At 36.5% G+C, this 64,385-nt stretch overlaps 5 protein-coding genes and 1 long non-coding RNA gene across 7 annotated transcripts; 5 read left to right on the top strand and 1 right to left on the bottom strand.

Annotated features, from left to right (window-relative positions):
* The first annotated feature begins 5,129 nt into the window (after positions 1-5,129).
* LOC111890094 (G-type lectin S-receptor-like serine/threonine-protein kinase At2g19130) lies at positions 5,130-7,680 on the top strand. 2 transcript variants are annotated; one of them, XM_023886248.3, is made up of 2 exons: positions 5,130-5,311; positions 5,957-7,680. In XM_023886248.3, the coding sequence occupies exons 1-2, from the start codon at positions 5,149-5,151 to the stop codon at positions 7,480-7,482; spliced, it is 1,689 nt and encodes a 562-aa protein (XP_023742016.1). In that variant the 5' UTR covers positions 5,130-5,148; the 3' UTR covers positions 7,483-7,680. The 2 variants fall into 2 exon arrangements, with proteins under 2 accessions (XP_023742016.1, XP_023742015.1); XM_023886247.3 differs by having other exon boundaries at positions 5,130-7,680.
* Positions 7,681-11,676: 3,996 nt separating this feature from the next.
* On the top strand, positions 11,677-14,811 carry LOC128132760 (G-type lectin S-receptor-like serine/threonine-protein kinase At1g11300). The gene is made up of 4 exons (XM_052769700.1): positions 11,677-11,936; positions 13,924-13,967; positions 14,044-14,139; positions 14,378-14,811. Exons 1-4 carry the CDS (start codon positions 11,677-11,679, stop codon positions 14,809-14,811), a joined length of 834 nt encoding a protein of 277 aa, XP_052625660.1.
* A 5,230-nt stretch (positions 14,812-20,041) lies between these two features.
* LOC111890106 (uncharacterized) lies at positions 20,042-22,270 on the bottom strand. Its single transcript, XR_002849737.3, has 2 exons — positions 20,591-22,270; positions 20,042-20,349 (listed from the first exon to the last, which is right to left on the bottom strand). It is a non-coding gene; the product is annotated as an uncharacterized LOC111890106 (long non-coding RNA).
* A 191-nt stretch (positions 22,271-22,461) lies between these two features.
* On the top strand, positions 22,462-25,002 carry LOC122197107 (G-type lectin S-receptor-like serine/threonine-protein kinase At2g19130). Its single transcript, XM_052769699.1, has 3 exons — positions 22,462-22,653; positions 22,810-22,819; positions 24,041-25,002. Exons 1-3 carry the CDS (start codon positions 22,462-22,464, stop codon positions 25,000-25,002), a joined length of 1,164 nt encoding a protein of 387 aa, XP_052625659.1.
* An 81-nt stretch (positions 25,003-25,083) lies between these two features.
* Positions 25,084-26,516, top strand: LOC111890086 (G-type lectin S-receptor-like serine/threonine-protein kinase At2g19130). Its single transcript, XM_042900124.2, has one exon. It carries the CDS (start codon positions 25,084-25,086, stop codon positions 26,356-26,358), a length of 1,275 nt encoding a protein of 424 aa, XP_042756058.1. The 3' UTR covers positions 26,359-26,516.
* A 29,218-nt stretch (positions 26,517-55,734) lies between these two features.
* LOC111890109 (G-type lectin S-receptor-like serine/threonine-protein kinase At2g19130) lies at positions 55,735-58,184 on the top strand. The gene has a single exon (XM_023886259.3). It carries the CDS (start codon positions 55,761-55,763, stop codon positions 58,095-58,097), a length of 2,337 nt encoding a protein of 778 aa, XP_023742027.1. The 5' UTR covers positions 55,735-55,760; the 3' UTR covers positions 58,098-58,184.
* Positions 58,185-64,385: the final 6,201 nt, after the last annotated feature.

Here is a 64,385-nt window from a genome sequence, read left to right as displayed (position 1 = left end):
TTAATATGTGAGCTAAGAGACTTATTTTTTGTACTCTATATTATATGTTTTGTGAATGCGGAATGCGTGAATATATAAGATTGAATTATAAGTCGGTACGACATAATGTCGGGGTTAAGGGGGGCTCGCCCCCTTGCAGGGTCTTAGGGGTAGCACCCCTAGTGGGGTCCAAGGGGCTCGGGCAGCCCTGGCGGTTATGATAAGATCGACAATTTTCGTCTATTTTGGAAGCTATTAATTAAGCCATCAAATCTGTGATTCTCTTAACTAATTTAGAAGATAGAATTTCTAATCTGTCAAAATATAAATACGACTTCTTTATTGAGTTGTCTTAGACCCTTCTAAGCTCTCTTTCTTTTATAACAAACTTAGAATTCGTTTGACAATTTGGTATGTGTTTCTGTGCCTAGATTCAAAAGTGTCCTTTTGGATTATCTTAAACTGAATTTATTGTAACCCAAATATTCGGTGGAAATATCAGTTCGGAAAGTGACCTTACATGATTCATTTGGAATCTGACTCTTCACCGTCATCCTATTATACACCTACAACTTGTTAATCATGTTCTGCTCAATTATCCTCTTCATTCTCCCTAAATTGACCAATCTCTTTACAAAACTCTTTTGTAGCAATGATTTAGGGGGGAGAGAAAAAGAGGACTAGTGGTACAAGTTAAATTTCAGTTGGAGCTGCTTTAATCAATTTCAACATATTCGGTAACAAACATTGGTGTTATTTAGTTACCAAATGCACCATGAATTTTATCATTTAAAGGAATCTCCCCGATTTTTCTTTAATGATATGCTATGGTGATGAATCCCTCACAAAAAAACTAAGGAGAATTGTTTATTTTTTTAGACAAAACTGCAAAAATGGTCTCTGTGGTATATATTTTTTTGGGGTTTTAGTCCAAACCTGGACTTTTTTGGATTAGTGGTTATTTTGGACTAATTTGTATGTGAAAATGGTCCCTGTGAAAATTGAAATGACTATAATACCATTGAGATATTTATTTTTTCTTTTTTCTTTCATTATTTTAAAATCTAATACTATTTATTTAACTATTTTAACAATTAAAACATAATAAAGGACGTGTGTGCGTCTCTCTCTCTCTCTCTCTCTCTCTCTCTCTCTTTTTTTTTTCTCTCCAAAAACCCATCAACACCTCCTTTCCGAGAACGGAACCAAATCAAGAAACACTACACTATCAAAACCAAGATACACACTTTAACAAATCTGGAAAAAGCACAATCGTTCATGCTTGGTTCTGTTCTTCACCCTAGATCTAAATTATCAATAATGAAAGGGAAAGAGAAATATAAAGAGGGTATGCGAAGATTTCGGTGTCAGCTTCGTGTTCGAGAGCTTCCACGACATCATAACCTTTTCTAGGTTGGATAAGGAGCGTAGCCGGAGACAAAAAGCACAAAAAACAACAGAGAATGGGTATTGGTCGAGGCACTGGGGTCACTTTTGAATTGGAGAGGACATTGAAGATCTGAGACAGTGGCATTTTTTAGGATCGGAAGCAATGAGAAAGGAAATCGAGGGAGGTAGGCGGTGTACCGATGCCGTCGCAAAATTGCACACTGGTTTACTCACCAAGCATTGCTTCCTTGATGAATTTCATTGATACTCAGTTTGGAAAACTTGATATATTGGTAACGATCGTGAAGCCTCGTTGTTCACTGAACCTCTAATGAAAAAATCCTTTTGTTTCATCTCCATTTGATTTATGAAAATTCGTTGAAATCAGGTGAGGGTTTCTGTCAAGATTGCTTCCTCACCACCACCTCCAGCAAATCGAAGAGGGTAAGGGTTTCTATCAAGATGGCTCTAATTGGTCAATTTCCATGCTCGATTTGGTCAAATTCTCTGTCCGATTTCACCTGGGTTTTCATTGATTTCATCTTTGTTGCATCAAGTTTAGTGGCATATGGGTTACATCGAGCTTTCATTGACTGCATCTGGAAACAGAGGTGTTGCTCACCTCTCTTCAATTGTCTTCCATGTCCGATGTTCACAACAAAATGCTTACAGACAAAAAGAATCTTAATTTTTCTTCTTTAACTATTCTTCTTAAGATGGCAAAATAGGTTTATTGGTGAGTTTTTAAGTGATTTTGGCGTATGAGTTTTGATTATAACAGAGAATTGTTTTGGTTTACAATTCATTAATCTAGAGAGAGAGAGAGAGAGAGGTTCAAATTAATTAATTATTTTCATTTTTATTTAAATTAAATGGAAAAAACATAAAAATAAATCAGAAGGGCATTACATTATTTCAATTTACCGACGGATCAAATCCGCAAGCAAAATAGCTCAAAAGGACCACTAATCCAAAAAAGTCGAGGTTTGGACTAAAACCCAAAATAATACATATTACAGGGACCATTTTTGCAATTTTGTCATTTTTTTTATATGAGGACAACAGACTACAAGTTTCCAAAGATGAAGTGGGTGACAGTGGTGAATGTGAGGGACAATAGTGAAGGGTAAGAGATCTTATGAGATTTTTTGATTGATGATGACAGTTACCAAAAAAAAAATACAAGATAGAACGAGAAAAATGGAGATGGTTGGGGTGGGTGGGTGGGGCACTATATTATATTTACATAAAGGTAAATAGTTATTTTAGATGATAAAAACAAAAAAGTAAATACATAAAGGTAAATAGCTAATTTACATAGTGGGGAGCAAAACTGGAAGATTTGGAAACACATATACGACAGACCAAACTTTTTGAAAAGTTGGAATGAAACTGCAGATTTGACTAAACCATAGAGATTAATTTTGTAATTTACTCAAAGAGAAATAAATGTATAGAACTAGGGTGTTACATTTATATGAAAGATGTAATAAAAGTAATTTTATATAATCAATGTCGTGAAAACAAAGTTGTAAAAAGATATAAATAAAAGGTAAATATAATTTATATAAGAATTAGGTTAAAATCTACCCTAATAAATAAGAATGGTTTTGCCGTATGTCATTCTCTCATTCAATTAGCCACATGTCATTTTGTCATAATTTTGAGATATATTTATTTTTCACTTCTCATTTACTTCATTTTTTATTTTTAATATATATCATTAATATAATTTCCATAAATTAAACCTACTATAATGACTATTAATTTCAAATTTAAAATTCTAAATTTTAATTTCAATTTCAAATAAATTTACAATTTAAACTTTTGTGTTTAACATTTTGTTATAATTTACTCGTTTAGTATACAAATTTGATAACTAAACACATAATTTTAATTTATTTATTTTTTGCATGTTTTTTTCTCATAATTTTCAGTTATCTCAAATTTCAAATTTAAATATTCCATTTAATCATTTATATTAACATTTTATTTTAATCAACCCGTATAATATACGGGTCTCACACCTAATATAGATATATAACTATACACTTCTTATTCGTAAAAACAATTATGTAAAAAAGGAATTTGTATATGTCTATACAACCTTACATTTTATGAAAATGAATTTATAGTAAATTTGGAAAACGATTTTGTAACAAAAAAATAATTTGTTAAAGGAAAAAAAAGCTAATAAACACGCAGAAAAATAAAGATATAATTTTTTTTAAAAACAACATTCATAATAACAAATGTAGAAAAAGTTGTAAAAAACAAATAAACTGTAAACCAAAATTAATTTTGTAAAAACAAATTTGTGATTTTGTAAAAAGGATTCCATAAAACACAAAACTGTAAAACAAAATCTCTAGAAAAAGTAATTTTAAAAAAAAGTTGGGAAAAAAGCTATATAAATGTTTGGACCAAGCTTATAAAGATATTAAAATATGAGACAAATGTGTAATGGTTAAATGTGTTGACGAAGAAGACTGGGTAGACTGAAAATGACATGGTGGAATTGTTGGTAATTGGTAGTTGAATTACCATTTTCAACAATTACTAGTTCTTATATATTTTTTTTCTTACATTGTTGTGCTTTTTTATTGGGGATATATACAGTAAAGTCCCAATATTTTCATCGATTTGACAAGAAAGTCCTAAACTTTATTTTTTTGACAGTAAAGTCCAAATTACCGGCAGTTTTTGACACTTTTACCCTTTTTCCCCGGTTAGCCGGTAATTAGGACTTTTTTGTCAACCAAATAAAGTTTAGGACTTTCTTGTCAAATCGTCAATTAGGACTTTACTGTCAAAAAAAATAAACTTTAGGACTTTTTTGTCAAATCGTTCAAAATATTGGGACTTTAGTGAATATATAATTTTTTTTGTTAGAAATTTAATGGTATGATACTCTTTAAGCATAAGAGTTATTGAAACATTCTCTAATCAGCTAGATCCTATTGAAATTCTTTACGTTTGCTTCTTGTTAAATCGTTTTTTTAATCTCAACAAACCGACATTGAAAAAAATTGAGATAATCAAGAAAGAAAGAAAGAACCAGGGTTGTGTTGGCTTTTTGTAGTCTCAAAAATGGAGAAATTAGAAACCTAAAAAAACGAAATTACCCTAGCTTTATACAAACACAAACAACACATGTCTAGTCAAAAGGGTGTGAATGTGGAGAAGGGAAAGAAGGACAATTTCGTTTTTTCGGTTTCTTATTTCTCCATTTTTGAGACTGCAAAAAGCCAACACAACCCTGGTTCTTTCTGTCTTTCTTGATTATCTCAATTTTTTTCAATGTCGGTTTGTTGAGATTAAAAAAACGATTTACCAAGAAGCAAACGTAAAGGATTTCAATAGGATCTAGCTGATTAGAGAATGTTTCAATAACTCTTATGCTTAAAGAGTATCATACCATTAAATTTCTAACAAAAAAAATTATATATTCACTAAAGTCCCAATATTTTGAACGATTTAACAAAAAAGTCCTAAAGTTTATTTTTTTTTACAGTAAAGTCCTAATTGACGATTTGACAAGAAAGTCCTAAACTTTATTTGGTTGACAAAAAAGTCCTAATTACCGGCTAACCGGGGAAAAAGGGTAAAAGTGTCAAAAACTGCCGGTAATTTGGACTTTACTGTCAAAAAAATAAAGTTTAGGACTTTCTTGTCAAATCGATGAAAATATTGGGACTTTACTGTATATATCCCTTTTTATTGTGGTGTTCATAATTTGTAGGAATCAGCATATGCAGAAGCTGAGCATACTAAGTAAGCATGATTGTAATTCCTTCTCAGCTCTTTTTCTTTTTGTCTTTGTTTTCCATTCCTTCTCTCTCATCAGGAGCTAATAATATTTTAGCTGTGAATCAATCTCTCACTGGGAACCAGACCCTTGTCTCTCCTGCAGAAATTTTTGAATTGGGTTTCTTTAAACCAGGTCAGTCTCCCAACTATTACATAGGAATTTGGTACAAGAACATCAGAACAACTTCTGAAACTGTAGTCTGGGTAGCAAATAGAGAGACACCCATCTCCGATGCATTCTCTTCTAAATTACAAATTGTCAATGCTAACTTAGTGCTCTTAAACGAGTCAAACACCCAAATTTGGTCTACAAATATAACCCCTACACCTACACCCACAACATCTGCATTATCAGTAGTTCTTCTTGATGATGGTAATTTAGTTTTGAGATATAATTCGAGTTCAAGTTCAACCACACCAATTTGGCAAAGTTTTGATCATCCAACCAATACTTTCTTGCCTGGTGGCAAGTTTGGATACAACAAGCGAACAAACACAAAGCAGATTATCACTTCATGGAAAAGTACAGAAGATCCTTCAATGGGTCCCTTTTCTTTGGAGTTTGACCAAGATGAGAAACAGTATGTGATTAAATGGAATAGAAGTGTAGAGTATTGGACTAGTGGATCTTGGAATGGTAGAATCTTTAGCGCTGTACCCGAAATGAGTTTGAATTATATCTATAACTTCAGCTACGTTGACAATGAAAACGAGAGTTATTTTACATATTCTTTATATAATCCATCATATATTTCAAGATTTATCATACATTTCTCAGGGCAGGTTCAGCAGCTGTCATACTTGGAAACTACCGAGCAGTGGAATTTATTTTGGTCTCAACCTAGAATGCAGTGTGAGGTCTATGCTTTGTGTGGGGCTTTTGGGATTTGCAGCCAATCTGGATTACCTTTCTGTAATTGCTTGACTGATTTTGAGCCAACATCAGAGAGTGATTGGAATCAGAGTGACTTCTCCGGTGGGTGTGTGAGAAAAACCGATTTGCAGTGTGGAAGAATTGCTGAAAAGCCTGATTTTCTCATGATTACAGTAGAGAAACTGCCTCCACATAACTCTGTGGCATTTGGGGGAGCCGAAGAATGTCATACCACCTGTCTAAACAATTGCTCCTGTAATGCTTACGCTTTTGTCGATAATCAATGTTCAGTTTGGAATGGAGATCTCTTGAACCTCTTGGAAGACAATGGCAGAGGGAAAACAATCTATGTCAAAGTTGCTTCTAAAGATCTTCCACATCACAAGAAGAGTAATTCAGTCAACATGGGTGCTGTTGTGGGGTTTGTAGGAGGTGTGGTTTTTGTTTTGGGTGTAATTTTGGTCTTGATCTTTAGAAAAAAGAGGATATCATTATCGGTGGGTAAGACGAGAATGGAGGGATCATTGGTGTCATTTGTCTACAAAGATTTACAAATTGCCACAAAAAGATTCTCAGACAAATTGGGAGAAGGTGGGTTTGGCTCTGTTTTCAAGGGGGTACTGCATGATTCGTCGATTGTGGCAGTGAAAAAGCTGGAAAGCATCAGCCAAGGAGAGAAACAGTTCAGGAGTGAAGTCAGCACAATCGGTACTATCCAACACGTTAATCTTGTACGCCTTCGTGGGTTTTGTGCTCAAGGTAACAATAAGCTGTTGGTGTATGATTACATGACAAACGGTTCTCTGGACACCCATCTTTTCCATGGAAAGCAAGTTCTAAACTGGGAAACGAGGTATCAGATTGCACTTGGAACTGCAAGAGGCTTGGTTTATCTTCATGAGAAGTGCAGAGACTGTATCATTCACTGTGACATAAAGCCAGAAAACATTCTTTTAGATGCCGAATTCTGTCCGAAAATTGCAGATTTTGGTCTGGCAAAGCTTGTTGGTCGAGACTTTAGTAGGGTTTTGACAAGTACAAGGGGGACAATAGGATATCTTGCACCAGAATGGTTATCAGGGGTGGCTATCACAGCCAAAACAGATGTTTATAGCTATGGAATGATGCTTTTTGAATTGGTTTATGGTAAGAGAAATGCAGAAGCATCTGAAGATTCAAGGAGTAAATACTTCCCTGGTTTGGTTGCAAATGTTCTTATACATGGAACTGATATCCTTAGCGTACTAGACAGCAGGTTAAACAGGGAAGCTTGTGTTGAAAAAGTGACAAAAATATGCAAAGTTGCGTGTTGGTGCATCCAAGATGAGGAAGAAAGAAGGCCCACCATGAGTATGGTGGAACGTATTCTTGAAGGTGTTTTGGATGTGGACATGCCTCCGATACCCAAGATCTGTGACTATTATTGTTGATTGATAGCACATACATTGTAGTCAGTCACATTGGATGTGCTGATTTCCAGTCCAAGACTTATACTCTTCAAGGCAATTAATTCCCTTTATTTTCCATGTTATATTAAATATTAGACATAATATCGTTGTAAAATAAATGAGTCGGTGATCTCTTAACCTTTCAAATAATAAGCCGGTTGGTTGGTACTGAAGTGAAAATTGAATTGGCTTTGCTAAAATGGAACGGCAGGCACAATAACGACCTTTAGTAAATTACAGAAATGGTCCCTGTGGTTGGCACAAGGTCACAGTTTTAGTCAAAGTTTCATAAATTTCACGTTAGTTATGTCGCTGTTTCTATTTCCATCAACTTTGGTATTTAGAGTTTTTGACGAAAAAGGACCCTTTTGATTTTTGATTTTCATGTTAAGTTTAATTTAAAAAGATTTTTTTAGTCGGTCACAAAATTAGCTTTGATATTTGCATTTTTTCATTAGCGAATCAAGGTATAAGATAATGGGAACTGATATAATAATTAAACCCAATTAGTAGTTGTATATAAAAATGAACAAAATATTATTATTACCATGAATAATTAAAGTATTACTAAGGGCGTATTTGGGAGAGTTTTTAAATCTTTTTATTGGCTTTTTTGTAAAATTAGGAATTCATGATTTTTTTGAAAGTCATTTTTAAGCCTAATTTTGTCTAAAAGTTTAGTGTTTACCAAACATTTTTTTTAATTTATTAGTTTTTTGAAAAACAAATAAGTTAATAAGTCATTTTAAAAAACAATCCCGAACACCCATTAAGTGTTGGTGATTTTAGTGTTACTATGTCATTTTATGTAACTGGAACTAACATGTGAGTTAAGAGGCTTCATAATTTGTACTCTAATATATGTACGAGGTTTGTGCAGAGTGTACTCATGTATAAGATCGAATTAGAAGCCGGTTTGACGACAAGTCCGAGGTTCAGGGGCAGTGCCCCTGGGTCTGGGGTTTTGAAAAGGGTGGCGCCACTAGTGGGGTCCAAGGGGCAGAGCCCCTGGCCGGGGTCCCGCTGAGTTTTGTAAACTCTAAATCCTCATTAAAATACAAATTACCCTGACTTGCTTCCACAGGAACTCATGACGGCTCAACCCTAATGAAACCATAATCTTGTTTATTATATATAAATTGCTCTACCTTTTAGAAGAGACACATGAAAATTAGCTCTCGTTTTTCTTCAAACATTTACAATATCTTTCTAGCAATTTGCCTTACGATTTCTATGCCTAAAATCGTAAGTGTCATCTTGAATTATCTTAGGCTGAATTTCTTGTAACCCAGACATATGGTAGAAATATCAGTTTGGAAAGTGTTCACACGATCCAAGTTGGTATCCAGATCTCCACCACAAACCCTACTTGTTCTAACACTAAGTAAGCTTTCATTATAGCTTATATTATATGTCGTTTGAGTTCTCTGGAAATTTAATTAGGAAAGGACAAGATAGAGATAAAGTTTGAAGAGTAAAAGATATATGTGTTGGATTAGGTGTCTAAGCCCATAACTATAATTGGTATGTACTTGAATTAATAGCAACACAATCCTTTTGGGTTGCCCTCAAACCTAGCAACCAGACAAGGAAATTATGAAAGGAGAGATATTAATTTATTATGAGATTAATAAATTAATATAAATGAATTTATTAATATGTTAAAAGATTAATATATTAATAAGAAATCACTATGTTTAATTAATTGTTAGCCAGAAATTAATTAGAATTAATTTTGGGGTTAAAAGAATTAATTATAAAGTGCAGGGACTAGTTTGCAATTAACTGATAGTTGAATGGAAGGATCCAGAACCCCCTTGAAAGAAGGTGGACGAAAACCCTAGGGGAAACCCTAGAGAATTCGTCCAAGGGGTCTAAGATAAGGCCTTTGGTTTTTGCTTAGGCCCTAAGCAAAGGATAACTAGGGTTTCCCCTAAACCCTAGATCCTTCAACTATTTAAGGAGCCTCCTGGTTCACATTTGAGGACACTGATTTCTTTGGAAGAAACCCTGGCCGAATTGCACTCTTCTATTTTCCTTCTTGCTAGTTTGGGTGTGAATCCATTAGAGGCATTACACTTGTGGTGCTAAGCCTCCAAGAAGATCAAGATCAAGGGAATTATTAATTGTTTGCTATAACAATTGAAAGGTATGTAACTCCTAAACCTAGTTTACTAATTTCGAAAATAGCCTCCTCCTCTAGGGTTCTTGTTTTGCAATTTAAAGTTGTATGTTCAATAGTTAAAACATAAATCCAAAGTAGGTTGCATGCGAACTTAGGAATTGTTTTCTAGTTTATTTGTTTTACCTAAAACCCATCAATATGCACTTGTATTACATGTTTAATTTAGTTAATGCTTTTATTTTGCAAGATGTTGAAGTTTACATTTATCTATAAGAACTTTTTAGCGTTATTGATACAAAAATCTACCTATGTTGTACAAGTATTTCTAAAAGAAAATAATAATAATTTAGGTGTATTTTTGGAAGTTGGGGTGTTACACGTAATAATTTTGAAATGATGTTAATATGATGTACAATGAGATGTTGAAATGGTGAATTGTATGATTAAAGATCATGTGATAATTTTAGTAAGTACAAGAAGAAGAAGACTCTTTTATGTTAAATGGTTTTAGTATGTTACTCACCAAGCTCCATAGCTTATTTTCAAATGCATTTTGCTTCATTTGAACTTATTATTTATTATGATAACAATTTGCAACTTGTTTATTTACATTGATTGATAGCTTATCTTTAACTACGAACATATAATGAGATATTGAAATGGTGAATTATATAATTAAAGATCATGTGATAATTTCAGTAAGTACAACAAGAAGAAGACTCTTTTATGTTAAATGGTTTTAGTACATTACTCACCAAGCTCCATAGCTTATTTTCAAATGCATTTTGCTCCGTTTGAACTTATTATTTATTATGATAACATTTTGTCATTTGTTTGATAATAAATCAATTGATAGCTTATCTTTAACTAAGAATAAGTTATTCTTATTCTTTTCTTTTATGTTTAGTACAACCCAATTTTAAAATTCTAGTTGGAGACATCGTTTTTATAAAACAATCAATGTTAATAACTTAACAATATATACATTAGTAATAAGTTTAATGCAATTAGGTAATTTGGACAAACATTTCTATTAACTATAAAATAAATATACATATTATATCAATCAAATATAAAATTTTTACTTGTTTGTATTATTTGTTCAATTACATATGTTCACCTTTTGAATTATTACAATTGTAATTCCCAGTTGACCTTGAACAATTGGACGTAAGGTGCATGAGTGGTAATTTGATGACTATAAGAGGGACACGAGGATATCTAGCACCAAAATAGTTACCAGGGGTGGCTGTCACAGCCAAAGCAAATATTTATAGCTATGAAATGATGATTTTTGAATTAGTTTTTGGTAAGAGAAATGCATAACGATATGAAGATTGAAGGAGTAAATACTTCCTTGGTTTGGTTGAAAATGTTCTTATAGAGGGAGGTGATGTCATTAGCCTTCAAGACAATAGGCTAAACAGGGAAGCTTGTGTTGAACAATGTAAAACTTGCATGTTAACTAAGATTACTAGATAACCTTTTCTTAATGTTAATAGTAATTATGTTATGTTTGAATTAATTCATAGTGATCTATGTGATTTGCATTCAAGTCCATTCACATGAATAAGAAATACATAGTTATTTTTATAGATGATTATTCTCGTTTTTGCTATGTATACTTGTTACATTCCAAGGATGAAACACTTGACAAATTCAAAATTTGTAAAAATGAAGTTGGATTGCAACCAAAATGATTTAATTAAAAGTCTTCACACTGATCGAGGTGCTGAATATTATGATCCTAGTTATTTCCAATCAATTGTAATCATTCATGAAATAACAACTCCATATACTCCTCAACAAAATGGGATATCTGAAAGGAAAAATAGATTTCTAAAGGAAATAGTGAATTTTATATTCATATTCAAGTTTGAATGATGGATTCTGGGGGAGAAGCTATGTTAATAGCTTGTTATCTTCTAAATAGAGTTTCAAACAAAAGGAACAAGGTTGTTCCTTATGAAATATGGTACAAAAGGAAACCAAACTTAGGATATCTTAAAGTTTAGGGTTATTAGGCAGTTGTTAGACTGACTGAACCAAAGATGAAGACTTTGAGTGAAACAGCTATTGATTGTATCTTTATTAGATATACCGAGCATTCTAAGGCTTATAGGCTTTATGTTATAGAACCTAATGCTTCTGTTTCAGTTAAAACTATTATAGAATCAATAGATACAATATTTGATGAAAATCTCTTTTCATCCATACCTAGACCAAAAGACATGGTTCCTAGTTCTAGTGGAATCACCAAGGAAGTTGTACCTGATTCAAATGAATCATATGAGCTTAGAAGAAGTAAAAGGCAATGAAAAGCTAAATCATTTGGTAATGATTTCCAAATTTATCAGGTTGAGGCTTCTAGAGATGAGATTGCATGTCAATATTCATATTGTTTTAGTATTGAATAAGATCCTAAAACATATGATGATGCAACAAGATCCTAAAACATATAACGATGCAATCTAGTTAAGTTCTCAGATCTACTTGTGCTTTTAGTTTATAGAACAAAGAGGATATATGTTGGGAACATATTTGTATAGATTTGATGATGCAAAAGATATACATTATAGTTATAGTTTATTTACTCATTGTAGATTGTCAGTCTTGTCTAATCAAGTGTAAATAATACAACTTAGACAAGAAGATCTATCAGAGTTTGTTTATTTAGTTAATTTGAAGATATGCTGAAGATGTTTCTGAACACTGATATTGAAGATATATTATACTGCTCTACTGTCTACTGAAGTTAAGATGTCGAAGATTGAAGACCAGATATATGTTGCCTTAGCTGATCAGATCTGGAACATTTCTGAAGCCTCTCCTGAAGTTTTAGTACTACTAAAGATCATCGCGTGATGACTAAAAGACACTGATGACACTATCAACACGGAAGAGCATTATTCATTGAAGACTTAATCTGTTGGTACTGATGACTAATCAGGGTGTCCATACGTTGAAGTTCTTACACTGATGGCACACTGATGATATGATACACTGATGGTTATACACTATCAACGGAAGCTGAATCTGCTTGGGTTGAAGCTGAAACTGATCAGTGGATGACTTCCTGATGCTTACGCTGATCCCCTGATCAGCGTATATCATCGTGCTGGTGATGACGTTCGAATCTGGAGCAGATCAGAATTACTTTTTGAAGAAGTATTCTGAAGATTTGTTCCTTATATATGCGAGCGATCAAACTTTTTGAAAAGTTGGATCAAACCCCCAAATGTAAATAAACTATAGGCATGGACAGAGCTTGAACAATTAATTTAGAGAATTAGGGGGGGGGGGGGGGGGGGGGGGGGTTACCAAAATTTTATATTTTTGGATATGATATTTATAAAACCTAATGGCTATTACTACTTTTCAACAAAAAATAGGGGCCCACAATCCCTTCTCGTCCTTAATAAGCTTGACTCGTGGGGACCATTTTTATAATTTACTTAAAGAGAAATAAATTTTTAGGACTAGGGGATGACTTTGTGTAAAAAATGTAAAATAGGTTGTACAAAAAATCTAAAAGGAGCAAATTTAACAAAAACTGTGAATTTTAAAAAGTACATGCATAAAAACTAAGATAAGAAAGTTATTTTATATATACGATGTCGTAAAAACAAAGTTGTATAAAGATATATAAATGAAAAAAGATATATTTTACATAAGAATTATGTTAAATATAGATAATGGTACACCTTTTATTCGTTAAACCAATATGTAAAAAATAGAATTTGTATATGTGTAATTGTGTATACAACCTTACATGTATGAAAATGAATTTGTAATAAATTCGGAAAACAATTTTGTGACAAAAAAATAATAATTTGTAAAAATAAGAAAAAAAAACTAAAATAACACGCAGAAAAATTAAGATATAAAAATTTTAAATACAACCATTTAAAATAACAAATATAAAAAAAGTTGTAAAAAACAAATAAACTACAAACAAAATTAATTTTGTAAAAATAAATTAGTGGTTTTGTAAATACGATTTCATAAAAACAAAACTGTAAAACAAAATCTCTAGAAAAGGTAATTTAAAAAAAAACATAAAAAGTGGGAGAAAAAGAGTTTATAAATATTTGGACCAAATTTATAAAAGATATTGAAATATGGGATAATTGTGTAATGGTTAAATGTGTGGACGAAGAAGGCCGGGGCAACGAAAGAAAACGTGGAGAATGAAAATTACATGGTGGAATTTTTGGTAGTTAGTAGTTGAATTGTCATTTTCAGTAATTAGTATGTGATAAATTTTTTTTCTTACATTGTTATGTTTTTCTATAAAGTGGTGTTCATAATTTGTGCGAATCAGCATATGCAGATGCTAAGCGTAATAAGCATGATTGTAATTCCTTCTCATCTCTTTTTCTTTTTGTATTTGTTTTCCATTCATTCTCTGTCTGTAGGAGCTAATAATACTTTAGTTGTGACTCAATCACTTTTTAGGAGCCAAACCCTTGTCTCTCTTGCTGAAACTTTTGAATTGGGTTTCATTAAACCAGGTGAGTCACCTAAATATTACATAGAAATTTGGTACAAGAAAGTCAAAACGAGAACCGTACTCTGGGTAGTAAATAGAGAGACACCCATCTCCGATACATTCTCTTCTAAATAGTGGATTGTAGATGATAACTTAGTGCTCTTAAATGAGTCGAACACCCAAATTTGGTCAACAAATATAACCCGTATGGCCGTACACCCACAACTTCTGCTTAGTAGTTCTTCATGATGGTAATTTAGTTTTGAGAAATGATTCAAGTTCAATTATAATCACACCAATTCGGCAAAGTTTTGATCATCCATATACTTTCTTGCCTGGTGGGAAGTTTGGATACAACAAGCGTACAAACATTAAGCAGATTATCACTTCATGGAAAAGTGTAGAAGATCCAACAATGGGTTCCTTTTCTTTAGAGGTTGATCAAGATGAGAAACAATATGTTATTAAATGGAATAGAAGTGTGGAGTATTGGGCTAGTGGATCATGGAATGGTAGAATCTTTAGCCATGTACCTGAAATGAGATTGAAATTTATCTACAATTTCAGCTACATTGACAATGAAAATGAGAGTTATTTTACATATTCTTTATATAATCCCTCAATTTTTTCTAAATTAATTATGGATGTCTTTGAAAGTAGATTAGGATTGAAGGAATCGATGCCCTTGTATTGATTATTAAAACCCATTATATAAGGGAAGAATTACAAGGATATACAACCACTATTTTAGGAATAGATAACAATAAATATTTAATACAATCTATATCTAACTATGAGACTTGAGTGAGTCTCTAATATTCTCCCATAGTTTGAGCGGTAGGTAAACGAACACTCAAACTGGAATGAAAATCTTGATAATGCTGTGACATCCCTATATTTCTCGTCCAGAAAATACCGATTTAATTTATGCTTTTTAAAATAAAATCAGAGAAATCTTTTTAAAAGATGTTGCGGAATTGGTCCCCAAACAAAATATGATAAAAGTTTATCAAAACCCTTCATTAAGAAGGTATATGTTTTCCATATATATATATATATATATATATATATATATATATATATATATATATATATATATATATATATATATATATATATATATATATATATATATATATATATATATATATATATATATATATATATATATATATATATCAAAACCTCGGGATGTCATGTTCCGATACAGATCAAAAGCATAAACAAGACATTATAAGCCTTTCAACAGTTATTTACAACCACTGGCCTATAATCCAAAAATCTCTTGTCGTTCTCCGACTATGCTCGGGGTCCACTACCTATAATCATAAAACTGAGTGGGTCAGGCTTGGGAGTCTGGTGAGCATATAGGGTTTTCAACCCACAATAATAATATACTTATTAAGTTCACCAATCAACAATAACCCTGATTATCCATTTCCGTTGTCCTCACTTTACGTCCCTAAACACCTATCACAAGGGACCTAACCTAAGGATTATCATCGGGATGGACACTACTGCTAAGGGGTTTCCTCAGCCATACATGTCCTTAAGGCAACCATGAGGGGGATGGAGTACGCCAATGATCATTTAATTCATCAACACCTACAAGTTGCGAACCTGCTAGTGTTCCACTAGACTATCTAGAAAGTCCGTGGTCGGCATCTATACTCCGCTAGATGACTACAACAACAATAACAGCAACAACAACATCGAGGCCTCTCACCATTTTAACACACATCAACTATTTCATCCACCCATGTTCTACCGAACATATTTTGTAGATAAAAAGCATATACAGTTTAAAACTTGTATGAAACATCAATTCAACAGTCACCTCGAATAAACAATTAGCATATTTACACATAACACGTATTTCAAAGGTAAATACTTCATATCTATGTGTAAATTGAAAGTAACTACACACTCACGTATTTTGGTGAAAATCGGGTAGCAATTCGTTTCCTAAAACGATCGTTTCTAATAAAACCGGGAGTTTTATTGAGAAACTGGGCTCTGCAAAAGTCGGGCTTCGAAATCGAAAAGATAAATTTTCCGGGCTTCTCGGGCACTTCGTGGGGTATTCCGGGCTTTACAATCGATACCGGGGCTTTGCGGGATGTTAAGATGAAGAAAATATGAAGAAAGGGGCTAAATATGGCAATTTCTTAAAAATATCCGAGAAGGCTCGCAGCCTTCTATTTATAGGGGAGAGCTTTTGATCGGACGGCTGAGAAGGTGCCACGCTTCACAGATCCGAGGGTTCGCAGGGAAGGCTCGCATGAGGGTTGCGCATGGCTCGCACCTGCGAGGGCTCGCTGGCAGCTTCTAAGTGGACTGGAGTCTACAGGCGCACATGCGAGGTTCGGAGCTAGGCTAAGCGAGGCTCGAACATGCGGCAGCAGGGTGAAGCTTCGGCTGGGGAGCTGGCTGCTTCGGATTGGGCCTCCTCCTCGGTCGAAACAGAAGAGGACACGTGGCTTCGCATGACTCAGCAGTTTCGGTGACTTAGCAGCCTGGTGACTTAGCGGGACACGTGTCACATTCTAAGAGAGGGTGACGTGGCAAAGTGTGACTATGCAAATTTTCTCGATTTTCGCGCCAAAACTTCTAAAATCCATAACTTTCGCATACGAGCTCCGTTTTTGACGTTCTTTATATGCACGCGTAGCTAAAATTACGATCTACAGCTTCTGTTTAGACTTTGTTGGCTAATTTTGACTTTAAACTTTATATTATTGTTTTTAACAGACCGGGACAGGAAATCCGTTAAAAATTCATAACTTCTTCATCTGACGTCCGTTTTTGTCAGACTTTTTACCGTTGTGCTTCTAATGATGAGACCTTCAATTCTCGTTTAGGTTGTGTCGGCTAAAAATCGCTCGATCTAAAATTCGAGTTTTTAGCTGTCTACTACTACGCTGAAACTTCGAAAAATCATAACTTCCTCATACGAAGTCAGATTTGGGCGTTCTTTTTATCGAACTTCTCGGTTTAACGAATACTACAACTTTCATTTAGATTACTAAGGCTAAAAAGTAGTTTATCGAAAACTCACTTTTTACGACATTCAGCACCGTGCCGGTTTTGTCGCGAAACTTCGACAGGTCATAACTTCTTCGTTATAACTCGGATTTTGGTATTCTTTATATCCCCGAAATCCTTGTTTCAACCACTACACCTTTATGTAAAGATATCGGGCTTATCTCACACTTTAATTTTGACGCTTATTTTATTCTTAATTAATTAAGCGCTAATAATTAAGCATAAAACACATAATTCACATAATATTCACATAATTCTTTTTCATTTCTTCAAAATGAGTTACAAAGGTTAACCTAGACTATCAACTCAATATAAATGCCTAGGCTAGAAACACGAGTGTTACAAATGCTGTCGAGGCAATCCATTTGTGAAAATGTCTGCATATTGTAAAGCCGAAGGAACGTGAAGCACCCAGACTAGACCCAGCCGAACCTTTTCCCAAACAAAGCGAATGTTGATTTCGATGTGTTTCTTCGGTTGATGTTGAATGGGATTATATGATAGGTAGACGGGTAGACAACAGAGACATTGTCACAAAATATGATTGTATCCGTCTTTAAGGGAACATATAACTCGAGTAATAGGTTATAGAGCCACATAGTTTTGGCAACACAATTAGCCACTCCCCGATATTCTACCTCGGCACTCGAACGAGAGATGGTAGGTTGTTGTTTTGACGAACACGAAATTAAATTATTCCCCAAAAATACACAATACCCGGAGGTCGAGCATCGTGAATACGGAAAACCACCCCAGTATGCATCCAAATAAGCAATCAGTGAATGAGCGGGTGATGAAACAATTTGTAAGCCATAGTCAAGTGTCCCAACTAAATAGCATAAAATACGTTTAAGAAACTGAAAATAGGGATCCCGTTGGGCGTGCATGAATAGGCACACTTGTTGAATGACATAGGTGATGTCAGGCGTAGTGAAAGTAAGATATTGGAGAGCCCCTGCCAGTGCCCAACATAAGTTGGCGTCAGGAAGAAGACCTCCTTCAGTAGCACCGAGTTTAGTGGATGTGTCTGCCAGGGTAGCACACGACTTTACATTAGTCATGCTCGCGCGTTGAAGGATTTCTTGGGCATATGTGGCCTGAGAAAGAAATAGACCCTTATTGTCTCGAGTAGCTGAAATACCAAGAAAATGATGTAAGGCCCCTAAGTCATTCATAGCAAACTCGGCCGATAAAATGGTAATGATATCCTGAAGTAGGCTAGAATCTAAAGTGTTAAGAATAATATCGTCAACTTAGAGTAAAAGATAAGCCCGTTTATCACCGTGGTGATAGATGAAGAGCGATGTATCACACGTTCTATGGTGAAAACCATGAGATAAAATATAAGTAGCTAATCTGTTGTACCACGCCCTGGGTGCCTGTTTAAGCCCATATAATGATTTCTTTAAAAGGCACACTTGCTTAGGAAACCGAGGATCGATAAAACCCGTAGGTTGATGCATATATACTGTTTTGTTAAGGTTGCCATGTAAGAATGCGTTCTTAACATCTAATTGATGTATTGGACATGAGTTGGATACCTCTAGACTAAGCACGGTCCGTATAGTGGCAGGTTTAACAACTGGACTAAAGGTTTCCGTGCAATCTACCCCTATGGTTTGTGATTTACCATTGACAACCAGCCTTGCCTTGTACCTGTGAATAGTTCCATCATATCTAAATTTATGGAGATATAGCCACATGCACTGTATGATGGTTCGATCGTTGGGGCGAGGCTAAAGATCCCATGTTTTATTTTCCTGTAAAGCTCTAAATTCATTTTTGATGACAAGTTTCCAATTAGGGTCTGTGAAGGCTTGGTTTTAAGAGGTGGGTAAAGGAGATAAGTTGTTTGGGTTGGTGGATACATGAAGATTGAGGCGAGTGACTAGTTTGGTGGAACCGATTTTAAACGTGTTTTCATATGGTAAAGGGAGGGTGTAGGTGGGGTGGGATTGGTATGGGTGGCCGAAGGCAGTTTGGATGGTGCAAGGGGATGCGTAGTTTGAGTGGGTTTTTGGTGTCGAGTATAGGTGATTGTTGGTGGGGATGTTGGTTGTTCGGAAGGAGTGGAGTTCATGGTGGATATTGGTGAGGGAGTGGAAATAGGTATGAGGTTATGGATTGCGTGTGTTGAAGTAGTGGTTTGGGACTGAATTATTATTGGAGAAGGATCATCAAGAAATTAATAGGTGTCAGGAACGGTGGGTGTGGACACGCAGAAAGGAAATGAGTTTTCGTCAAAATTAACATGGCGGGATAGGTAGACTCTGTCGGAGGATGGGTCGTAACAATGATATCCCCTAAAGTTTTTTGGGTACCCAAGAAAGATACATTTGGTGGAACAAGGGTGGAGTTTATTTGGTTGGGTAACAGACAAGTTTGAGTAGCACGTGCAACCAAAAACACATAGATGATCATATGTAAGGTGTCGGCTAAATAGAGCAGAGGTGGGGGTGGAAAAATATAGACGTTCGGTTGGTAATATGCTGTGAAGATAAGTGGCGGTGTGTAGAGCCTCTACCCAAAATTGAGGGGGTAAACGGGCATGAGTCGTAAGAGTGCGGATAATGTCGTTTAAGCGACAAAGCATCCGTTCGGCCCAACCATTTTGTTGGGAGGTTTGGGGACAAGAAAAGGGAAAGGTAAGGCAGTGGGTTGCAACAAGAGTTTTGAAGTTATGATTATCAAATTCTCCACCTAGATCGCATTGAAAGGTTTTGATATTATGGTTAAATTGGGTTGAGATAAGCCGATTAAATTTGGAAAAATTGGTAAAAGTTTCTGATTTATATTTTAATGGGTACACCCACACATAATGAGTGAAATTATCGATCAAGACCATATAGTATTTGTTACCGGATGTATTCAAAATCGGAGAAGTCCACAAATCACAATGTATTAAATCAAAAGGTACAAGGGTAACCGAGTGAGAGTCATAAAATGGTAAACGTGTGTGTTTAGAAAGTTGACACGAGTGACAAAATTACTTGGCCATAGCCTTATTACAATGGATTGAAAAACAAGTATGAAGTAAATCCAAAATTGACTCGCTAGGGTGGCTTAGCCAGTTGTGCCACTGATCGGTAGTAGTAGAGTGACAAGCTGAAGCGATGGGTGGTGATGTGAAGTGGTAGAGTTCTCCAGAGCTATTGTGGCGGGACAGGAGGGCTCCACTCTTGAGATCCTTAATGGAAAAGGCAAAAGGATCAAACTCAATGGATGTATTATTGTCAATAGTAAACTTGCGAACGGATAATAAATTTTTGATTATGTTGGGTGTGAAAAGAATATTATTTAGGCGGTAGGTTTGGTTTGGTTTGGTAACTTGTGGGTTGAATTGCTAGACCCATGAATTGGAATTGTCTTGCCATCTCCAACAAAAATAGAGTTAACAGGAGAAGAAACCAAAGGTGCAGTGATTTTACCTTGATCTGTAGTAAGATAAGAAGATGCTCTAGAGTCTATATACCATTAGGGGTCATGATTATTCAAATGAATTTGTTGGAGAGCCTGAGATAAATCATTAGGTTTAAAAACATTATAACCTCCAAAATCAGTTGTTGGAACAGCTTCATGAGTAGGAGTAGACCGGTGAGGAAATTGGGCTGATGAGGAGGATCGTTAGGCAGCCCTATTGAGGCGAGTAAGTGGGGTAGTGATATGGGGCTGAATAAGTGGGCTGAGTCGGGCAGGGTCCAGGAGGTGGTGTCCATGATTGTTGTCCCCACCGATGCGATTGCCATTGTTGATGAGGAGCATTCCACTGTTGCTGCGAGTAGCCGCGACCACAACCTCTGCCGGAGCGGCCTCAACCACGAAAACTGCCACCCCATCCTCAAGAAGAATTGTGATAATAGGGTTGTTGACGAGGACCGGTGTTGTGTGGTGGAGCAGCAGAACGATTATCTTGAGGGGCGACAAGAACCGATTGAGTCGGGTTTTTCCGGGCTGCCACACGGTGTTGCTCTAATTGAATCATGTTGCATGCGGTATCCCAACTAATATTCGGGCTTTGGTTGATAAAGGATGCGACGATGTCGAACTCGGGGGGTAGGCCTCGAACAAGTGAAGGATAAACCGAGATTCAGATACAGGATTATCAATGTCTCTGAGTTGGTCAGCAAGATCAGAAAGTTGTTGAGAATAATCGTCCATTGATGAACAAGTACTGAGGGAAAAATTGCAGAACTCTCTTTCAAGTGCCACCGCTCTTGATCCTTTGTTACTGTGGTAAATCTTTTGAATCCGGAGCCAAGCTGCACGGGCGGTCGTTTTGATGTCTAGGATTCTGCCAATTCTGAACAGTAGCATAGATCCACTGTAGAACTAGTGCATCGATTTCTTTCCATGGGGTGTAGCCTTCGTCTGTCTCCTCCCCTCCGGTTGCTTCGTGTCATAGATGTGATCAACAACTTTATATGCAACGACGTGAAGTGTGAACAATTTTGTCCAAGCCGAGTATGTAACTTTAGATCTGTCAAGAGTGCGGACCTTGGTTTGGATATTTGTGACTGTGTAAGCTGGGTGCAAGGCAGCATGAGTCTTGGAGTCAGAAGATCCTGGTTTATCTCCGATGGAGGTGACAGAGTAAAAAAAATCAAAAGCAGCAGAGATAAAAAAAAATAAAAAATAAATTAAATCAAGGGATGTTGTTAGAGTTTCAGGACCTTAGCTCTGATGATACCATGAAAGTAGATTAGGATCGAAGGAATCAATGCCCCTGTATCGATTATTAAAACCCTTTATATAGGGAAGAATTACAAGGAAATACAGCCACCATTTTAGGAATAGATAACAATAAATATTCAATACAATCTATATCTAACTGTGAGACTTAGAGTCGGTCTCTAATAGTCTCAGGGCAGGTTCGACAGCTGTCATACTTGGAAACTTCGGCTCAATGGAATATGTTTTGGTCTCAACCTAAAACTCAGTGTGATGTGTGTGGGGCCGGCTTTTGGGATTTGCAGGCAGACTGTATTACAATACTTTTAGGATAAGGATCAAAAGGAGTGCATGCAGCTTATGCAGATTTGGGTGTGGCCAGAGAGATTACAGACAATGCATATTCTAGGATTACATGACAACTTCACAACCAAAACCACTTTAACAAGAATACGAGCTGTCCCTCGTTACAGTTTTAGCATTGAAACCCTACAAGGACTGAATACCATGCGCCCCACCATTGGCATCATGCCATCTGGCCTTCCATGGGCACTAAACAAAAACAAATCTTCTTCTTGATTTGGATACGGGAAATAGGTATAGAAATAAATTTGAAAAACAACACAAGTACATGTACACAGTTGCATATTCTGATCACTCATGTTTCACAAAGATAGTGGAGTTTGTTAAGTTCATATGCCCAACTAACATGAAAGGTAGTGTGTCTTCGTCATCTTCTTATGTTGATCCTTGTTACCATCTTCGCCTCATCTATGGAACATCAAGTTTATATATGAAACATGTGGGTAGGAAGAAAGGGAATGTCAGTCTGATGAAAAATTAAAGAGAAAAAGCATCAAAGTGTATCATTCAAGCCTTGATAAAAGTGGGTCAGTTTGTTAAGGTTTAAATGTGGTGTGAAGTTAAGTAATGAAGAGTGTTGTGATGATTAAACTACGTACTGTTTGTGCTTAAATAGGTTAGTGACTGTAAATCTATACTGTATATGTGCAACTTGGAAAGAGGGTATGGAAATAAATAAATGATTATATACGGACTTAGAAAATCTTAAGCACTTGTTTGCGTCCTTAGATATAGAATGGTTGGAGAATGGACAACATAATCATTGTAGTTGTGTGTTATCAGATGTTTTATTTTAGTTATGAATAATGTATTTGTTAATCAAAAGAATTGTTGCTTCATCTTTTGGTTTCCAAGTATTAGTTTATCCTTAATTACTGAGTGATTCTTATTTGTTTGTGCCATTTTAATTGCATATTCATCTTGTGATCTGGGAATAAAACGTGAGTATGTAATCATATATAGGTTCCCTTTACTTTAGAAATGAATGGAGAATGATACAGTTATTGTTAATCTTGAAAATGCTATATGAACCATTGCCAAGAAAATTAACAAAGCTGGGGAATTTTGGCGTTCCATTTTTAATTTCACGGGATCATATCCATTGTGGATCCTTCTACATGGGCTTATGACATGGTTGATTGGGCTTTTCTTTCAGTCCATTTGGCTTCCAGTAAGCTGTTATGATCCAGTGGACATTTGTGACATGTGTTACGTGGACATCTTTCTGTATTAGCATTAATGGTGAGATTTATGGCTTCTTCAAAGGGAAGAGGGGCCTACAATAGGTTAGAGATTATGCTAGATGGTTGCATGGCTAAACACATATTATATATAATGTTGAAAATGAGACATGGTATAAGTCTGTTTGGAACTTTTGGAGACGACAAGGATGTCAAGTCCCAGCATGTAGAAAATTATTTGAGCTTGTATTTATATGTGTGGTGGATATGACTTGTCAAACATATGAAAGGAATTGGAATGGAGAAGTCTTACAATTTATATAAAACTGACACTGACTTGTTCAATTATTATTCCATGCAGTGTTTAGCAAGTTATATTAGTATTTATGTTGACTAGAAACCTATTAAGAATTTCACCTCAGGGCTCGAATGTGAGTTGTATAAAATCCAATACTGGTGATATCTTTCTGCATATGATACGATACCTGTTATCTCTGTTTCTCTCTCTCTCTCTCTCTCTCTCTCTCTCTCTCTCTCTCTATATATATATATATATATATATATATATATATATATATATATATATATATATATATATATATATATATCTCACTTTCCAAATTTTTTACAAGTCATGTGCTTCTTCAAAGAAAAAAGTATAGTGAGGTTTGTGGTCCTCCTGTATTTCACTTTATCCATCACCATCTCATCTGGAGGCTGGAGCCAACACCATCTCTGCAAACCAGTCTCTGTCTGGAGACCATACAATCATATCTGAAGGCGAACAGTTTGAACTTGGTTTTTTCAAAGCAGGTAACTCTTCCAAGTATTACACAGGCATCTGGTATAACAAGGTCTCTTCCAATCCCCCTACCATAGTTTGGGTGGCGAACAGAGAAACACCCATCTCTGATAGATTCCGTTCAGAACTAAAAATCATTGATGGTAATTTGGTGCTCTTGAATGAGTCAAAGTTCCAGATTTGGTCCACAAACGTCTCCACCACCACTACTTTGAAGTCTGTAATAGCTGTTATTCTTGATGATGGCAACTTAGTTTTGAGAGACAGTACTTCAAATTCAATTGAACCTTTTTGGCAAAGTTTCGACCACCTAACTCATACTTGGTTGTCTGGTTCTAAACTTGGTTATGATTATAGAACAAAAAAGAGTCAGATTATTAGATCATGGAGAAGTAACGAAGATCCTGCTGTAGGACTCTTCTCTTTGGAGTTTTATCCGCCAGGTAATGAGTATGTAATCAAGTGGAATGGTTCTCAACAATATTGGAGGAGTGGAGCTTGGAATGGGAAAATATTTGACTTAATACCTGAAATGAGGTTGGATTATATTTACAATTTCAGCTACCATACGAATGAGAATGAGAGTTACTTCACTTATTCTGTGCGCAATCCTTCCATTATGACTAGATCTATAATGGATGTTTCTGGTCAAATTCAGCAACTAACATGGTTGGAAGCTACCAAAGAGTGGAATTTATTTTGGTCTCAACCTAGAACGCAATGCGAGGTCTACGCTTTGTGTGGGGCTTTTGGGATTTGCAGGCAATCTGGATTACCTTTCTGTAATTGCTTGACTGGCTTCAAGCCTAGATCTGAGAGTGATTAGAATCAGAGTGATTTCTCTGGTGGGTGCGTGAGAAAAACCGATTTGGAGTGTGGAAGAATCGTTGAAAAGCCTGATTTTCTCATGATTACAGTGAAGAAACTGCCTCCACATAACTCTGTGGCATTTGGGAGTGCAGGAGAATGTCGTACAACATGTTTGAACAGTTGCTCATGTAATGCTTACTCTTTTGTCGATAATCAGTGTTTGGTTTGGGATGGAGATCTCTTGAACCTCTCGGAAGACAATGATAATGATAGTGGGAAAACAATCTTTGTCAAAGTCGCTTCTAAAGATCTTACACATCATAAAAAGAGTAATTGGATCACCATGGGTGCTGTTGTTGGGCTTGTAGGAGGTGTGGTTTCTGTCTTGGGTGTAATTTTGGTCTTGATCTTTAGAAAAAAGAGGATATCATTATCGGTGGGTAAGACGAGAATGGAGGGATCATTGGTGTCATTTGTCTACAAAGATTTACAAATTGCCACCAAAAATTTCTCAGACAAATTAGGAGGAGGTGGGTTTGGCTCTGTTTTCAAGGGGGTACTGCGTGATTCGTCGATTGTGGCAGTGAAAAAGCTTGAAAGCATCAGCCAAGGAGAGAAGCAGTTCAGGAGTGAAGTCAGCACAATCGGTACTACCCAACACGTTAATCTTGTACGCTTTCGTGGGTTTTGTGCACAAGGTAACGATAAGCTTTTGGTGTATGATTACATGGCAAACGGCTCTCTGGACACCCATCTTTTCCATGGAAAACAAGTTCTAAACTGGGAAACGAGGTATCAGATTGCACTTGGAACTGCAAGAGGCTTGGTTTATCTTCATGAGAAGTGCAGAGACTGTATCATTCACTGTGACATAAAGCCAGAAAACATTCTCTTAGATGCCGAATTCTGTCCAAAAATTGCAGATTTTGGTCTGGCAAAGCTTGTTGGTCGAGACTTTAGTAGGGTTTTGACAAGTACAAGGGGGACAATAGGATATCTAGCACCAGAATGGTTATCAGGGGTGGCTATCACAGCCAAAACAGATGTTTATAGCTATGGAATGATGCTTTTTGAATTGGTTTATGGTAAGAGAAATGCAGAAGCATCTGAAGATTCAAGGAGTAAATACTTCCCTGGTTTGGTTGCAAATGTTCTTATAGAGGGAGGTGATGTCCTTAGCCTGCTAGACACTAGGTTAAATAGGGAAGAAGCTTGTGTTGAAGAAGTCACGAAAGTTTGCAAAGTTGCGTGTTGGTGCATCCAAGATGAGGAAGAGAGAAGGCCTGCCATGAGTATGGTGGAACGGATTCTTGAAGGTGTTTTGGATGTGGACATGCCTCCGATACCCAAAATCTGTGACTATAATTGTTGATTGATAACACATACATTGTAGTCAGTCACATTGGATGTGGTGATTTCCAGTCCAAGACTTACATTCTTCAAGGCAATTAATTCCCTTTATTTTCTATGTTATATTAAATATTACACATAATATCGTTGTAAAATAAATGAGTCGTTGACTTTTTTTTTTGATGCAAATTGATTATCGTTATTGTGAAAATACGACAATAGATTAGGTGATCTCTTAGACTACCGTGGAGGGGTGTTTTTGCCTATGTGGAGGCTCCTTAACGCTGTTACCACGGCTAGAACACCGCCCCCGCCTCTAGTTATGAGATGTGGCATTATGTAATGTGGTAATGAGCACGAAAGGCAACACTCAATCAGATTATTTCCTTCTGTTTTTTTTTCTCTCTTTCTCTCTCCTATTAACACCATATTATAGCATGAAAATACCACCCCACTTCATATTATAACATGTTAAAATATAAGGTGACAATATTTGGCATCATAACTGGTTGCCCACATCTAATAGTCTTAATCTTTCAAATAATAAGCTCGTGGTACTCAAAATTGAATTGGCTTTGCTAAAAAGGAACGACAGCCACGATAACGACCTATAGTAAATTACAGAAATGGTCCCTGTGGTTGGCACAAGGTCACGGTTGTAGTCAAAGTTTCATAAATTTCACGTTAGTTATCTGTTGTTTCTATTTCCATAAACTTTGGTCATTTTTAGTTTGTGAAGAACCCCTTTTGATTTTTACGTTAAGTTTAATTTAAGAAGATTTTTTTAGTCGGTCACAAAATTAGCTTGATATTCACATGTTTTCATTAGCAAATCAAGGTATAAGATAATGTGTATTGATATAATAATTAAACCTAATTAGTAGTTTCATATAAAAATGAACCATATATTATTACGAAATGAATAATTTAAGTATTAGTAAGGGTGTGTTTGAAAGAACTTTTAAATTTTTTTATTGGCTTTTTGGAAAAACCAGGAATTCATGGTTTTTTGAAAAAATCATTTTTAGCCTAATTTTGTCAAAAAGTTTAGTGTTTACTAAACATCTTTTTAAATTATAGGCTTTTTGAAAAGCCACTAAGTTAATAAGTCATTTTAGAAAACATTCCCAAACACCCACTAAGTAAGCTTTAGTTATAGCTTATGTTGTATGTGGTTTGTGTTCTCAAGAAATTTAATTAGTAAAGGACAAGATAGAAATAACGTTTGAATAGTAAAAGATATATGCACTTGTATTGCATGTTAAATTTAGTTAATGCTTTTATTTTGCATGATGTTGAAGTTTACAATTACCTATAAGAACCTTTTAGTGTTATTGATACAAAAAATCTACCTACGTTGTATTGCTATTTCTAAAAGAAAATAATAATAATTTAGGTGTACGTTTGGAAGTTAGGTTGGTACACTTAATAATTTTGAAATGATGTTAATATGATGTATACTGAGATGCTGAAATGGTGAATTATATTATTAAAGATCATGTAATAATTTTAGTAAGTACAAGAAGAAGAAGACCCTTTTATGTTAAATGGTTTTAATATGTTACTTACCAAGCTCCTACTCTAGTGATCTGTATCTAATCTAGTCTCTCACTCAATAGCCTTACCCGCTACGTTTTCATCTTTCTTGATTCCAAGTCGCCACCTCTTTGACTCTTTGGCCTTTTCCCTTTGAATTTGGAGTTTGGAGTATTCAAATTTTCATCACCAAGTTACCAGTTTGATGTGTTGCGTTTTTTCTAAGGATGAGCATAGACGGGTACCCGCCTCATTTGACGAGACTTGAAACCAGAACCGGAATTGTTTGTTCCTAGAAAGTTAAAACTAGAACCAGAACCAATCTAAGCAGTTCTTAAATTTTCGAAACCAGTCTCGGAACCGGCAGATCCGGTTCCAAGAGTGGGTAACCTGATTACATCAATTTTATTAACTTTTGTCAATAAAATCGCAATTTACTTCCGTCCAAATCGAATAAACTTGGATCAAGGACGAACAAAATCGGACCAATATATTCTAAACCAGTTTAAATAACACACACAAAATCATACGAAATACTAATATATATATATATATATATATATATATATATATATAGGTTCAAATGTTTCTAGCGACTATTGTGTTCATAAATACACCAATCACAAATTAACAAATAATTAAATAATTAATTAAATCATAAAGGGTATTTCAGGTTTTTTGCACTTGCAATTAAAGAAACAAAATAAATTAATATATGTTGACCTAATATCTCTTCTTTATAACATCGATCATTGAACAATAATCATCGTTGAAGCTCTGTATCCCTCATCTTGCCACTGCCTTATCTTCTTCTTCCTCCCTCTCCATCGTCGGCTTCGTCTTCCATCACCAAAATCAGTCTATAGCTGCCGCCGTACACCAACATCCTAGCCCTGGTATGTTCTTGAACTCAGTTTCTAAAATTTAAACCTTTGATGATGACTCACTTCTAGTTTATTCACTCTTCAAAATTACGGTTAGTTTTTTAATTTTTTTTGCCAAATAAATTGGTTTTGTCATTGTTCAAATTGGAAGTTTGGATTATTATAGTGTGATTTTGGAATCGTGATTGGATTTGACTTTTGTCATATTAACTAATTTAGATGCAACTTTTTCATGATTTGTGTAACACCGTGAAAATTTACAACCAATTTAAACTTTTCAAAAACAACCCATATTCATTAAGTTATTACAAAAAGGTTTTCAATTCTTTTATTATCAGAGTATCCCAAAACATCAACATAAAACTGAGGAGCAATACAATCATGCCTTCGCCTTGCCACGATCTCCTGAAGTACCTGAAACAATACACAGAAACTGTAAGCCCGGAAGCTTAGTGAGTTACCCCCAAAATACCAACCACAATACCAAACACATATCATATCATATCATAAACAGAACAACCATGCATATCGAGTCTACAGTGTGACTGGTCCGCCTGTACCAGGCCTTTAGTCCACCCGGTCTACTATCTCTCAGAGTCTACAGTATGACTGGTCCGCCCGCACCGGGCCTTCAGTCCACCTGGCCCACTCTCTAAGTCTACAGTATGACCAGTTCGCCCGCACCGGGCCTTCAGTTTGTCTAGTCCACTCTCCGAGCCTTAGTACGTCTGGTCCGCCCTCTTGGGGCCTTCAGCCTATCCGGACCGCTCGTCGGGCCTTCGGTCTAACCAGTCCACCCTGGGTATGTTGGCCTACAGCACAAAGCAGGACCCGCCTCAACCCAACCCCAGTCCAACAACCATGTGCACATAAACATATAATCATATAGCAATTCACAACTAATCAACTGATCTAGCAGATCACATAACATAGCAACATCCTAACCAGGATACCGACCTAACCGGTCACTAACATAGCATCATCCTATATACTAGGATACCGACCTTAACCAGGTGTCAAACATATACCATCCTAACTACCAGGATGCAGACATAGCAAAACAATAACATAACAAACAACTACCCGGATTCCCATCCGATAAAGGGCCGACCTTGGTGCCTTAGACCTTGTCGATATAGTGAGGATAACTCACCTGCAACTGCCGACTTGAAGAAATAAGACCACGCTGCTTCGACCACCAGCACGAACTTCACCACTGATCATTACCAAATAACCAAAACCAATAAACACCAATAATTACCAAAATACCCTTGGAAGTCAAACTGGTCAACCCTTGGTCCAAGTCAAAGTCCTCAGTCAAAGTCAACCTTCTTGGTTGAGCCTACTCGCCGAGTCAACCCGTTGACTCGTCGAGTTCCTATGCTCAGAAACTCCGATGCCACGACTCAACTCGCCGAGTCGCCCTAAGACTCGTCGAGTCCAACAAGCTCTGAGTCCCTTCCTGCCCAGCTCACCAAGTCATCCCTCGACTCACCGATTCACAGCTCAACCAGAAAAAGGTTAGGACCTCACGACCAGACTCATCGAGTCCAAGCATAGACTCACCGAGTCCACCAAGGCAATCTTCAACAGACTCGCCGAGTTGTTCTTCCAACTCTCCGAGTCCATGCACATAATCATACAACTCGCCGAGCACACCCATATGACTCGCCGAGTCTCTTCAGTTCTCATTCCATACAGAGGCTTTTCAAGCCATGCAGGGACTCCAATCCATAGGTCCACTCTTCTACAACCTAACCCTCACATAAAGTTGCAAACTTTACGTGAAAGCAAGGATATATAAGCCCAAAACACTTCTAGGGCTAGGGTTAAAGACAAAGGCTTCACCAATAACTCTTAGACATGAACTTTATGACCTTTTGGGCCATCACAAGTCTAGATCTGAAGTAGCAACTTCAGATCTAAGCCTCAAACTCGAGATAGCTCCCAAACAAGCTAATGAATCCCAAATCAACCACCATTCATGAATCAATAATGAAATAGCTTAAGGAGGAGGTTCCTTACACCTGAGATGTGCCTAAATAGAAGTAGATTCCAGATCTACCCAAGCCCCTTGATGATGGCCTCCAAATCCCCAAGCTTCTTACACCAAATTTCTCTTCCAAGCTCTAATTCTTCATCAATGGAGTCACACACACACACGAGATGAGGGTTTCTGGATCTTAAATGGGTAGCAAAGAGGCTGAAGGTGGGTTATAATGTGCCTTATATAGGGCACAACCCCCGGATTAGGGTTTTCTCCCTTCAGCACCAACTCGCCGAGTCTAGCCGATGACTCGCCGAGTTGGTCACTTAACACGTGACCAGAACCGCGATTCGACTCACCGAGTCTACCCATCGACTCGTCGAGTCGACCTTCCTTATTTACACTAAGAACCCTGAACTTGCACTTCTGAACTCGGGGTGTTACAATTCTCCCCCACTTAAATTAGGCTTCGTCCTCGAAGCCTGTAGCAACACATTTCCAGATAATACTCCCACATTACAGCTCCTGGTCTCAATCAACTCAGGTTCCTTCAAATACTATTAACGATTCTCAATAAAACCCAACTCTTCCCTTACAGAGTCATGAAACTTGCTTTAAACCAACCACTGGCTTCTTCCTGATAAACATATTAACTAAGTATCACCCGATGATACTTCCATCATTCCAACTCACCCAATCACTTGCCTCTTACAAAAGTTGGGCATTACTATAGACCACCGGCTCCTGACCTGGTACCAAACTGCTATCCCTTTTCTCGACTGGCATAACTTTTATCGAATTTCACTGCTGGGACTCATTCCACTTCCTTTCTGAATCCTACTCTTTCCTTCCCGTGCTGATAGGATGATACATCCTACCGCCCCTGAGCAGCTCCCATGAGCTCCCATCTACACTCTCATGCCCATATTGTACCTGATCCAACATCCTCGGGCTGGAAAACCCTACACACTGACGATACCTCCATACATCCCCATGATGAATTACCACTACATTCATAACCTCCTAATCACAACCATACAGAAAATCCAAGGCTCCATCCTTGCATCCTTTCCGAACTCCTCTAGTTCTACACTACCATAAATTCTTCCGCAACCTTAACAGACACCCAATCCGGATGTGCTTCCATACCACTGACACAATCATTGTGCTCGACAACCATAATTGAAATACTCTCAATCATCCATTCTCACTTCTGCTTTCACTTCCGTGAACCAACATTTCCTCCCGGAGTTACATACCTTTCCCTCTCCTTATCTAAGGAAGTCTACTTGAACACCTCGTTACTTCGACAAGTGCCACGGTGCTCAAACCCCACTCTACACTATTTTCTCGTAGAGTAACCGCTATTCCATGCATCACACACACTCTGAATCTGCTTGCAAGGACTCTTGGGTCCATGCACTGCCTTCCACTAACATGATCAATACCCGGGGCCAGACCTATTGTTTGCTATTGCATCGCAACATACTCAATCAATCTCCTTATATAGATCTATCAACACATACAGAGTCTTCAGCATGACTGGACTACCTTACCAGGCCTTCAACCAATCTGGACCACTCTCAGAACCTTCATCAAGTCTGGACCGCCCTCTAGGGCCTTCAGCCTGTCTGGACCGTTCTCTAAGCCTTCGGCCTGACTGGTACGCCCATCGGCCTTTAGTGTTCCTGGACCGCTCAGACTATCATACATCATCCCAAACTATCCTTCTTGGGAATCTCTCCCGCACATACTGTTCTAGCCCTCTAGGGGTTCCGAACTCTAACTCCATTCCATCTACTTAGATCCCAGCCTAATCCTAGGCCTCACAACAACCAACCACCTTTTCCGAAAACCTTGGTCTGTATCCCGCCCCATTTTTCTGTCACTTACTCATACCATCCCACACTCTTGGCTAACTGAAACACTGCATAATCCCAAATAGCTAACTAACCTCTAATGCTTATCGATCCTCCTGAGAATTTTCCAATTCTCCCCACTTAGAGCACTGACTACCAACCACCGGTGACTCAACCGACATAAATCAATCATCCCTACTCAACATACTCCTCTTATCCATGAACTGATTTCCTCTGAAATGAGCAACCTCCACAAAGTCACTTCCCGGCATCATACATCACAAACTCTAAGGGAGTTCGACTCTCCGCTGAACACTTCTCAAATCACAATTGCTATATCCCGACAACAAGACCATACAACCAAATTCTAACCATCAATCCCTTGGATGCTAACCGCCTAAAAATCCTAGTTACTAACACTCCCAACCAAACCATGAAACACGCAGAAAGGCAAATAAAATGCAACACTACATAAATAACCAGATAACCGGACAACAACGAAACGAAAACATACCCGCAACTGAATCCGGCTCTGCCCTGACCTCCTTTGATGTGAGCTGAAAAGCGCGCCCCTGAGCCCTCGGAGGCTCCGCTCCACCCTGACCCCCGCCAGTAATCCTCATAGTAGATGGTGCCGGAACCTGCACCGATCTGGAAACAAGCTGTGGACAGTTGGCCCTCAAGTGACCAACCTGATGGCAATGATAACATATCCTCAAATCGTGAACCGGGGCTGACTGACGGAAATCCCTCGCATAATGCCCCTTTTTCCCACACTTGCGGCACGCACCACCAGACCTACAAACTACGGTATGACCCTTACCGCACTTCTCGCAAGTGCGGCTACTCTGACTTCCCAAACTGGAATCAACGGTCTTGGGCAATTGGTATCAGAGCGGGTGTTCTTGATTTTCATCAAGAATTGATCCTTGATGGCTATTTTGATTTGGTGATTCTTATTGTTCATTGATCTTCGTGTTTAGAGAGTGTTTTGTGTTCTAGAAGTCGAATTTTTCTTTGATTTGATCCATAATTCGACTTTCTCTCTCTAGAATACTTGTTTGTATCACTTTATCTCTCTAGAAAACCCATTCAAAATCACTTTCTCTCTCTAGAAATCTTCAAGTTTTTGTGATCATGGTGGGCTTGCCATATGATTCTTGGATTGTGATTGTTAAAGATGTGAAATACAAAGTCAATGAAGATCAATTTTATGGGTTGGTTTTAAGCAAATTGATTTCATGGGGTAATTTGGTTTCTTATGGAGGTTTGAAGGATGATCATGGAAGCTTAGTATTTCAACCAATTTGTAAGATTGCATGGTTGAATAAAATTGCCTTGTCCATATTAGTTCGTAGTAGAAATCAAAAGGAAGGAGAAGAAAGAGATTTGTTCAATAAGAAATATGTTTCTCTTATTGAAGACCCAAATGATCTTCATGCTCTTAAGTTTGTTGAAGTTCTTGACAATGGAGTTCAATGTGATGTTCTTGACGTTCAAGAAAAAGGAGTTCAAGTTGATTCTCATGATGAAAAAGTTTTTTGCTCGATTGGAGTTCAAACCGATGATATTTTGTGTTCTTGTGATTCGTTTGAAGGAATGATTCCTTATCGGAAGCCGGTGATTCAAGAAATTCACAAATATCAAACTCCAAAAGATTTGATTCAAACTCAAAATGTTCATGTTGTTGAAAGTGGGTTTGTTTATGAAGTCAAGTCTTCAAGATACAAAAAGATGAGAAAGAAAAAGAAGAAGAAGAAGATGAATCGAAAGAACAAGCGGGTTTACTCACAAAAATCGTCATATGTTGTGAAGCCGAAATCCGTGAAGTAAATTTGGGTTCCAAAGCAACAATCTCCAAAGGTTGCATTGAATTTGAAGTCCAAACCCAAATGTATTGGTGGTTCTTTTGAAGATGTTCTTGGATCGTTGAAGAACACGAAGAACACGAAGAACGAGTTGTACATCTCGCATGGTGGGTGGTACAATGTTCGATTTGGAGATTTTCTCATTCCGACAAAAGAACCAAGATCTTCCAAATTTGATTCGTTTGTTGAAAACAGAACTCGATTCGTCAATAAGGTATCACAAATTCTCAAATGGATTCCAAAACGTCCATGATTTCGATTCGTATTTTGCGTTTTTTATTTTTGATCGCCTTGATTCGTTGGATCTATTTCGTTTCAAACCCCATTGTTGATCCAACAATTTTTTTTAGATCAAGAATCAAAATCAAAATCAAATTATCAATTTTTTTTACTGAACTTTGATCCATACTTCGAAGTCCAAACCAGATCTGTTCACTGTTCATACTTCGGAGCCTGATCCAAGAGTTTTTGATCCATTTTATTTTCTATCAATAATCTGATTAATAAGCCCAAATGTTTTATTCATCTACTGTTCATTGATAATTCAAATCACCGACTTCCTATTCATCATCGATGTATCTTTTGTGAATTTCAAAATCGACTGGTATGATTTGGAAGGTGAACTCGAAATCGAAAGTCAATTAGAGACGATTAGAGTGGATTGGAGTTCAACTGGTGTTGAGATGTTTGAGTCGAGAAGATTGAATTTGACGGTGTTGTTAGATATTCGGACCGGTTTTGGATTCATGTTTGCAAAGTCATTGCTTAGAATCGAAATCAGATGGGTTAAAATTTCGATTTGGATGGGTCAGGATTTGAAAGCGTCAAATTGATTTGTGTTTATAAGTCAAGAGCATTTGAAGTCAGTTTCGATTTCTGATACCCAGTTATGGCTGCAATCGAAATCAATTTTGTTGAATTGGTGAGTTTGATCTGATATTGTTCAAAGATTCATTGTTTTAGTGTTATGAACAATTTCGATGGTCAAAGATGAAAGTCAAAATTGGAATGATTACTCATTGTTTTGATCGAAACAAATATTGTAGTCTGGTGAATGGGTCTCGCAAGATTGTTGTAATCAGAAGTTGTAGCAGCTCGTTCTCGCAAATTGAGTTGTTGAGAAGGGATATTGAATCAAGGTTTAATTTTTTATTATAATTTTGAATTGAAAATTAATTGGGAAGATGAAGGTTTCGAGAGGTTTTCAAAATGAATGTGCGACTCGAGAGTAGTTTCTTTTGCGTCAGAAATCCATCGGGGAAGAAGAAGGCTAAACTTACGAAATATGTCCTTGAACTTTCAGCGAATTTGCACTTTCTAACCACATTCGTTATTACGACGGTTTTCTACATTTTGGAGAAGTGGGAGCAATATTTCTCAATTGAAATTGGACTAAAAATCCATAGAAATTGGATAAGTTTCAAGTTCAGTCCCTGCAGTTTGTGCGAATTTACACTTTATGTCCGGTTTCGCAAATGGGCTAGAGTTTCGCATATTTGACTGTTTTTGGTGCAATGGGTCCCTGCAAGTTTCAGAAAGTGACAATATCTACCCGGATTTTGAAAAATCTTGCAACTTTCACTCAAAAAGTCAAAATTTTTCATAAATTGGAAATTTTTGTGGCTTTTTCGTGATTGTTTTTCCGTGCAAGATTTTTGGTGATTCATTTTTGGTACACATCAAGGGGGAGTATCGTGAAGTCTATTCCTCGGGCGCTTCTCATCCTTAGTGGGTTTTATAATCATTTTTTGATTATAAAAAGGGGGAGAATGATGGGTATTCGAAGCTTCTCGGGTTTGTCGAAAATTCATTTGCGGATTTGAAGACCGGTGTTACTTCGAGGGGGAGTTTGGTCTTGATCGCGCTAGCTCGTTGGAGATTGAAGCCGGACATCCAATCCTAACTTTGAGGGGGAGAATGTTAGGGTGCAAAGTCATTCTTGGATATAATGTTTTAGGCTTTCCTCTTTGTATGTGTAAATGGGTCGAGTCTTTCCTATAAATAGGAAGTGAGTGACTCCCATTATGTAGTGAACCATTTGGAGTGTTAGACTAGAGAGAGAATTTGTATACAAGACCCATTTGTATAATCTTTCTAGATCTAATAAGAGCTTACAAAGATTTATTTACTCCATGTGTTCTTGAATTTGTATGCTGAATCACTAGATCTTTCTAATTCCGCACATGCCATCATAATCAACACAACTACAAGGGCCTGCCTCTGCTCTCTCAGCTGCAACTCAATCTCCAACTCATGCCACCAAGCGGCCTCCTACAACTCCAATAAGGTCTTGCACCTCTGCGTAGACACAAACTGCCTGATATCCCTCTTGAGCATACTCAGATATCAGAACATCTGAGCCTACTCCGAAGCAAACTCAGGGCAAAACATCGCCCTCTCAGTGAACATACTGGAGATCTTCGTCACCGACTCCGAATCCTGCTTTAGTTCCAAGAACTCCTGAGCCAACCTCTCCCTTTCAACCCGTGGAACATAACGGGTATTGAACATCTCCCAGAACTGATCCCATGTAACCGCAGCCCGCTGTGCATCTGAATAAGATCCTGTTGTCAACCTCCACCAATCTTTTGCCCCGAGCCTCAAAAGGTTCAAAGCACACCTTATTCTTTGATCCGCAGGGCATGAACACGTGAAGAAACACCCCTCCACGTCCGACAACCACCTCATAGCAATGATCGGATCCTGAAACCCATCAAAAGTAGAGGTCTTCGTGTTATCGAAGTCCCGATACTAAAAACCCCGACCGACTCCTCCACCCGTCGCTGCTACAGCTGCTACTGCTGCCGCGACAGCCGTCTCTGCAAAAGCCGCATAGCGCTCATCAAAGTACTCAACCATGGCGGTCTTGATCGACCCAAACATCTTCGGCATCTCCGGCCTGAACATAGTAGCAATCTCATCATGTAGGATCTCACGAATCCTGGCATCCAACTCATCCGTACTCATCTGACCAATAACCTCGGGTGGTGCTGATATACCCTAACCGTGCTCTCCTGATCCCGATCCTGACCCGGATCCACCCCCGGCATGCCTCGTAACCACCATACTGAAAATACACCGCAAGAAAATTAGATGCTTCCCCAGTAACCCAGGAACCAACTCCCAACCCGACCCTAGGGGTTGTGACTTCCTTGATACGTGTATGGGTCCTGTGCTTTCAGTAGTACGGGCCCATACTACCTTCCACAACTACCCATATTTATATCAAGTATCACCACAACACCCTAGCGATAGACATATACATGGCAACCCTCAATCCTCACCTCTAGAGGAACTGCTAACTACCTCACATAACAGGGAACCCTAGGCTAGCAGGCATCATATAATCAGGCAATTCTATCATGCAATTCCTGAAGATCCCTAGCCTAGTACTAGAATGCTGTTCTAACATACCACATTATAAAATAACTTGTATGGTATTTTGGGGTCTACTTACTGGCTCTGGCTGATCGTACCTCCGCATCCTCCTCTACTTATTTTTGAAAACCATTTCAATTTGACTTTGAAAACTCTCCTTGATTTGAGACTGGATTCACACGAATGTTCCTCCAATTCACTCAAACCAAGGCTCTAATACCAACTTGTAACACCGTGAAAATTTACAACCAATTTAAACTTTTCAAAAACAACCCATATTCATTAAGTTATTACAATAAGGTTTTCAATTCTTTTATTATCAGAATATCCAGAACATCAACATAAAACTGATGAGCGGTACGATCATGCCTTCGCCTTGCCACAGTCTCCTGAAGTACCTGAAACAATACACTGAAACTGTAAGCCCGAAAGCTTAGTGAGTTACCCCCAAAATACCAACCACAAAACCAAACACATATCATATCATATCATAAACAGAACAACCATGCATATCGAGTCTACAGTGTGACTGGTCCGCCTGCACCAAGCCGTTAGTCCACCCGGTCCACTCTCTCTCCGAGTCTACAGTATGACTGGTCCGCCCGCACCAGGCCTTCAGTCCACCTGGTCCACTCTCTAACTCTACAGTATGACCGGTTTGCCCGCACCGGGCCTTCAGTCTATCTAGTCCAGTCTCCGAGCCTCAGTACGTCTGGTCCGCCCTCTTGGGGCCTTCAGCCTATCCGGACCGCTCGCCGGGCCTTCGGTCTAACTGGTCCACCCTGGGTATGTTGGCCTACAGCACAAAGCAGGACCAGCCTCAACCCAACCCCAGTCCAACAACCATGTGCACATAAACATATAATCATATAGCAATTCACAACTAATCAACCGATCTAGCAGATCACATAACATAGCAACATCCTAACCAGGATACCGACCTAACCGGTCACTAATATAGCATCATCCTATATACCAGGATACCGACCTTCCTAACTACCAGGATACCGATCTTAACCAGGTCCCTAAGGACCTTAACCCTGTCGATATAGTGAGGATAACTCACCTGCAACTGCCGACTTGAAGAAATAAGACAACGCTGCTTCGACCCCCAACACGAACTCCACCACTGATCATTACCAAATAACCAAAACCAATAAACACCAATAATTACCAAAATACCCTTGGAAGTCAAACTGGTCAACCCTTGGTCCAAGTCAAAGTCCTCAGTCAAAGTCAACCTTCTTGGTTGAGCCTACTCGCCGAGTCAACCCGTTGACTCGTCGAGTTCCTATGCTCAGAAACTCCGATGCCACGACTCAACTCGCCGAGTCGCCCTAAGACTCGTCGAGTCCAACAAGCTCTGAGTCCCTTCCTGCCCAGCTCACCAAGTCATCCCTCGACTCACCGATTCACAGCTCAACCAGAAAAAGGTTAGGACCTCACGACCAGACTCATCGAGTCCAAGCATAGACTCACCGAGTCCACCAAGGCAATCTTCAACAGACTCGCCGAGTTGTTCTTCCAACTCTCCGAGTCCATGCACATAATCATACAACTCGCCGAGCACACCCATATGACTCGCCGAGTCTCTTCAGTTCTCATTCCATACAGAGGCTTTTCAAGCCATGCAGGGACTCCAATCCATAGGTCCACTCTTCTACAACCTAACCCTCACATAAAGTTGCAAACTTTACGTGAAAGCAAGGATATATAAGCCCAAAACACTTCTAGGGCTAGGGTTAAAGACAAAGGCTTCACCAATAACTCTTAGACATGAACTTTATGACCTTTTGGGCCATCACAAGTCTAGATCTGAAGTAGCAACTTCAGATCTAAGCCTCAAACTCGAGATAGCTCCCAAACAAGCTAATGAATCCCAAATCAACCACCATTCATGAATCAATAATGAAATAGCTTAAGGAGGAGGTTCCTTACACCTGAGATGTGCCTAAATAGAAGTAGATTCCAGATCTACCCAAGCCCCTTGATGATGGCCTCCAAATCCCCAAGCTTCTTACACCACGTTTCTCTTCCAAGCTCTAATTCTTCATCAATGGAGTCACACACACGAGATGAGGGTTTCTGGATCTCAAATGGGTAGCAAAGAGGCTGAAGGTGGGTTATAATGTGCTTTATATAGGGCACAACCCCCCGAATTAGGGTTTTCTCCCTTCAGCACCAACTCGCCGAGTCCATCCGCCGACTCGCCGAGTTGGTCACTTAAGACGTGACCAGAACCGCGATTCGACTCGCCGAGTCAACCTTCCTTATTTACACCAAGAACCCTGAACTTGCACTTCTAAACTCGGGGTGTTACAATTTGGGATCTAGATCAATGGTGGGATGGGAAATGATCGAAGTTTATGGAATATAAGGACGTCGAAATTTTATTTTGGATGTAGTAATGCGAGCAATAAGTTTCCAAGTAAATGACAAATGGAATAATATGAGTAAATAATAATTCAGGAGTTTTTGGAGTTTTCCAGAAATGTATGTTTGATCTTGATGTTTTACTGAATCACAGAAGTGGAAACAATCACATATCCTAATCGATACCTATAGATAGCTACAAGTGAGGGTTTAAACGAACAACGAATTGGGGTAAGTCCCAATTGTCCCATTATCTCTTTACCTAACCTAAAATTATGGATTTACTTTTAATTGGTAAATTTTTGTATAAACCAAAAAACAAGAAAAAGCTTCACTAATCAATGGAATTTATGTATACATGTGTTACTTGCTCATTGTGTTAGAATATACATTAAATCATTTCGGTAGAATAGTTTATCTGAATATTCTGTTAGAATATACATTAAACCATTATATTAGAATACTCATATGTTTTATGTAATTTTTTAAAAAGGTAATTAATTTGTCTGTATATTATTTTGGTTCAATTTGTGATTTTGAATTCCAATTTCTATTGTCTCTTGTTATTGTATATTTGGAATTTAAAATTATATTAGCAATAAATACAATACTTTTGTATGTATTCTGTGTATTCTGTCAGAATAAAATCTATGTATACTGCCAGAATATACTCTATATATTCTATCATATTCAATGTATTCTACCAGAATATATAAAGTGACAGATACTTGCAAGTAACATGTTTTTAACCATTATTAGTTTTTGTTGTATTTATCATAGGAATGGCTGGAAGAATGCGTTGAAGACCTAATAGGAATAACTTGAAGAGCAAATAAAGTTTGATCATACTCAAAATTTAAGAATGTTGTTATTTTTTAAGAATTTTATTCATTTTTGTTGATATTCTTTTAGAATATTTATAAGGCTTTTAGCCTGTAAGAATATATATGAATTTGTATTTAAGTTCGGATGTATAAGAATCTATATTATAATGTTGTTATTTTTTCAACCTTAGATTCAAGAATTTGTTATTGTTCAATAATATTCTAATAGAATAATATTATGAAAGAACATCACTCTAAAAAAAATATTCTGATAGAATAAAATTCGGTTATGTTTACATATTACGTTAGAATTAAAATTGAATTAATTAAAAAAATTTAGATTTTTAAAATTAAGAGAATTAATTATCCCTAAAAATCCAAAAATTCATTTTATAAATGTAGTAATTGTCAAAAATACCCTTTTGATAATATTTGTGTGATTATATGGTATATGTTATCCTATTGTAATATCATACACTCTCAAATAATGTCCATTGATTAATTTCATCTGTTGGTCCAGATCTGTGCATTCTAGCACACAATAGTTAGTAAAAACAAAAGAACCTAAACCTATATATATATATATATATATATATATATATATATATATATATATATATATATATATATATATATATATATATACATAAACCGTTTCGATGGGTATCCAGCGGGTAGTGGTTCCGAAAAAATGAGAACCAGTATCGGAGCCGCTTAAGGTAGTTCCAGTTCCAGAATCGACAGTTCCGAGACGATTCCGGTTCCGAAAGCAGGTATCCAGATGCTCATGCCTACTTTTCTCCACAATCTTAGAGGTAATTTTAAATTAAGAATTACAAATTTAGTATTTTCATAAAAAAAATAATGATATTTTTTCTTTTGCTAGTTTCGAATATATTTGTGTTGTAATTTAAAACGTTGATTATATTTGATGTTGATAATATTCATATTTGTTTGACAGTCTCATGAAGCCAAAAATGATTAACAATTCTTAGATTGATTTCAGAATACCAAATATTCCAACATTCAAGAAGCCAAGAATGATTTCATACATATGAATAGTTTGAATGTCTATGAATCAAAATGTTATATGAATCTGTATTTTTATGATATTTTGTTAGAATTTATATAAGTTTATTTAAATGTACAAAGTTATTACTCTATAAGAATATGCATGGATTTGTATTTTAATTCCAAATTTTTATGAATACATAAGCATGTTGTTATCACTCAACTAATGGTTAAAACAATTGTTATTCTTCTATAAGTTTATTCAATCAAAATATCAATTATGTCAGAATATATGTTCGTATATGGTCGAAGAATATTCTTATTTTTCAAGATACCCATAAACATATTTTGTCAGAATTTTCGAATTAAGAGAATTAATATCACTTAAAATCATATTTAAAAAAAATAATTGATATCCCTTAAAATCCTCAATTTTCCTTTTTTAAATATAGTTTAATTGAATAAAATAACCTTACAGTAAAATTTGTGTGATTATATGGTACATACTATTTCATTGTAATATCATGGACTTTCAGGCCACATCCATTCATTTTTTTTTCATACATTGGTCCAAATTGTCCTTACGATCACACAATAAATGTCATCCACATTATAACCAATATATATATATATATATATATATATATATATATATATATATATATATATATATATATATATATTAAGAGAGAGAGAGATATTATATATATAAAAAATGGATATCTTGACATTCAACCTTAACCATATATTTCTTATTTGCCATTTTAACCCTCCAGCGTAACAACACGGCCGAAGAGTTTATAATCATAAATAATTATGTAGTGTTATCCATTCATTTTTCCTCCACCGCCTTCCCCACTATCACAATCGGCACCGCCACCACCACCACCACCCCACCACCAACCGACCACACTACTGCCACCTTCAACAACTATACCACCGCCACCACCATTTTTCCTCCACCAACCACCATAATCGTATATGATTAAGCACTTTCTAAGAAGACATATATGTATAATCATTTATGATAAGACATATATGTATAAACATGTATGATCATATATGATTATACCTGTCCGTCATATAATCATTTATGATTAGGCATACCTGTTGTTGTCGGTATGTTGGAATATTAGAGTGAGAAATGAGAAATATGTGGCTATGGTTGAATCTTAAGATCTCTATTTTTTATAATTCAATATATATATATATATATATATATATATATATATGTATACATTGTAACATCCCAAATTTCAAGCCCGAAAATTTCATTTTTGAATTAATAATTTATAAAACATTTTACCATAACATTGTCAATAAAGCAACACATTACAAAATCATAATGTTGTGTCCTAACCCATGACATCAAAAATAATGAAAATCATAGTACAATCCTAGAAAGTCCGATGCGGAATCATGTGTGTGTGTGATGCAATGCTATGCCGCTAGCTCCTTCCCCTTAGACAAAGAGGTACCTGAAACCAAAACTGAAACCGTAAGCACAAAGCTTAGTGAGTTCCCCCATCATACCACACACCATACAATATCGTCGATATCTTTCAACCAGTAACTTCCATCGGTATCTTTCAACCAGTAATCATCGTCGATATATTTCAACTGGTAATCATCGTTGGTATCTTTCAACCGGTAATCATCATCAATATCTTTCAACCGGTAATCATCGTCGGTATCTTTCAACCGGTAACTGTCATCGGTATCTTTCAACCGGTAACTGGGAACTATTCCACCCCTACCACTAGCATACAACATCAAGATATAAACATACAGTCAGACATATCCGGGTACTGACCTACCCTTCGGTCCTAAGGACCGCTGTCAGGGAAACTGACCCCTACTCTACACATAACATATCATACAGATAAATCTCATGACCAAAGTGTTGGATTAGTGTCTAAGTCCATAACTATTTTGGTATGTACTTGACCCGATGGTGCATGGTTCTTTTGGGTTGCCTTCACCAACGCAACTTGATATGATGAATTATGGAGAGAAAGGATTAATTATGATTTATTAATATATTATGAGAATAATATATTAAATGAGAAATCATATTGTTTAATTAATATTAGTCAACAATTAATAAGAATTAAGTTTGTGGCTAAAAGACATTAGTTAAACTTATGGGACTAGAATTGTCAATTGTGTGATAGTTGAATATTGGGCTAATAGACTCCATATTAGAGGGGTGGACGAATTATATGGAGAAACCCATTAGAAATCGTCCTAGGCCTCTAAGGAGGGAGTCCATGGGTTGCTTAGGGCCTAAGCATCCAAATTAGGGTTTCCTTGTTAGATAACCCTAATAGCCTCACTATTTAAAGGACCCTTGAGACCCAAAAACGTGGTGAACTTGTTCCTTAGGGTTTTCACACGTTTTAGGTAGCCTCATCTCTCCTTATTCTTCATCCTCTTGCTCTTGGTGTTTGTGAGCCATTAGAGGAGTGATATTTGTGACTCTAAGCTTTCTAAAGTCATTACAAGGAGGATTTGAGATTGTTATTGCTACATAACAATCAAGGTAATATCTTAAACCCATTATTATGTTAATATTGATTATCATATGCTAGATCTAGGGTTTAAAGTCTTGGATGAATTGCATGTACAATAGAGAAACCTAGATCCAAGCATTAGGGTTTGTATGAGCACATAGGATGTTCTTATGGATAAAACCCATCAGTGGTATCAGAGCCTAGACTGGTTTCTATTGTATTGATGCTTTGGTTATTTGTTCAAGCCTTAAAATTGATTTTTTGCCTACTGCCTGATGAACTCGGCGAGTTCCAATGTGGACTTGGCAAGTTGCTCCTACTCGGCAAGTCCATAGAGGAACTCGGCGAGTTCGAGCGTCAGAAGGAGGTTGTTTCGGGATTTTTGCCTATTTTGACTTAAGATAACTGCCATAATTGTTTAAAATTAATAAAAATCGAATTTTATTGATTCCTTATGATTATCTTTATCAAAATAAAAGATTTTGGTCATCTAATTAGATAATTGTTGCCTTATTTGATAAATGTTAAATTATTTGGATTATTTGATCATTATCCTGCATGAAATTGAATTAGGTCATAATTAGATAATCACCAATTAACTGTTTAATTGCCTTATTTGTATTTTGATCTAATATTTTTGAAAGGTTTCAAAATTTGCCCTCAACTTTTGGAATTTAAATTTTTGATTAAAAAGGTTTGATTTTGAAATATTTAAATTCTAAACCCTAATGATTTGAAATGTTTCAAAACTTGCCCTCAAGTTTTGGAATTTAAAAGTTGATTAAAAGTTTAATTTCGAAATGTTAAATTCTAAAACCCTAGTATAGTTTTGAAAAGTTCAAATCGCACCCTTATGGTTTTATTAATTAATTAAGGTGTATAATTAAAAGAGATTTAATAAATCCATAAGTTTTGGTTTACAATTTAATTAAATTAAAAGTATAATTATAAAATTTGACCATCTAGTATTTTAAAAGTGTAAAATACACCCTATACTGTATATAACATTAAAAGTCTAACATTATATATATATATATATATATATATATATATATATATATATATATATATATATATATATATATATATGTATGAGTAAAAAGTCAGTCTTAATGTTAGTAGGCCTCATTCACGAAGCTGGTCTATAAGGGGTGTTTAAGGAAATTGCCTATAAAATGACGATTGAATGGGTATCCACTCTTACCCACCGCACTCTTGACTAGTGGAGGGTCGTTAGCCGAATGGGTAGGATAGGACAAAATCCTTCCATTATAAGTATAATGAAGTATAAAAGTAACTAAATGTTTTCATAAAATTCAAAATCTTAGTTACTTAGGCAAAAGTGAATTGATACAATTCCATGAAATTACACTTTGTGCCCTTGCGAAGACGTTAGTGGAGCGTGTGTGGTTAACCGGCACACTAAATGGTTCTAAGCAAAGGTTGCAAAGGGTGACTCAATGTTTGTCATAGTTCGGTGGAGCGTGTGTGGTTAACCGGCACATTGAATAGGTGATTGTAACATGTGGGGGCACCATGTAAGTTTGCATGGTTATTCACACCCTGTTTTGTGATCCTCGGCATCCCAGTCACAAATCGAGGGGCATATCGAGATTTAAACATGCCATTGAAAAGTTCAATGAATCTCAAAAGATCTAGGAATTTTCAATAGATTTAAAACTTGATTTTGTTTCGTTTTTCATGGTGGAAATTAGTGAATCGTCATTCACTTACCTTCAAATGTTCTGCAATTTGGGTTACGGCATCCCTCTCCCAAGTTGTAGAGTATTGTGTTGGGTCCTAGCCTTAATATCTCATTTGGGTGATTTATTAGGGACTCAATCGATCAACTAACTTGAATTTAATTTTTCTCCTGTTTTGTAGATGTCAAAGTATGACAACTATGGTCTTCCTAAATCCCATGGAACAAGCTTTTCACATGAAGACGATATTCCACGATTCGATCGAGGAACACGAGATCATGCTTCACTTCCTCCACCTCCTCCTATTGTTCTCTTTAACCCACAAGTTCAAAAGATTGAAAAGTTCAAACTCACTCAAGCCTTTTTGGCAAGTAAACATGAAGAAGGAAAGTCAGTGTGTGCACACATCCTAGAGATGAAGTCACACATTGATAGATTAAGAATGTTGGGATCTGTTGTCTGTGAGGAGTTGGGTGTTGACTGGGTTCTTCAGTCACTTCCTGACTCATATAGTGAGTTCGTAAGAGAGTACTATATGATAAACGACGACATAACCCTCATTGATCTCACCTATATGCTTATTGCTGCTGAATCATCAATGATTTGGCACACTGGAAAAGCAAAGTTGATTGGTGGATCTGCCTTCCAGACCTCTATGGATATAGGCAATGGCAATGAAAGGCATGCCATGATCGAAAAGTTTGATCATAAGAGAAAGGCAAAGTCAGAAGTAGTTCCATGTGCTGTTCCAAAAGAGTCAATTTGCTTTTATTGCCAAGAGAATGGGCATTGGAGACGAAGCTACCCTATTTACCTAAGAGATCTAAGAGATGGGAGAGTCAAAATGTATGACTCTACTTTATGTAAAATCCATTAACTAACTCTTTTAAGTTCCTATTCTAGATTCTTAATACATGATGTGATAAGATTACATTTTAATGTTTTGTAGGATCGAAGAAAAGAAAGGAAGCTTAAGGAAGAAGTGAGCTGAATCTAATCGTGAAGAAATGGATTTCGATCGCATTGCTTGAAGATTAGATTCTTAAGCTACTACTTGGAGTTAGAATAGATTGCTTAGGAATATGTAACAACATAGTTTTTCAATTGAATTGCATTGTAAGGACAAATTTTTTCGCAATAAAATAAGTTTTGATTTTATATTATTTATTTATCGTTGCAATGGCGTGTATGAAAAAATTGATGTTTGTAAGTTTCTATTATTAGAAATAATGGATTTGATTCTTAATTATGTTATTTGTGGAAAGGTCAAGAATTTACCAAATAGGGAAAGCTTTGATTTCATATTTGGAAATTAGACTAATTCGTTGACAAAGTGTCAAGTGAAGGACTAAGAGATCAAGTACATAAGGCTGTGTGTTGATCAAGTCCACCACAAGAGTGACAAAGATATTCGTCATGATTTACTAAAGGTTTAGTGGATATGATTATACTTATAAGATTAAGTATAATTCCGAGTTGATTTGAAAGAGTTTAAATCAATAGCAGAACGAATAAGAAGAATCAAGTAGGCAGAAAGATAAAAGTTTCTCTATTCTAAGAAGAAGGGAGAGTACCTTTTATTATGTTTTATGATAGGTCTTAATGATTAACAACCATATCTCAATTGATCCTCCATGTAAGTCTTAGTGCAATTGTATGTCTGAGAAGAGGAATCAAGAATTAAAGAAATGGTTAAATCAAAAAGTCAATCTTACTTCGTTCCAAAACAAGTCTTAGATTATGAGATTGAGTGACAAGTCTTAAGAAGGTTTATATTATTCATCAAATGTAGAACTTAGAAAAGGTTTCTCTTATTCTTGCACATTTGGAATTGGTAAGTTGTGATGTCTGGGATAAGACAAAGACCAACTAGGACCAATTTTGTAAAGTGTTTTATCTTGGTAAAGGCTACAATAACTCTTGAATATTTGTTTGCATGTCAAAGAGAATATTATCTGTCAAGGAGTCAGTGGGAGTCTTAATGGTCTTGAAAAGGTTCAAGAACTTACCAAGAATAAACCTTATCGATCATCACTAGCACACGATTTGAGGTCTACAACCTATCGTGTTGACACTATCTTGTTTCTGTGCAATTCCAATTGAGTTAACTACTTGGAAGACATGGTGGGTAATCGTGTTACCATAAGGCAAGAAATCAAGATTAAGAAAAGTTCGGTCCATAAGAGTTTGGATTTGTCGCAAACTTTGGTTTTGACAAATTCGCATGGATAAGAACACATACACCATCAAAATCTAAGTGTCATAAGATTCCCTCCTTCATGAAGATCACTGTGAGGAAATGCTTTCACTAAGAGAGATTTTAAGAAGATAGTGAATGTAAAATTGTATTCTCAAATTTGATTAAGGTTATGGTATCCCTTTCCATAATTCGAATTGTGAGATTTGGCAATTAGTCTGAATTGTTAAGACACACATATGAGCTATCTAAGGCAATGGTGTATAAGACTAAGAGGCTGTATAAAAGATTATCAAAGTATTAGGTATTAGAAATATGAACTTAAGAAATTCAATAGGTATTGTTTTTCTGGAAGTTAAGCTGTTTTCTAAATACATGTCAAAGCTAGTGGGAGCATAAGTGTTGTGCTTATATGATAATAATCATCATGATAGTGGGAGCATAAATGTTATGATTGTATGATTATTAAGGAAAGTATTGCAAGGTTAGCAATATTAATTATAGAAAACAAGAGTTATACTTTGCAAAGTTGTAAGGATTGAATAGTTGTTTTGCTATAATTAAGGGAGAGAATATTATGCTTCATTTCAAATCTAAAGGCTTAGGTTGTGGAATGTTAATAGATTTAGTCAAGGATACATAGTGCGTTCTCAAAATTTCGACTATGATTATGGCATCCCTCTTCATAATTCGAATTGTGAGAATGTAACACATAAAATATTATGACAAAAGATTGATAAAGTATCGTATCTTTATGTAAGACATTATGCATCGTATCCCATACACTTCGGGTAAATGATCGATTACAGATGCTATAATATTTAACCATTCTAAAATTTTCCAAATGTCTAGCACGTTTAGAAGGAAAAAGGACAAGAATCGGTTTTGACTAAGATAATTAAACAACTATCAAAGGACGATCCAAAGTTCGCCGAGGATTGGTCGCTTGTGAGTAGTTGGAAGTATAGTATTGGATGGAGCATATCGACATTATTATGAATAGATAAGATTTTGTTAAGAATGAGTTGTGATATGGTAAGTATGGAAAGGTTTCCATATTGGGAGTTGGATATTGAAAATCTATGTCTAGATTAGAAACTTTTATGCAAAAGGATGTTCAAAGGAATGTACTTTGAGTGAGACACATCACATCTATGGAATTGTCTTGTAACAATTTCCGATAGAGAGCTTTGTAATTCATTGGCAATAGTCACTGTGACATGAGTGTAGTAACATTACAAAAGGATCATTGCATAAAATGTTAGAATCTAACATATTCTATAAGTGGCAAGAAATTTGATATTCTTACACTTGTAATAAGGATTGGGAGTTGTGAAATGAGTATGATTGGAAATGTGTTCATTTGATCTATTTCACAAAGTAAGGACCGTAGGTTAGCATTGTGTGCATGCTAAGAGCATGGGACAAGTGTAGTTATAATTCAAGTAAGAAGTTGATTACCCGAAACAACAAATAATGAGTAATCAATATGATGATAGATAAAAGGTGTTTTATTTATACTCAAAAGTTTGGGGCCATATGGGATTAGTATTATTCTTGTGTTTCACTTTGCATGTTTTGACTTCCTGAATAATTTAATTGGTTCAGAACAGTCAAATTATTCGAACGGACCACAGTCGTTCATATGTTGGAAGTAGGTATGAATGAAGACTGTCGTGAATTGGTGTGTGGATTGTCTAAAGTGTATTAGACATAAGCAATTATTTGCTACAACGTTCATGAGTGCTTATTAATATGATTTGAGCATTGGATTAAACCCACGCCCACTTGGATCACTTCATGAATTTTATCACGAGTGATTGGTGAGACGATAACATCTTATATTCTTGAAACCGAGATATGTGGATTGTATCTTGCGAGTCGGTTGCACATTGATAATATGTAAATGCACCAGTAAATTGGTGTTATAAAACATATTGTTGTGTGTAATTCGGTAAGTGAGTGCAAGCGAGCATTGAGTCAAATTTTATCCGTTCCTTTTATCCAAAGTAGGATAAAAGCGATATCTTTGGGCCCCTCGATGATTTAGTGATGGCACCTAAGCGCTTGGCCGAGCCATGACTAATTTGATGTGATCAATTATAGCCTGTTGTCAGACGTCATAAATCGGAAGTCGGGAAATAGTATAGAGAGAATGATTAGAATTCATGTATTATACCTATACGATATCTAGAATGGAGGAATATATGATCCCTTATCAAAAGGACACACGTATCTGATAAGATCAGAGTTGACAACGACTTTGGAAAGCTACGATTGCAGATCAGGATCTAGAGTCATACGCAGAATAATTATTAGACTTATCCAAGTGGGAGACTGTTGGATTAGTGTCTAAGTCCATAACTATTTTAGTATGTACTTGACCCGATGGTGCATGGTCCTTTTGGGTTGCCTTCACCAAAGCAACATGATAGGATGAATTATGGAGAGAAAGGATTAATTATGATTTATTAATATATTATGAGAATAATATATTAAAGGAGAAATCATATTGTTTAATTAATATTAGTCAACAATTAATAAGAATTAAGTTTGTGGCTAAAAGACATTAGTTAAACTTAAGGGACTAGAACTGTCAATTGTGTGATAGTTGAATATTGGGCTAATAGACTCCATATTAGAGGGGGTGGACGAATTCTATGGGGAAACCCATTAGAAATCGTCCTAGGCCTATAAGGAGGGAGTCCATGGGTTGCTTAGGGCCTAAGCATCCAAATTAGGGTTTCCTTGTTAGATAACCCTAATAGCCTCACTATTTAAAGGACCCTTGAGACCCAAAAACGTGGTGAACTTGTTCCTTAGGGTTTTCACACGTTTTGGGTAGCCTCATCTCTCCTTATTCTTCATCCTCTTGCTCTTGGTGTTTGTGAGCCATTAGAGGAGTGACAATATTTGTGACTCTAAGCTTTCTAAAGTCATTACAAGGAGGATTTGAGATTGTTATTGCTACATAACAATCAATGTAATATCTTAAACCCATTATTATGTTAATATTGATTATCATATGCTAGATCTAGGGTTTAAAGTCTTTGAGGAATTGCATGTACAATAGAGAAACCTAGATCCAAGCATTAGGGTTTGTATGAGCACATAGGATGTTCTTATGGCTAAAACCCATCACACAGCACATAACCGAACCAAGATAATTATCACAAAGACAATCATCTTCTAAATACCCCTCTTTGGTGGGCCGCCATTGTGGCCTTAGACCCACCCCTACTGGAAGGTAACTCAACTCGTACGAGTAGTTGCTGATAATCTGCACAGGAAACCTCTGTCTGTTGCTGCTCCGGAAATCCTTCAGCTATAATCCCCATAAAACACTCAGTCAGAATCTGATATCTACTCTTTGGGTAAAATGACTATTTTACCCCCAACCAAGTCCAAGTCAAAGTCAACTTCCAGTTGACCCGACTCACCGAGTTGGGCCATTAACTCGTTGAGTCCCTACCCTTTACTCGTCCTTATCCACGACTCGACTCGTCGAGTTTGGCAACGACTCGACGAGTTCCCCTTCTTTACGAACATCAATGAACCTTCATCAGACTCACCGAGTTGTATGAACAACTCGTCGAGTTCACCTTCATCTGATGAACAAGTCTTGACCTTGACTCGCCGGGTTGTATGAACAACTCGTCGAGTTCATCTTCAAACATAAGGAGATTGCCTTGGACTCCCCGAGTCTGTTCTAGCACTCGTCGATTCCCATGAACTCCAGGTCTAAAACTAAGTCCAATGCGTTGGGTCACTCCTTCTGACCTGATACAACCCTTCTAACACCTAACTGAGTTCTTTTGACCCTCAACAAATATTGGACTAAATGCCGTGGACTCGTCGAGCCCCAAGAACGGACTCGCCAAGTCGATAACGTCCACACCCTAAATCCTCGATTTCTGATGTACAACACTTGTCCAAATGATAGATCCAAGCCCTTAAGCTCGATCTAGCACGTAAAGTTACGAACTTTACGTGCATGCATGGGACTTTTGAGCCTAAAAGGCCCTAAAATGGTTCTTATAATGCATGGGGCCTTCCTTGAGTGCAAAAGCATCTCCAATCTGCCTTGTGACTCTTCCCAAGTGCTAGATCCGAAGTCTTGACCCCCAACCATGTTTGCAAATCATGGTTGGTCACCTCATATGGCTTAAAACCCCTAAATCTTCCCCAAAAAGGGATTTAACAAACAAGCAAGCAAGGTACATACTTTATACCTTTCAAGGACTGCAAATGATGAACCAAACTCGAATCCTTCAGTCTTCTCTTGATCCTTCTATGCTCTTCCTTCTTCCTTGAGGTCAAAACCCACAAAAATCACTCAAAAGCCTTAGCTCTTGCACCAAAACACTTAGGGTTTGCTATGGAGGGCCTTTGGGAGCAATAGGGACGAGTGGTGGCTAAAAGAGATGATTAAATAGGGTGCAAACCCTCAGGTTAGAGTTTTTGTCTAGTTAGAGCCTACTCGTTGAGTCTGGCCGCCGACTGAACGAGTCCGTCACTTAAGTCTCGTGTCCAAACCCGCTCCTACTCGACGAGTTGGGCCTTCAACTCGCCAAGTCCTAGGCCAAAAATGCAAAATACATTAAATAAAATACATACCAGGAACCAGGTGCTATATATATATATATGTATATATATATATATATATATATATATATATATATATATATATATATATATATATAGAGAGAGAGAGAGAGAGAGAGAGAGAGAGATTTCAAGTGTTTGTAGTATAATTTGGTTTTCATTTAGAATCTATAGTACATAAATAAATAAAAGAAAGATTGTAATTTCCTTTTTATATTTTAATTAGAACGTTGGTATGAAAATATTACATATACTATTACTTTTTCCTAGAGGCCAACCAAAACTATAAATAATAGAAAAAACAAATCTTCTTGTGGTATGAAGACGAGTCAATGGGATTGCTCTTTCTTGATTTAGATACAGGAAATGGATATAGAAATAAAATTGAAAAATAGCATGAGTACATGTACAAAATTGTGTATTCTAACCACTCATGTTTCACAGAGATAATGGAGTTTGTTAAGTTCATATGCCCAACTCACATGAAAGGTATTGTGTCTTCATCATCTTCTTATGTTGATCCCATTTACCATCTTTGCCACATCTATGGAACATCAAGTTTATCTAGAAAATATATGGTTGAGGAAGAAAGGGAATGTAAGTGTGATGAAAAGTTAAAGAGAAAAAGGATCAAACAGTATCATTCAAGCTTTTGTAAAAGTAGGGTCAGTTTGTTAAGAAGGTTAAATGTGGTGTGAAGTTAAGTAATGAAGAGTGTTTTGATGATTAAAGTACTGTTTGTTGTAGGAAAATTTAGGGTTTGTGGTGGAGATCTGGATACCAACTTGGATCGTGATATCACTTTCCGAAATGATATTTTTACCCTATACCTGGGTTACAAGAAATTCAGCATAAGATAATCCAAGTGGACACTTACGATTCTAGGCACAAAAATCATAAGCCAATATGCTGGAGGATTATGTGAAAGTATGATGAAAACAAGAGCTTAAGATCGTCACCCTCTTCTACCCTCTTCTGAAGAGGAAGAACTGTTTATATATTAAACGAGAGTAGGGTTTCATTAGGGTTGGGCCGTCATTAGTTGCTTTGGAAGCAAGTAATGTTAATCTGGATTTAATGAGGATTTTGGGTTAACAAAACTAACGAGTTTCGTTAGTTTTACCATAATCACCCTCAAGAAATTGAATTTTCCACTATGTTCCCATATGTAAAATTCGGTGAGGTTTTGCAAGCAAGTAATGTTAAGCGGGACCCCAGCCAGGGGCTCTGCCCCTTGGACCCCGCTAGGGGCGCTGCCCCTTTGGAAACCCCGGACCCAGGGGCGCTGCCCCCGGACCCCGACTAGACGTCGAACTGGGTTCTAATTTGATCTTATACATGCATGCACTCCGCATAACCCCCGTACATATATTAGAGTACATATTATGATGTTAGTTTCAGTTACTTAAAATGACATGGTGAAACTAAAATCACCAACATTTGTTCTTAAATAGATTAGTGACTGTAAATCTATTATTTGTACTGTATATGTGTATCTTGGAAAGAGCATATGGAAATAAATAAATGATTATATTTGGACTTAAAAAAATCCTGAGCACTTATTTGTGTCCTTAGAAATGGAATCGTTGGACAATGGACAACATAACCATTGTGGTTGTGTGTTATCAGATGTTTTATTCTAGTTCCGAATAATGTATTTGTTAATCAAAAGAATTGTTGCTTCATCTTTAGGTTTCCAAATATTAGTTTACTAATACTGAGTATTTGGGAATGAATGGGAAAGAAAATTGAGGATATAATCATAGGTTTACAATCTGCACAAGATCAAATTGACAACAGTATGTGCAAGGAATGAGTGGAAAATGGAACATGGAAATCGCTATTTGTATTTGGGAATAAAACTTGAGGATATAATCATAGGTTCCATTTACTTTAGGAATGAATGGAAAATGGAACAGTTATTTTTAATCTTGAAAATGTTATATGAACCATTTTCAAAAAAATTAACAAAGCTGGGGAATTTTGGCGATTGATTTGTTAATTTGACGCAATCATGTCCATTGTGGATCCTTCTACATGGGCTTATGACATGGTTGATTTGGCTTTTTCTTTCACACCATTTGGCTTCGAAGCTGTTATGATCCGGTGGACATATGTGATTTATGTTATATGGGCATCTTTCTGTATTAGCATTAATGGTGAGCTTCATGGCTTCTTCAAAGGGAACAGGGGCCTTCAACAGCAAAGGTTAGAGATTTTAGGTAGAGGGTCGCATGCCTAAACACATACTATATTAATTTATATGATGAAAAATGAAACATGGTTAAAGTCCGATGGAGATGACAAGGATGTCAAGTCCCACTGTCCCACCATGTAGAAAATTTAAGCTTGTATTTATACTGTTGGATATGACTTTTAAACATATGATAGGAATTGGAATGGAAAAGTATTCCAAGCAGGTTTAGCAAGTTAGACTAGAAACCAATAAAGAACTTCACCTTAGGGATCAAATGTGAGTTGTATAAAATCCAATACTGGTGATATGTTTCTGCATATGATACGATACCTGTTATCTCTGTTTCTCTCTATATCTATATCTATATATATATATATATATATATATATATATATATATATATATATATATATATATATATATATATATATATATATATATATATATATATATATATATATATCTCACTTTCCAAAATTTTTACAAGTCATGTGCTTCTTCAAAGAAATAAGTATAGTGAGGTTTGTGGCCCTCCTGTATTTCACTTTATCCATCACCATCTCATCTGGAGCCAACACCATCTCTGCAAACCAGTCTCTGTCTGGAGACTATACGATCATATCCGAAGGTGAACAATTCGAGCTGGGTTTCTTCAAAGCAGGCAACTCTTCCAAGTATTACATAGGCATCTGGTATAAGAAGCTCTATTCCAATCCTCCTACCATTGTTTGGGTAGCAAACAGAGAAACACCCATCTCTGATAGATTCCGTTCAGAATTAAAATTCGTTAATGGTAATTTGGTGCTCTTGAATGAGTCAAAGTTCCAGATTTGGTCCACAAACGTCTCCACCACCACTACTTTGAAGTCTGTAATAGCTGTTATTCTTGATGATGGCAACTTAGTTTTGAGAGACTCCGGTTCAAATTCAATTGAACCTTTTTGGCAGAGTTTTGAGCACCCAACTGATACTTGGTTGCCTGGTTCTAAACTTGGTTATAATAATAGAACAAAAACGAGTCAGATATTTACATCGTGGAGAAGCAAAGAAGATCCTGGTGTAGGACTCTTCTCTTTGGAGCTTTATCCATCAAGTAAAGAGTATGTAAGCAAGTGGAATGGGTCTCAGCAATATTGGACAAGTGGGTCTTGGAATGGGAATTCGTTTGACTTAATACCTGAAATGAGGTTGGATAACATATTTAATTACAGCTACAATACGAATGAGAACGAGAGTTACTTCACTTATTCTGTGTATAATCCTTCCATTATATCTAGAAATATGATGGCTGTTTCTGGTCAAATTCAGCTACTAACATGGTCAGAAAATACCAAAGAGTGGATTTTAGTTTGGTCTCAACCTAAAACACGGTGTGATGTCTATGCTTTGTGTGGGGCCTTTGGGATTTGCAGGCAGACTGCATTACAATTCTGTAATTGCTTGACTGCTTTTGAGCCTAGATCAGAGAGTGATTGGAATCAGAGTGATTTCTCTGGTGGGTGTGTGAGAAAATCTGATTTACAGTGTGGGGGGAACATGGAAAAGCATGATTTTCTGATGATTACAGTCAAGAGTCTGCCACCAAATAACTCTACGGAAGTTGGGAGTGCTGGAGAATGTCGTACAACATGTTTGAACAATTGCTCATGTAATGCTTACTCTTTTGTCGATAATCAGTGTTTGGTTTGGAATGGAGATCTCTTGAACCTCTCGGAAGACAATGATAATGATAGTGGGAAAACAATCTTTGTCAAAGTCGCTTCAAAAGATCTTCCACATCATAAAAAGACTAACTGGGTCACCGTGGGTGCTGTTGTTGGGTCTGTAGGTGGTGTGGTTTTTGTCTTGGGTGTAATTTTGTTCTTGATCTTTAGAAAAAAGAGGATATCATTATCGGCGGGTAAGACCACAATGGAGGGATCTTTGGTGGCATTTGGATACAGAGATTTAAAAATAGCTACAAAAAATTTCTCGGACAAATTGGGAGGAGGTGGTTTTGGTTCCGTGTTCAAGGGGGTACTGCATGATTCGTCGATTGTGGCAGTGAAAAAGCTTGAAAGCATCAGCCAAGGAGAGAAACAGTTCAGGAGTGAAGTCAGCACCATCGGTACTATCCAACACGTTAATCTTGTACGCCTTCGTGGGTTCTGTGCTCAAGGTAAAAATAAATTATTGGTGTATGATCACATGGCAAACGGTTCTTTGGACACCCATCTTTTCCATGGAAAACAAGTTCTAAACTGGGAAACCAGGTATCAGATTGCACTTGGAACTGCAAGAGGGTTAGTCTATCTTCATGAGAAGTGCAGAGACTGTATCATTCACTGTGACATAAAGCCAGATAACATTCTCTTAGATGTTGATTTCAGTCCAAAAATCGCAGATTTTGGTCTGGCAAAGCTTGTTGGTCGAGACTTTAGTAGGGTTTTGACAAGTACAAGGGGGTCCATAGGGTATCCAGCACCAGAATGGTTATCAGGGGTGGCTATCACAGCCAAAGCAGATGTTTATAGCTATGGAATGGTGCTTTTTGAATTACTTCATGGTAAGAGAAATGCAGAACACTCTGAAGGTTCAAGGAGTAAATACTTCCCTGGTTTGGTTGCAAGTGTTCTTATAGAGGGAGGTGATGTCATTAGCCTTTTAGACAGTAGGCTAAACAGGGAAGCTTGTGTTGAACAAGTGACAAAATTTTGCAAAGTTGCGTGTTGGTGCATCCAAGATGAGGAAGAGAGAAGGCCTACCATGAGTCTGGTGGAACGTATTCTTGAAGGGGTTTTGGATGTGGAGATGCCTCCGATACCCCAGATCTGTCACTATAATTAACATTGTGGTCACTCACATTGGACGTGGTTTATTTCCAGTCCAACACATCATTTTCTTTAAGGCAATTAATTCTCTTTATTATGGCTCTGTTATATTCATATTAGACATAATATCTTTGTAAAATAAATAAATATTATCATTATTATGAAAATGCGACCAATAGATGGTCGCTTAACTATTTAAATAGTAAGTGGGTAGGCACTCAAGTTTGAATTGACTTGCTAAAAAGGAACTTTAGTCATAATCTTGGAAATGAGTTGTTCTTAGTTCTTAGTGTGACCCTTCATTCACGGTGCATCTTTTGTCAAAGTCACGACAACGTCCTATCTTTTCTATGTAACTTTCATTTACCTACAAAGTTTACTTTGAAAATTGAAATCAAAAGTAACAAACCCTATTTATGCTTCTTTTTAAATATAGTAAATTATGGAAATGGTCTCATTGGCACAAGGTCACAATTTTAATCAAAGTTTCAAAAAATTTACACCTTCATTTACTTACAATGTTTACTTTGAAAATTAAAATCAAAAGTAACAAACCCTACTTATGCTTCTTTTTAAATATAATAAATTATGGAAATGGTCCCATTGGCACAAGGTCACAATTTTAATCAAATTTTCAAAAAATTAACACCGATAATATTTCTATTGCTTCTATTTCCATCAACTTTGGTAATTTTTTAAAAGATTTTTTTAGTCTCACTACAAGAATAACCGACAATAGCAGTGACGCCTTTAGCTGCAACGTGGACTTTTAGCTAGGACTGTTCATTATTCGGATAAAACCGAATTATCCAATTTGACAATTTGGATTGGACTAGGATATTCGGATTTTTGGATTGGTTTTCAACAAAACTGAATTATTATTTTGAATTTCGGATTGGTTTTGGTTTATAAAATAAGAACCGAATAGTCCAAAAAAACCGAATAAACATTTATTATTTATCTATTTATAATATATATCTATAATTATTTATTAATTTTGTAATTTATATTTTCAAATAGGTTCAAAACGTTTCACCTGATAAAAAAACATTAATATGCATTCACTCGAAAGTTTTGTATGTATAAAATATTTAACTATAATATATCTTCTTATTAGTTTTTTATAAATTTCAAATCACAACTAAATTATTTGTTTTTGCTTCTTGTGTAAAGTTGGGTAATATTATAATTATATGTCGTTTTAAAATGTTTCGGTTTTTGAAAACCGAATTATAAAAACTGATCCAACCGAATTGTAATTGGATCGGATCGGATCGGATTTGAATTTAGTTTGGACAATTCGGATCCATGTTTTGAAAACCGAAATCAATTTGGATTTACTTGATTGGATCGGATCAAACTGATCCATCCAAACGAACACCCCTACTTTTAGCACTGACAAAAAACAAACGTGTTTTTTGTCGCAGCTAAAAGTCCACGTCGCCGCTAAAGACTTATTTTGGTGATCCGCATCATTTCAATCCCATCCGTTGATTTAAGATATGATCCTACGACTAGGAAGACATAAGAAATCCCGCGTTGTTTTCCTTCCGGTGTGTCGCCGCTAAAGAGTGCGCGTCGCCGCTAAAAGCTTATTTTGGCGATCCGTGTCATTTCAATCACATCCGTCGATTTAAGCAACGATCCAATGATGTAGAAAACCCCGCGTTGTTTTCCCTCCCATTTGCCGCCGCTAATGAGTACGCGTCGCCACTAAAGGCATCGCCGCTAAAGGCCATCGACAATAAAACCCTTCTCTGCTCCATTTTTCTGTGTTCTCCCTTCTTCTGTCTCACCATCGTCATCGACCTCAACGGAATTTCGCAAAAAAATTCGCAATTTCACCCATCTCTGCTCCATTTTTCTCTTTTTACTTTTCCTTTTCACTTCTCCTTACTAAATTTATAGCATTGAGATACGAGTGTGTATTTGTATGTGCATTTGTATGTATATGTGTATTTTGATGTTGTAGATGTCTATTTATATGTGTATTTTGTGTTTGTAGATAAGGATGTGTATTTGTATGTGCATTTGTATGTATATATGTATTTTGAATGTATTTTATGTATGTATTTGTGTTTTTGTATGTGCAATTCTATGTATATATGTATTTTTATGTATGTGTATGTATTTTTGTATGTATATGTGCATTTTATATGTGTATGTATGTATATATGTATTTGTATGAATAGAAATACATATTAATAGTGGCGATGGAGAGCATTAGCGGCGACGCAACTTTAGCGGCGAAAAATGGAGCATCAGCGGCGACCAATCGAGCATCAGCGACGAGCCAACAACGGCGATCCTTTAGAGGCGACATGTCGCCGCTAATACCTTTAGCGGCGGCGCCTGTCGTCGGTAATACTCTCATTTCTTGTATTGTCTTTGGACCAAAAATTACAAAATTAGCTTGGTATTTGTGTGTTTGTGAATTAAGGTATATAATATTCATGGTGAGTTCTTTATTAAGGTGGAGGGTATCCATATTTTCTATCATTTCTCATCCACTTGTCATATTATTGTTAGATCAATTTTTATCTCTCTTCTTTCTTCCATCGTTTCAATCTTCTTCCATCGTCCAATCCTAAAACATATGAAAACCATCTTTCTAATTCTTCCCAACCCACTTACTTCTTTTTATTTTTATTTTTTAAATTAAATTGTTACAAATTTAAAAATTAAAGAAAATATTAAAAAACATTTAATTAAAAAACATGCTACAACAAAATGTAAACTAAATCCTAAAAAGACAATTAAAATGAAAAAAAAATATTTAAAATACAACAGGACATAAATTAGAAGACAAAACAACAAATGTCGCCTTCTCTTTTAATTTGACACATGATATTTTTTAGTAATTTTTGATTAATTCATATACCCACGTGTCGTTAGTGTGTGTGTTTGTGTTTATTAAAATGCTAACTAATAAAATGTCACCTATTAATAATAATTAATCAACTATATTTAATCTACCCTAATAAATGATATTTTTTCTTCCAAATGTAAACTTTTTATTCAACTTGACACCCAATATTTTTTTTGGTAACTTTGGATTAATTAATATCTACATGGTATTTTTGTTTTTTTTTCTTTTTATAAAAATGCTAATTAATAAAATGCACACTATTAATTCTTAATTAATTGTATTTAATATTTAGTCAATATCTACTTAATAAATCAAAATCTTTTTTTTTTTTTGCCAAATTTTAACTTTTCATTCAATTTGAAACATGACATTTTGTGGTAATTTTGGATTAGTTAATGTCCACATATCATTATTTTGTATTTTTTTTTATTAAAATGTCAAATAATAAAATGCCACATATTAGATATTAATCAATTATATTTTATATTTACTAAATATATTTAATGAAAAAGGAAACCGAGGTACATTCCTTATCTACATTAATAAATCATAATTTTTTTTTTCTAAAATTATGTAACGCCCTGTTCCGAATCGATTCCTAATTCGAGGCAGTGCCCCGAAGATCGGTTACCATAAGGCTTAAGGCCTTAAGGAAGAAGAGAATTAGCCTTTTGGATGTGGGTGTTACAGATTAATTGATCTGAGAGTTTGGTTGTGTTTCGGAACCCAATGGTATAATCGTAATTTTGCAGTTTGGGCCTTTATGAATTCTGGGTTTTTGTTCGGGAGGTTTTAAGGCAAAGGTGAATTGATAGAAGTGTAGGGTTTCACATCATCTTTTTGTGGATGTAAAGTTCGTTGGAAATGAACTTAGGACGAATGAGTTATGGCCAAATAAAGTTGAAGTGTTTTGGAGCTTGGTCGAGTATGCGGGGCTTACTCACCAAGTAGGCATAGTGGTTAAAGGATCGTGGGTTCTTCTTGACTATGCCATGCGTACTGAGGGGTATGTGAGGCGTACTCCCGTTAGATGGAAACCCTATTTTTTTAGGGTCTTGACCCTATTTAAGCATCATTTGTTCTTGAGTCTTGTCCCTTATCAATCTCCAAGCCTCCTAAACCCTAATATTCGACCCTTAGCCACCATCTTGGAGTTCTTAAGCTTTTATGAGGAATCTTGGAGTGTTTTGTGCGTTTAGAAGAGATTGATGGTTGTTGAGGGCTCATCACCTGGAGTGGGGCTTGTAAATCCATAAGTTTCTCATCTTTTGCAATCTATTGAAGGTAAAAAGCTCTCATCTTGGCATTTATTTGGTTAGATCTTGTTTAGGGTGGTTTATGGCACATTTTGGTACCTTTGCTTTGTCTTTATGAGGTTGAGCTTGCCCCAAGAGTTTGGACACTAGATCTGGATGTTTTAGGTGTCCCAAATGCATAAAAATATGATTTCGATAATGGATATCAACTCATGCATGTGTTTTAGCCTCTTTGATGAAGTTGTAAAGTAAGAACTTGGATTTGGGACCCATTGAGCCATAGAAAAGCTCAAAGATAACAAATTCATGGATTAAGGCATGATTTGGATCAAAATATGAGCATTAGACATTTTGGCTTAAGGGATTAAGACCTTATCTAAGTGGAATGTGGGCAGGATGAGTACGTGGGGCATACCTCCTAGTATGCGGCACGTACTGAGTCAAGTGGGTGTATGTTGAGCATACCAATTGAGTACATAGGGCGTACTCAGTCTGTTGGGCTTTCTTAATGTGTTGACTTTTTGACCTTAGACCATTGACCAGAAGTTGATTAGGGTTGACCATTGGATATTATGGTCATTTTAGGATATTAGGCCCTCTCGGTTAGGCCTATGATGGGGTTTGGGACCAATTTGGATATTTGGGCCTTATTGGGCCTTGTGGTGTCATTTAAGGGATTTAGGCTTATGATGCTATTGGATTGGTCTTTGGAGTTTGGCAAAGTAAGGAAAGGGGTAAAATGGACTTTTACTCTAAAGACTTGGTCATTAGACTAGAATTCGTGTTTGGTCGGGAATCAATTATTGATGGAATATTATCTGATGATGCAGTACGAGGTTTTCTGGTAGCAGCAGTTCGAGTGCTCGATTATCTTGGTTTGAGGTGAGTTTTCCTCACTGTACTTGCAGGTCGAAGGCACCAAGTCCATCCCTTTAGATTCAATATCTTGTTATGCATGCTATTATAGTGTAGTGATCTGTTAGATCGGTATACTAGTATATAGCATGATGATATGCTTAGGGATCTATAGATCTGCCCGATTGTCTATTGATTAGTTATATGTTGGTTATTGGTTGAGGTTTAACTGCTATGTGCGTGAGCCAATAGACCAGGAGCATTCCAACCTGATGGTTGATTGGGCCTAAGGGTATTCCATCCCGAGGGTGACTAGACCTGTTGTATATTGGCATTCCAACCCGATGGATGATTGTGCCTGGGGTATTCTAACCCGATAGTTGATTGGACCCAATATGATTGTATGGTATATGGTGAGATTGGATTGCTTTATGAGTCAATCAATAGGCCTAGGGTATTCCAACCCAATGGTTGATTGGACCTGACATGTTTGGTATTTAACCCGGTGGTTGATTTGACCAAACCGCTTATGATACGATGGTATTCCATCTTGAGGATGACTTGGCCCACCGTAGACATGCCTGGTATTCCAGCCCGAGGCTGATTGAGCCATGCATGATTATTTGAGCATGTTTTTTTGTATATTTAATATGTTTGTGTGGTGGTACTTTCGGGGAACTCACTAAGCTTTGTGCTTACCGTTTCAGTTTATTGTTTCATATGCTTCAGATGGTTGTGGCAAGGCGAAGGAATGACCGTACACAGCCTTGCTTTTACAACTGATTGGATCTTAGGAGACTCTGATTTTAAATCATGTTTTGGAAACAATGGTCTTGTAAACACTTTTATTAGTAAATGGATTGTTTTGAAAATGTAAAATACGTATCCTTGGATGAATCGAGTTGGGGTTTTGAAAGGTCAAAGATTGGATTTTTGTGAAAAATGGATCCTCACGACGTAATGCATGGAGGCTCACGACATGAGGAGGGCCGCATGAAGTTTTCATCCAGGACTGAGCTCACGACATGAGGAGCGCTGCAGCCCAAGCCCATAAAGTTTTAGGATTTCCCATGTATTTAAGCCCCTTATCTTGGTTTTAGGGTTCATTTCTCAGCCTCCACCTCCCCCTAACTCAGAAAATCTAACCCTAATCTATCTTGGTGATTTTGGATCCATTTTAGTGTTTTGGTGGCAAGAAGAAGAAGAAGAAGAAGAAGAAGAAGAAGAATTGGTCATAGATTTTTGGTTTAGCAAGGAGGCTTCATCTTCATCATATTGTGCACATTTTGGACCATTATAAGTATCCAAGATCAAATCTTTATGA

Source organism: Lactuca sativa, chromosome 3 (genome assembly GCF_002870075.4).
Source record: "Lactuca sativa cultivar Salinas chromosome 3, Lsat_Salinas_v11, whole genome shotgun sequence".
In the NCBI taxonomy this organism is placed as follows: domain Eukaryota; kingdom Viridiplantae; phylum Streptophyta; class Magnoliopsida; order Asterales; family Asteraceae; genus Lactuca; species Lactuca sativa.
Note: the sequence above shows the minus strand (reverse complement) of the source record. Positions and strands in the feature narration are given on the sequence as shown.

What these genes read in the sequence shown, in the direction of transcription:
- LOC111890094 (XM_023886247.3), top strand. Translation starts at nt 5,149, where the DNA reads ATGATTGTAATTCCTTCTCAGCTCTTTTTCTTTTTGTCTTTGTTTTCC.
- LOC128132760 (XM_052769700.1), top strand. Translation starts at nt 11,677, where the DNA reads ATGAAGACTTTGAGTGAAACAGCTATTGATTGTATCTTTATTAGATAT. An exon ending in GAGCTTAGAAGAAGTAAAAG is followed by an intron (nt 11,937 to 13,923) that starts GCAATGAAAAGC and finishes TTTTCTATAAAG; the next exon opens with TGGTGTTCATAATTTGTGCG. An exon ending in ATTGGGTTTCATTAAACCAG is followed by an intron (nt 14,140 to 14,377) that starts GTGAGTCACCTA and finishes ATGGTAATTTAG; the next exon opens with TTTTGAGAAATGATTCAAGT.
- LOC122197107 (XM_052769699.1), top strand. Translation starts at nt 22,462, where the DNA reads ATGTACACAGTTGCATATTCTGATCACTCATGTTTCACAAAGATAGTG.
- LOC111890086 (XM_042900124.2), top strand. Translation starts at nt 25,084, where the DNA reads ATGATTACAGTGAAGAAACTGCCTCCACATAACTCTGTGGCATTTGGG.
- LOC111890109 (XM_023886259.3), top strand. Translation starts at nt 55,761, where the DNA reads ATGTGCTTCTTCAAAGAAATAAGTATAGTGAGGTTTGTGGCCCTCCTG.